At 45.9% G+C, this 62,011-nt stretch overlaps 1 protein-coding gene across 16 annotated transcripts; it reads left to right on the top strand.

Annotated features, from left to right (window-relative positions):
• The first annotated feature begins 22,199 nt into the window (after positions 1 to 22,199).
• Positions 22,200 to 61,650, top strand: AZIN2 (antizyme inhibitor 2). Of its 16 annotated transcripts, NM_001293718.1 has the most exons (12): positions 22,200 to 22,380; positions 22,474 to 22,594; positions 22,687 to 22,898; positions 23,264 to 23,440; positions 25,031 to 25,204; positions 33,133 to 33,305; positions 34,365 to 34,499; positions 35,626 to 35,791; positions 37,783 to 37,945; positions 39,143 to 39,255; positions 59,020 to 59,234; positions 61,162 to 61,650. In NM_001293718.1, exons 4-12 carry the CDS (start codon positions 23,336 to 23,338, stop codon positions 61,298 to 61,300), a joined length of 1,383 nt encoding a protein of 460 aa, NP_001280647.1. In that variant the 5' UTR covers positions 22,200 to 22,380; positions 22,474 to 22,594; positions 22,687 to 22,898; positions 23,264 to 23,335; the 3' UTR covers positions 61,301 to 61,650. The 16 variants fall into 16 exon arrangements, with proteins under 16 accessions (NP_001280647.1, XP_034803379.1, XP_008963218.1 ...); XM_034947488.2 differs by lacking the exon at positions 22,687 to 22,898 and having other exon boundaries at positions 22,231 to 22,380; positions 22,477 to 22,594; XM_008964970.4 differs by lacking the exon at positions 22,687 to 22,898 and having other exon boundaries at positions 22,231 to 22,380.
• The last annotated feature ends 361 nt before the right edge of the window (positions 61,651 to 62,011 follow it).

Here is a 62,011-nt window from a genome sequence, read left to right as displayed (position 1 = left end):
TAGAAATGAAGAGTTAACTGCCAGATGTCATGTTACAGGGCACATTTAATAAGGGTGAGAACCACACAAAGGTGGGAGTGCCTAACTCAACAATCAAAAGAAATGAACCATTGATACACAACAACATAGATGAATCTCAAATCATTATGCAGAACAAAAGAAGCTGGACACAAAAGAGTACATACTCTATGATTCCAATGTTATCACATTCTAGACCAGGCAAAACTGTGGATTATATGGAGATGGAAATAAGGTCAGTAGTTACTTGGAGTGAGGGGGAATTGACTGGGAAGGGGATGAGAGAATGTTCTGACATAATGAAAATGTTCAAAACCTTGATAGGAATATGGGTTATATTAGAATATTTGATTGTTGGGCTGGGCGCGGTGGCTCACGCCTGTAATTCCAGCACTTTGGGAGGCTGAGGTGGGCGGATCACGAGGTCAAGAGTTCGAAACCAGCCTGGCCAACATGGTGAAACCCTGTCTCTACTAAGAATACAAAATTTAGCCGGATGCGGTGGCGCACTTCTGTAATCCCAGCTACTCAGGAGGCTGAAGCAGGAAAATTGCTTGAAGCCGGGAGGGGGAGGTTATAGTGAACCAAGATCAAGCCACTGCACTCCAGCCTGGCGACAGAGCAAGCAAGACTTCATCTCGAAAAAAAAACATATTCCGTTGTTAAAACTGATAAAACTGTACGCCTAAGATCTGTGAATTTCATCATATGTGAATTATGTCCATGGCAGGTGGCATTCAAAAGATTCCCCAGGCAGGCATGGTGGTTCACACCTGTAATCCCAGCACTTTGGGAGGCCAAGGTGCACGGATCACTTGAGGTCAGGAGTTTAAGACCAGCCTGGCCAACACGGTGAAACCCTATCTCTACCAAAAATACAAAAAAGTTAGCTGGGCATGATGGTGTGCGCCTGTAGTCCCAGCTACTCGGGAGGCTGAGGCAGGAGAATCGCTTGAACCTGGAAGGTTGCAGTGAGCCGAGATCACACCAGTGCACTCTAGGCTGGGTGACAAAGCGAGACTCTGTCTCAAAACAAAGAAACAAAAAACCTCAAAGAGCCCCCAAAGACTCCTGCCTACTGGTGTGCATGCCCTTGTATTATCCCCTCCCATGCTGTATCAGGTTGGTCTATTTGGCAGAAGTAATGGGGTGTCACTTCTGAGATTAGTTATAAAAGACACTGCAGGGCGGGCGCGGTGGCTCACACCTGTAATCCCAGCACTTTGGGAGTCTGAGGCGTGTGGATCACCTGAGGTCAGGAGTTCAAGACCAGCCTGGCCAACATGGCAAAACCCCATCTCTACTAAACATACAAAAAAATTAGCCAGGTGTGGTGGTAGGTGCCTGTAATCCCAGCTACTCGGGAGGCTGAGGCAGGAGAATCGCTTGAACCTGGGAGGTGGAGGTTGCCATAAGCTGAGATCGCACCATTGCACTCTAACCTGGGAGACAAGAGTGAAACTCCATTTCAAAAAAAAAAAAGACACTGCAGTTCTGTCTTGGTCTCAATCTCCCTTTCCCTCAGGTCACTTATTCTGGAGAACCCAAGTGTTGGGCATCCCTATGAAAAAATCCGAGGGGCAAGAAACTAAAGCCTCCTGTCAACAGCTATGTAAGTGAGCTTGCAAGTGGATTCTTTAGCTCCAGTTAAAGCCTTCAGATGTTGGCAGCCCTAGCTGTCTGCTTGACCACAAACTCATGGGAGACCCTGAGCCAGACCACATGGCTAAGCTGCCTCCTGATTCCTGACCTTCAGAAACTGGGTGAGGTAATCAATGTTTGTTGTTTTAAGCTACTAAGTTTTGAGTTGTTATGCAGCAATAAAAGATGAATATAATATTTCAATAAAAGAAACATGTAGGGAAAAATATTCTAAGTGCTCCCGGCCCAGATGGCTTTCCCGGGGACTTTCAAGTGCTTTCTATGACTCAGACTTCTGGGCTCAGCCTCTATGCTGGGGAGATGATGGCCTTAGGGAACTCTGTCTAGACAATAGGAACTGGTGTCTCCAAAATAGCCGCAGACACCGCCCACCAAACCAGCCCCACAGCAGCTGCACACAGGGCTCAGGCCCACACTTACTATGCAGAGAGGACTCCAGAAATGCTCCCTGACCATGTGGCCACAGCTGCAGCAGGAATCCACTCAGGGCTCAGATGCTGCCATGGTTTGAATGTTTGTCCCCTCCAAAACTCGTGTTGAAGGTTAGTCCCCAGTGTGGCAGTATTGAGAGGTGGGACCTTTGACAGGTGATTGGGTCATGAGGCCTCTGCCCTAATGAATGGATTAATTCATTCATGGATTAATGGATTGATGGAGTAATGGGTTATCAGGAAATGGAACTGGTGGCTTCATAAGAAAAGGAAGAGATACCTGAGCTGGCTTGCTCAGCCCCCTCATCATGTGATGCCCTGTACCATATTGAGACTCTGCAGAGAGTCCCCACCAGCAGAAAGGTCCTCATCAGATGCAGCTCCTCCACCTTGGACTTAACAGCCTCCATAACTCTAAGAAATAAATTCCTTTCCTTTATAAATTACCCAGGTTCAGGGATTCTGTTATAAGCAACAGAAAATGGATTAAGACAGGTGCTAATAACAGCTGCTATTTTTGGAACTTTCTGTGTCCCAGGTAATAGGCAAAGTGCTTTGCATGCATCTTTTTATTTGCTCCTTCCAACAACCCTCTGGAGAAGATATTATTAAATCTATCTTATAGTGGAGAAAACTGAGACTCAGAAAGCTGAAGCAAATTGGCAGGGTCATAGAACTACTAAGTGATGTGGCAGCTTTAGATAGAAATCCAGATTTGTCTAGTTCTCAAACCCAGAGGCAGGGAAGCAGTAACCATAGACTTGAAAACACTTTTTTCATCTATTCCCTGTGATGCTTTTCATGGGAGAATGAGCCACACATTCTGCTATCAGGGAAAAGTCCGCAAATCTCAACCCAGACTTCCTAGGTCAATGTATAAAGGTATTAGACTGGCAGATGCTATCAGAGTCACCAAGAGTCTCAGAGATCATGGGAATCTCAGAGTGGGGAACTGAGACCCAAAGAGGGCAGTGGGTCCTTTCTAAGGACTCCCTGCCCAGTGTTTTTGCACCACTTTGCCCTGCCCCTTGCCACATGAGATGGAAATAGTTGCCATGTGGGAGAAACATTAGGGCAAAGAGAGGTTTTGGAGTGGGGAAAGCAGTGAAAAAGGGACATCAGGCTGGGAGCAGTGGCACACACCTGTAATCCCAGCACTTTCAGAGGCCGAGGCGGGCAGATCACAAGGTCAGGGGTTCAAGACCAGCCTGGCCAACATGGTGAAACCCCATCTCTACTAAAAAAATACAAAAATTATTAGCCAGGCGTGGTGGCACATGCCTGTAATTCCAGCTACTTGGGAGGCTGAGGCAGGAGAATAAGTGAATCCATTGGCATTTTTTTCCTGGCTAGAATTCATTCCCCCTTTTCATGTTACAACACCCCATTTTTCTACTAGAGAACCATACCTTCCCCACTCTCATTCCATATGGTAAGAATGGGGCTGATCTCATCTTGGGCAAGGGGCTGAAGCCCCAGGTCTGGCCAATCAGAGATGTGCACATCAAGGAACCTGGCCTAGGAGGCAGTGGCTGGGGTCCAGGGTAGATTGGAGGATAAGGGTGTGTGTGTGGGGTTGCTGAGAGCCACTTGAACCCGGGAGGTGGGGGTTTAGGTGAGCCAAGATTGCACCATTGCACTCCAGCCTGGGCAACAAGAGTGAAACTCCGTCTCAAAAAAAAACACCCAAAAAGCAAAAATTAGCTGGGAATGGTGGCATGTGCCTGTAACCCCAGCTACTCAGGAGGCTGCGGAAGAAAAATCACTTGAACCCAGGAGGTGGAGGTTGCAGTGAGCCAAGATTGCACCATTGCACTCCAGCCTGGGCAACAGAGGGAGATTCTGTCTCAAAAAGAAAAAAGAAACATCAGAGGTAACAATGGCAAAATTGAGAGCTCATAATTTTGTTTTGGGTCAACCCCACAATGGCTAGAGGCTACATAAAGCAGTGTCATAGATGGGCCCATTGAGAACCTAGGCAGCCCGAGAGGATGTCACGGAAGAGCTCTGAGAGCAGTAGCTGACCCATGATAGGGTCTGATGAAAGCACCATGCCACTCACTCGCTATGACCCTGGGTTACCCCATTTATTTATTCATTCAATAGGTATTTATGGACCATCTGCTGTGTGCCAAGCACTGCTTTAAGAGCTTGGGATATATCAGTAAACAAAAAGTTCAAAGATTCCTGTCCTTAGGGAGCTTAAATTACATACAGATTTAACCTATAAATTTTAAAGTATCCTAGAAAGTGAAAGGTGTTGTCGAAGAAGAAAAAGTAGAGAGTGGTAAGAGGATTAAGAGTGACAGCAGTGCACAGAAAGGCAGGTTGAAATTTTAAAGGGGTGATTGGGTAGGCCTCCTTGAGAAGGTGACATTTGAACAAAGACTTGCAGGAAGTGAGGGTGTGCTTTGTGCAGAGTGAGCCATGGGAATATCTGGAGGAAACATGTGAGGAACAGAAAGAGAGATCAGACTGTTACTGTGTCTATGTAGAAAGAAGTAGACATAAGAGACTCCATTTTGTTCTGTACTAAGAAAAATTCTTCTGCCTTGAGATGCTGTTAATCTGTAACCCTACCCCCAACCCTGTGCTCGCAGAGACATGTGCTGTGTTGACTCAAGGTTTAATGGATTTAGGGCTATGCAGGATGTGCTTTGTTAAACAAGTGCTTGAAGGCAGTATGCTTGTTAAAAGTCATCACCACTCTCTAATCTCAAGTACCCAAGGACACAATACACTGCAGAAGGCTGCAAGGACCTCTGCCTAGGAAAGCCAGGTATTGTCCAAGGTTTCTCCCCATGTGATAGTCTGAGAGATGGCCTCGTAAGAAGGGAAAGACCTGACCGTCCCCCAGCCCAACACCCATAAAAGGTCTGTGCTGAGGAGGATTAGTAAAAGAGGAAGGCCTCTTTGCAGTTGAGATAAGAGGAAGGCATCTGTCTCCTGCTCATCCCTGGGTAATGGAATGTCTCGGTGTAAAACCCGATTGTATGTTCCATCTACTGAGATAAGAGAAAAACCGCCTTAAGGCTGGAGGTGAGACATGCTGGTGACAATACTGCTCTTTAATGCACCAGATACGTTTATGTATGTGCACATCAAAGCACAGCACCTTTTCTAACCTTGTTTATGACACAGAGACATTTGTTCACATGTTTTCCTGCTGACCCTCTCCCCACTATTACCCTATTGTCCTGCCACATCCCCCTCTCTGAGATGGTAGAGATAATGATCAGTAAATACTGAGGGAACTCAGAGACCAGTGCCGGAGCAGGTCCTCCATATGCTGAGTGCTGGTCCCCTAGGCCCACTTTTCTTTCTCTATACTTTGTCTCTGTGTCTCTTTCTTTTCTCAGTCTCTTGTCCCACCTGACAAGAAACACCCACAGGTGTGGAGGGGCAGGCCACCCCTTCATCTGGCGCCCAATGTGGGGCTTTTCCCTAGGGTGAAGGTACGCTCGAGCGTGGTCATTGAGGACAAGTCGATGAGAGATTCCCGAGTACGTCTACAGTCAGCCTTGTGGTAAGCTTGTGTGCTTGGAAGAACCTAGGGTAACAATTGGGCAAACTAAAAGTAAATATGCCTTTTAGCTCTATTAAAATTCTTTCAAAAACAGGGGGAGTTAGAGTCTCTACAAAAACTCTAATCATGCTATTCCAAACAATAGAACAATTCTGTCCATGGTTTCTAGAACAAGGAACTTTAGATCTAAAAGATTGGGGAAAAATTGGCAAAGAATTAAAACAAGCAAGTAGGGAGGGTAAAATCTTCCCACTTACAATATGGAATGATTGGGTCATTATTAAAGTAGCTTTAGAACTGTTTCAAACAGAAGAAGATAGCATTTCAGTTTCTGATGCCCCTGAAAGCTGTGTAATAGATTGTGAAGAAGAGGCAGGGATGGAATCCCGAAAAGGAATGGAAAGTTCACATTGTAAATATGTAGCAGAGCTGGTAATGGCTCAGTCAACACAAAGTGTTGACTATAATCAATTACAAGAGGTGATATATACTGAAACGTTAAAATTAGAAGAAAAAGGAACCTTAGATGTAGACCTGTTAAAACAGGGAAGGGTCTGAGTAACCATGGAAAATATGGTCACTCTATTCAGGGTGTTGGAAAAATACTGTCCTTGGTTTCCTGAAAAAGGAACTGTATATGTAAAAGTATGGGATCGTGTTGGTTCAACATTCTGGGAGCTGGTCCCAGCAGGGAATTATGTTCCCGTCACTGTTTGGGGTGATTAGGCCTTGGAACGTGCCATCCTAATACCTCCTCAACTTTCCTCTCCCACACGGCCTTCATTATCTGATCAGCCTCTTCCTTCGGCTACTCCTCCCCCACCTAACGATGCTGAAAATTCAATGTCTAACTCTGGTGACTTTGGCTTAAAGTTACCCCCTACTTATCTTCTTTTCATGAAGAACTGGTACTTGAAGCTCCCGCGGCCATGACTCACACAGCCCAGGACCATAGATATGCTAATTCTTGTCTCTTCAAATGGCTCCAGGACCAAACTACAATTTACCTATAATTCTCCAGGCCCTCCCCCATCCACTACAGCCCCTCACCCTCCTGTCATTTCGGTTCCTCAACCAGTCTGTGTCGATATGCACTGCTCAATCTTACTTTTTTTTAAAGAATTTAAGGATGCTTGTACTCAGTCAGTATGGTCCTACTTCTCCTTATGTTAAAATGGTATTACAAACTTTTTGTATGGAGGTCACTTTACTTCCTTTAGACTAGGACCTTTTGGCAAAAAGCTGTTCTAACCCCATCTCAGGCTGGTGGGCAGAGGAGGCCCATGTTCAGGCTCAGCTAAATCAGACTAATGGCATTCTAACTACTCAGGCTCAGCTCACAGGCTCCGATAGTTTCTCTGATACTTAAGCCCAAGTAGGCTTTGATGCTCCTACCACAAAACAAGTAACAAAGGTGTGTATGAGAGCTTGGGATAAATTACGTGCCCCAGGCCAAGCTCCTGTTTCTTTTACTACTGTTAAACAGGCTCAATTGCTTTTACTACCTAATATCGTTTTAAACAAAGGAGATAAGACACGTGGCTCTGGGATAGACTCTGGTGGTAAAAAGGCTGCTTATTGGATTAATATAATTTCTAAACAACGGCCCACCTTCACCATACACATTCAAGGAAAAAAGTTTTGAGGGCCTAGTAGATACTGAGGCTAAAATTAATATTCCATATAACTCTTATAGTGTTCCCAGTCGGCATATGATGAAAAACATGGGTTTGTTCCTGGGCTAGGTCTCAGTCCGAAGCATGAAGGGATTACTAAACCCCTCCCAATTACTATAAAATAAGACAGTAATGGTTTAGATTATCCTTTTTAGCGGTGGCCACTGCCATGCCTCCTGATCCTATCCCTTTACAATGGAAATCTGACACACCTGTTTGGATTCAGCAGTGGCTGCTTTCTAAAGAAAATCTGGAGGCTTTAATTCAATTGGTTTCTGAACAGTTACAACTTGGAAATGTGGAACCTTCTCTTTCCCCCTGGAATTCTCCTATGTTTCTAGTAAAAAAGAAATCAGGCAAGTGGCGGATGGTAACCGATTTATGAGCCATTAACGCTGTAATTAAACCTATGGGAGCCATCCAACCCAGCATGTCTGCCCCTGCTTTAATACCTAAAAATTGGCCTCTCATAGTTATTGATCTTAAAGATTGTTTTTTCATATTGTTTTACATAAATCGGATTGTAAAAAATTTGCTTTTACTGTACCATCTATCAATAATCAGGAGCCTGCAGCTTATTATCAGTGGAAAGTACTTCCTCAGGGAATGCTGAATAGCCCTACAATCTGCCAGCTTTATGTCAGACAAGTGCTTTCACTAGTTCGAGCCCAATTTCCCCAGGCCTATATTCTTCATTATATTGATGATATTTTAATTTCTACCCCCACTAATAAAGAATTAATTGACTGTTATCAAATTTTAAGCCGCTGTGTTACAGAGGCTGGATTACACATCACTCAGGATAAAATTCAACGACCACTCCTGTTCAATATTTAGGAATGGTGGTCGATAAACAACGTATTCAACCTCAAAGAGTTCAAATTAAGAGAGATTCTTTGAAAACTTTAAATGACTTCCAAAAACTTTTAGGTAACATTAATTATTTAAGACCTACAGACAGCTTATTTCTACCCCTTATGCCTCTGCTCAAAAGGCAGAGTTAATTGCTGTAATTACTGCCTTACAGGATTTCCCCAAACCTTTAAATATTGTCTCTTATTCTCCTTAACGTAGGAAAGAGAATATGCTTGTGTTTCACCAGGAGATCATCAAACAAAAACCACAAAGAAAAGACGTCTGTGTCACAGACTGCCCTCAGACGTAGTGAGATCTGTGCCGACTCCTCAGAAGCAGGCACACCAAATCACAATGGGTCTGATTCAATCCTCCCTGATGGCAATGGAGACCCATCTAACTAATCCCATTTCTAATTACCTCTCTTTTTCTCCTTACAAACCTAAAAATCTCACCATTTCTATTAGCCTGAAAATAACATCCCTCTGTTCTTCTCTTCCTCCTTCAGCACTCAATCTCATTTACAATAGGTTTTATTTAATGATTCTCCTCCTTATACTTTCTGTCTCACCAGTTTCCTCTCACACTAATTTACCTTCTACACAAAATTATTCTTATTGGGCTTATGTGCCTTTTCCTCCACTTATTCGACCTCTCACCTAGATTGATGCTCCTGCAAAAATCTACACTAACAATAGTGTGTAGATGCCTAGAGGTACAGATGACCATTGCCCTGCTCAACTAGGAGAAGAAGGCACTGCATTTAATGTTACCATAGGTTATAAATACCCACCTCTGTGCCTCAGACATGCACCTGGTTGTATCCATCTAAAAACTCAAGTCTAGGCTGCTTATCTTCCGGAGAGATCAGCTACAGAAGAACCAGGACATTTAGTCTCTGGCCACTCCCTTTCTCCTTTAAAACAAATGAAAGGGGGAGTAATGGGAGGTACCCCATACTTTCAATATAAACCTGCAGGAAAACCATGCCCTAAAAATTTTGAGGGCCCATCTAAAACTTTAATTTGGGAAGATTGTGTTAACTCACATGCAGTAATATTAAAAAATGACTCATATGGTTTAGTAATAGACTGGGCACCAAAGGGCTATTTAAAAAACAATTGCTCCTCTGGTGGAAAGGAATGCCTGGAGGCTACTTATTTTATTTCTTGTCAGGAGAATAAGAATCATCATTCCACTTTGCATAGGAGGTTCAGCTCATTCTTTCCCCTAAAATGGGAAGATAAAAGCACCTTTTCTAACCTTGTTTATGACACAGAGACATTTGTTCACATGTTTTCCTGCTGACCCTCTCCCCACTATTACCCTATTGTCCTGCCACATCCCCCTCTCCGAGATGTCAGAGATAATGATCAATAAATACTAAGGGAACTCAGAGACCGGTGCTGGTGCAGGTCCTCCTGGTGCAGGTCCTCCATATGCTGAGCGCCAGTCCCCTAGGCCCACTTTTCTTTCTCTATACTTTGTCTCTGTGTCTCTTTCTTTTCTCAGTCTCTCGTCCCACCTGACGAGAAACACCTACAGGTGTGGAAGGGCAGGCCACTCCTTCAGAAACACATTCTAGACAAAATACACATGGACATATTTAGGTGTAAAGTGGCTTTATGTCTGCAACTTACTCTCCAACAGTTTAGAAAAAATAAATAATTTATCCCTCTGTCTATCCATATCTATCCATCCATGTATTCACAAACACACAAATATATATATTTGAATGGAAAGCAAAATTGTCAACATGTTAACATTTGGGGAATCTGGGTGAAAGATATATACTATTTTTGGAAAGTTTCTGTATGAATTTCAAGATAAAACTTTTTTTAAAAAAAGGATTTATAGGTTGGGTGCAGTGGCTCATGCCTGTAATCCCAGCACTTTCAGAGACTGAGGCAGGCAGATCACTTGAGGTCAGGAGTTCAAGACCAGCCTGGACAACATGGTGAAACCCCATCTTTACTAAAAATACAAAAAACTAGCTGGGCATGGTGATATGAACCTATAATCCTAACTACTCAGAAGGCTGAGGCATGAGAATCGCTTGAAACCGAGAGACAGTGAGGTGAGATTGTGCCACTGTATTCCAGCCTGGGCGACAGAGCAAGACTCCGTCTCAACAACAACAAAAAAAAGCAAAAAGGATTTATATTATTATATTTTTAAAAAAGCATTTCAGGCAGAAGGGGTAGCCTGTGCAAAGATCCTAAGGCAAAAGAGTGCCCTGGGGCTGGGTGCAGTGGTGGGGGGATTACTTAAGCCCGGGAGTCCAAGACTAGCCTGGGTAACATAGGGAGACCCTCTTCTCTACAAAAAAATTTGAAAACTAGCTAGGCATGGTGGTGCATGCCCGTAGTCCCAGCTACTCAGGAGGCTAAGGTGGGAGGATCATTAGAGCCTGGGAGATAGAGGGTGCAGTGAGCCGTGATTGTGTCACTGCACTTCGGCCTGGGGGACAGAGCAAGACCCTGTCTCAAACAAAAACAAAAAGAAAAAACAACCCCCAAACAACAACAGCAACAAAATAAACAAACAATAATAAAAGACAAAAAGAGTGCCCCAGTACGTAAGGGCAACACTCAGGGTGCTGATAAACAGAATAAGAGAATCCATCGGCATTTTTTTCCTGGCTAGAATTCATCCCCCCTTTTCACGTTACAACACCCCATTTTTCTACTGGAGAACCATACCTTCCCCACTCTCATTCTATATTGTAAGAATGGGGCTGATCTCATCTTGGGCAAGGGGCTCAAGCCCCAGGTCTGGCCAATCAGAGATGTGCACATCAAGGAACCTGGCCTAGGAGGCAGTGGCTGGGGTCCAGGGTGGATTGGAGGATAAGCGTGTGTTGGGTTGGGGGGTTGCTGAGAGCCTGCCTGAGGTAGAAGCCCACTCCAAGGAAGGCAGCACTGAGACTCGAAGCAGAACAGATCCCAGTGACATTTTTGAGCTCTTGGATTTAGTCTTTGTGTCAACTTTTATCCCTCAGTGACTTTGTCACATAAGGCAATGAATGCCCTTTTTGCTTGAGACAGTTTGAGTTGGGTTTTCCCCTACTCAAAATGAAGAAATGCGTTTAGTGACCCAAAGCGTCAGGGACAGCCTCTCTGAGGAAAGGACATTTCAGCCAAGACCTAAAGGATGAGCAGCAGTTGATCAGGTGAAGAGGTGGAAAAAATGTCCCAGAGGAACAGCAAGTGCAGAGGTCCCAAGAAAGGAAGAAACATGGCAGGTTCAATAAATTGGAAATGCTGGGTGTGGTGGCTCATACCTGTAGTCCTAGCTACTTGGGAGGCTGAGAGGGGAGGATCACTGGAACCCAGGAGTTCGAGACCATCCTGGGCAACATAGTTAGACCCTCATCACTAAAAAAAATTAGCCAGGCATGGTGGCACATGCCTGTAGTCCCAGCTACTTGGAGGCTGAGGTGGAAGGACCCTTGAGCCCAGGAGTCTGAGGCTGCAATGAGTTGTGATTGTGCCACTGCCCTCCAGCTTACATGTAGGTGAAAGAGAGAGGCCTATCTCAAAGAAGAAGAAGGAGAAAGAAGAAGAAGAGAGGTAGCAGCAGCAAGAAGAAGAGGAGGAAGAAGAGAAAGAAGAAGAAGAGGAAGAAGAGGAAGAGGAGGAAGAAGAGGAAGAAGAAGAAGAGGAAGAACAAGAGGAAGAAGAAGAGGAAGAAGGAAGAAAAGAAAGAAGAGGAAGAAGAAAGAAGAAAGAAGGAGGAGGAAGAGGAAGAAGGAAGAGGAAGAGGAAGAAGGAAGAGGAAGAGGAAGAAGGAAGAGGAAGAGGAAGAAGGAAGAGGAAGAGGAAGAAGGAAGAGGAAGAAGGAAGAGGAAGAAGGAAGAGGAAGAAGAGGAAGAAAAGAAGAAGAAGCAGAAAGAAGAAAGAAGCAGCAGCAGCAGCTGGAGAAAGGCTGGGAAAATGGTGGCCAGGAGAGTCCCGTAGAGGTGAGGCTGGGGCAGGGTCCCAGATGAAGGGCCTCGTAGGCTTTGTTAAAGATCTGAGACTTTGCCCCAAGAGCAAAGGGAGGTCATTGCAGGGTTTTTAATAGGCAAAATCTTTACTTAATTTGCATTTTGATATCACCTTCATAAGAACACCCTGGCTGCAGTGTTTGGGCTAGATTGGTGGAGGGTTAAGAGCAGTACAGGGAGATTATTTAGAAAATTATTGCGGACATCCAGGCTAGGGATGATGACTTTGACAGGGTAGGGACAGTGGACACATAGATTTTGGATGGATTTTATGGCAGCTAGTCTCCAAAAATGAACCACGCCTCCCAATATATGTGCCTTGTGTAGTCCCATCTCACATTGAATCTGGGACAACTCTCTGACCCACTTTAACCAGTAGAATGCAGGGAAAGTGATGCTGTGCCAATTCTGAACCTGAGATTTTCAGGAGACCCGGCAAGCTCTGCCTTTGAGCTCTTAGGAGTCCTGTTCCACCAGGTAAGAGGTCCAGCTCCCCTGCTGTGAGACCAAGTGAAAACCCCATAGTGGGGCCCTGACATACACAAAGAGGGAGAAAGGCCCAGCTATCCCAGTGTCCTAGTTGAGCCTCTGGGTGACTCTAGTTCAGGCTGCCATCTGATTACAACCACATAAGAGTCCTGTCTTAGTCCATTTGTGCTGCCATAACAAAGTGCCTGAGGCTGGGTCATTTATAAACAACAGAAATTTATTGCCCACAGCTCTGGAGGATGGGAAGTCCAAGATCAACATGCCAGCAGATTTTTTTTTTTTTGAGGCAGGGTCTTGCTCAATTGCCCAGGCAGGAGTGCAGTGGCACAATCATGGCTCACTGCAGCCTTGACTTCTGGGCTCAGATGATCCTCCCACCTCAGCCTCCCAAGTACCTGGGACTACAGGCACATGCCACCACCACCAGCTTATTATTATTATTATTATTTGTATTTTTTGTAGAGACAGGGCTTTGCCATGTTGCCCAGGATGGTCTTGAACTCCTGGGCTCAAGTGATCCACCAGCCTCTGCCTCCCAAAGTGCTGGGATTACAGGCGTGAGCCTCCGTGCCCAGCCCGTGCCAGCAGATTTGATGTCTGGTGAGAACTTGCTCTCTACTTCAAAGATGACACTTTCTGCTGTATCCTCACATGGTGAAAGACTCAAGGGCCTCTCTTAATGATTTAATCACCTCTCAATGGCTCCACCTCTTAATACTATCAAATTGGGTATTAGATTCCAACACATGAATTTTGGGAGGACACCAACATTCAGACTAGAGCACATGGTTACCTCTTTGCTTACCATATCAACCCCATGAAGTAGGCAGTTTTATGATCTCCATCCTACAGATGAGGACAATGAGGTACAGAGAGGTTAGGTAACTTCCCCATGGTCACACTATTGGATAAATGGTGGATCCTGGGTTGAAGAGTAGGAAGCGTGACTCCTTGTGTCCTTGTGGTTGAGGACCCTGCTGTGCTGCCTCTGTGAAGGAGGCTTGCTGAAAGGACTCAGAATCTCTCAGGGACACCAGGCATGGTTGGAAGCCTCAGAGACAGAGGCAAACTCTGGCTCTCTCTCAGGTGGACTCCACTGACCCCAGATCTCACTCACTCACCCGGCTCCAGTCGCTGTGTCTCTGATTGGTCAGCTAACTGGAGGCATAGGGATGTGGTGCCCAATTATGAGTCCCTCAGCAGTGGGGGAGGGGAGCAGAGCATCCTGAGGTGTAGACATGGCTGTCTGGGTCTGCTCTTTCTTGGCGTGAGTGAACAGCTTTCCGAGAGAACATGACTACTATAGCAATTTAGAAAGAGGTCCAGCTTGGGTGGGGCTTGCATGACTCAATGCTCTGCACATCAACCTCTGCCCCTGTGAAAACCCAAGGGGAAATGGAATTCTACCCTACCCCATACTGTGCTGCCCCACTTCCTGAGCATCTGGGCCCTGTTGGGTGTTTCTCAGCTCACCTCCTAAACCTCCCTGTGGGGCTGCTTCTCTCATCCTGCCCCAGCTGTATCCTCTGAAACCATTCTGAATTTTCTTCTCTGGCCCCATGCACTCTGGCTCAGGCTAATAATGCAAATAGCTACTGTTTTGAATGCATTTGCTAGGAAGCCAAGGTGGGTGGATCACTTGAGGACAGGAGTTCGAGACCAGCCTGGCCAACATGGCGAAACCACCATCTCTACTAAAAATACAAAAATTAGCCAGGTGTGGTGGTGCACCTGTAATCCTGGCTACTCGGGAGGCTAAGGCATGAGAATTGCTTGAACCTGGGAGGCAGAGGCTGCAGTGAGCCCAGATTGTGCCACTGCAGTCCAGCCTGGGTGACTGAGCGAGACTCTTTCTAAAAAAAATAGAATGCATTTGCGAATGTACATGCCAGGCACTAAGCAGGAGATTTTACATGTTCACAGATTTCTTACAGCAGCCCTGGGAAGCAGGCAGTCTTATTATGCTCATTTTACAGATGAATAAAGTGAGGTTCGCAGAAGATAAGTAACTTTGCCAAGGTCACACAGTAAATGAGGGTTGCCCCAGGAGATGGATTCAAGCTTATATACCCCTGAAGTGTGTACTCCTATTTACAACAATTTTTTTTGTTGTAAATCTCTGTGGGTACATAGTAAGTGTGTATATTTACGGATGTGCTCCTATTGTCTAGAGATAGTATAGCCTTCCAGCCCAGGTTGGTTTTTGGCCCACCAGACCTCCTTGCCAGAGAGGGGTTGGGGCAAGGGTACCTTCTTTCAAAGGTACACAGCTTTGATCTCTTTGCCTGCTGTGCTTCAGGTCTGTTTAGGTTAGGGGCTCTCAAAGTGTGGTTCCTGGACTGGTAGTATCAGCTTCACCTGGGAACTTGTCAGAACTATATATTCTTGGCTGGGCGCGGTGGCTCACACCTGTAATCCCAGCACTTTGGTAGGCTGAGGCTGGTGGGTCACCTGAGGTCAGGAGTTCAAGACCAGCCTGGCTGAGATGGTGACACCCTGTCTCTACTAAAAATACAAAAATTAGCTGGGCATGGTGGCGGGTGCCTGTAATCCCATCTACTTGGGAGGCTGAGGCAGGAGAATCACTTCAACCCAGAAGGCAGAGGTTGCAGTGAACCGAGACCACGCCATTGCACTCCAACCTGGGCAACAAGCACAAAAACTTCGTCTCAAAAAAAAAAAAAAAAAAAAGAAATACATATTCTCAGGGCCACCCCAAACCTATTGAATCAGAAACTCTGGAAAAGGGCCTGGCAATGTGTGTTTTCACAAGCCCTCCAGGTGATTCTGATGCAGGCCAAAGCCTGAGAACCATCAGAGAATGTGGAACAGAGCTGTAGTCAACAGCCTTGTTTATTCCCCTCCCAGGTGGCTCTGAAGACAGCAGCTGGAGAAAGTGAGAATTTTCAGCTGAGTATTGTTTTTTTAAATAGTTGTTGTTTTCTTTTCACATTTGTTAGAAATGACTCAGGTCTGGCTTCAGAGAAACTGTATGAATTCCTTAATTGTTACACACTATTATTATTTTTTTCACATTTGTGTGTAGCCTAAAAGAGAATGAAAATAAACACAAAGAAATCCAAATTACCACATTCAGCCTCTTAGCATCTTGTCTGTCTAGGGAAGAGTTGTTAGTATAATCCCCAATTCAGTCAACACACTTGAGCTTTGTCTTCTCAGTGCTGGATCCTAGGCTGGGTTCCAAGGTACAGGCAGGGCCTCTGCCTGCCTGCTCCTGTATCAAGGGGACACAGACAGCTCTAACAATTAGAATTCAGGGTTTGAAGAGCTGGGGCCCCAGGGTTTGCTCTAACATGATCCTGGGCCTCTCCATTTCAAATTTCTCACCAGGGCACAGCCCTGAGTTTGAGTCCAGGCTCTGCCACTTACCTGCTGTGTGATCTTAGGCAAATCACTTGGCTTCCCTGGGCCTCAGATTCCTCCACTGTGGAATGAGATAATAGTTCCCACCTTGCAGGCTTGTTGTGAAGATGGGGAAAGTGTATATAGTGCAGAGGTGCCCCTTATTTTCTGTGTGACCTTGAGCAAGTTAGCCTCTCTATGAGTTTCCTCCCTTGCAACATAGGGTTACTAAACAGCACATACCTCTTAGGGTTATTGAGTTAAAAATTATATAAATCTTTCTTTCTGTTTTTTTTTTTTTTGAGCTGTATCACTCTGTCATCCAGTCTGGAGTGCGGTGGCACAATTGCAGCTCACTGCAGCCTCTGCTTCCTGGGTTCAAACAATTCTCCTGCCTCAGTCTCCCAAGTAGCTGGGATTACAGGCATGTGCCACAACACCTGGCTAATTCTTTTTGTATTTTTAGTAGAGACGGGGTTTCACCATGTTGGCCAGGCTGGTCTCGAACTCCTGACCTCAAGTAATCTGCCTGCCTCGGCCTCCCAAAGTGCTGAGATTACAGGCGTGAGCCACTGCACTCAGTCAAAGTTATATAAATTTTTTTTTTTTTTTTTTTTTTGAGATGGAGTCTTGCTCTGTCACCAGGCTGGAGTGCAGTGGCTCAATCTCAGCTTACTGCAACCTCCACCTCCCAGGTTCAAGTGATTCCCCTGCCTCAGCCTCCCCAGTAGCTGGGATTACAGGCACCCGCCATTTTTTGTATTTTAGTAGAGACAGGGTTTCACCATGTTGGCCAGGATGGTCTCAACCTCCTGACCTCAGGTGATCCACCTGCCTCAGCCTCCCAAAGTGCTGGGATTACAAGCATGAGCCACTGCGCCTGGCCCAGAGTTATATAAATCTTAATACAAGGCTGCATGATAGTAACCTCTCTAGGGTTCTTAGCTGTTAGTGCCTAGAGCATAGTGGATGCACAATACATTGTGGCCACTGTTACGATTCATTTCCATCCTTAATTTGCAAGTAGCTCTGACCTTGCAAAGTCCTAAGGCTGCTTTTTTGTTTCTGGTTTCTAGTTACTTCAGGGTCTCCATTTCACTGATGCCTTCAAAGAGTTTGCAGTGGTGACTTTGGGTTGGTGCCCTTTCTGCCAATTTATCTGGTGTCTAAACCTGGGTTCCAGCCACTGCTCAGGTCTCCTGCTGTTTGCTCTTGGCCTGGTGTTGGCATTCTTTGTTCTGAGCTTCATGCCTTATTCTCAGAGCCCATCTCACTGGCATAGTCAGACAGACCAGAGTGAAGTTTCCATTCTGATACTCACTAGCTGGGTAACCTTAGACAAAGGATTTAATCCCAATTTTCTCACCTGTAAAATGGGGCTAATAATGCCTGTCTTACAGGGTTATCTAAAGATTAAATGCAATCATGTGTTTGTAAACATTCAGTATGATGTCTGTCACACAATAGGTGCTCAAATAATGTTTGTTTACTTCTCTGTCTACTTCTCCCTATGGAATAAATTCCATAATCATTCTGAACTGGTGTCTTAGTCCATTTTGTGCTGCTGCAACAGAATACCTGAGTCTGCGTAAGTTATAATGAACAGAAAATTGGCTCATGGCTCTGGAGACTGGGAAGTCCAAGACTGAGGAGCTGCATCTAGTGGAGGCCTTCTTGCTGCATAATTTCATGGTGGAAGGTGGTGGAGAGGGCAAGAGAGAGCAAGAGGTTGAACTCACAGCCTTGAGCCCTTTTATAATTGGCATTAATCCATTTATGGTGGTGGAGCCCTCATGACTTAAACACTTCCCATTAGGCCCCACCTCCCAACACTGTTGCATTGGGTATTAAATTACAACCCAAGCTTTTTGAGAGACACATTCAAACCATAGCAACTGATATACTGATCTTTATTTTTTTATTTTTTTAGAGATGGAGTCTTGCTCTGTTGCCCAGACTGGAGTGCAGTGGTGCAATCTTGGCTCACTGCAACATCTGCCTCCTGGGTTCAATTGATTCTCCCACCTCAGCTGCCCCAGTACCTGGGATTACAGGTGCTCACCACCATGCCCGGCTAATTTTTTGTATTTTTAGTAGAGATGGGGTTTCACTATGTTGGCCAGGCTGGTCTTGAACTCCTGACCTCAAGTGATCCACCTGCCTCAGCCTCCCAAAGTGCTGGGATTACTGCCACACCCAGTGGTATACTGATCTTTAAAAGGGAGAAATAATCTTCCCTACTAGTTACCACAAAATATCTTCTCTCCTTGTCTTCATTAGTATTTTGATTTTATTGGGGGGTAGGAGGAACAGCAATGTACCCAAATAAAGACTACGTCTTCCCACCTCCCTCGCAACTAAGTGTCATCGTGGATCTATATTTTGGTCAATTATGAAAAAAGAAGTGTTTGGTGGTGTTATGGGTTGAATTGTGTCCTTGTAAAATGTTATTTTTAAGTCCTAACCTCCAGTGCCACAGAATGTGACCTTATTTGGAAACAGGACTTTGCAGAGGTAATCAAGTTAAAATGGGGTCATTAGGATGGACCCTAATCCCATATGATAAGCATCCTTATTAAAAGGGGAAATTTGGACCCAGAGACAAACACATATAGAGGGAAGATCATATGAAGACACACAGGGAGAAGACGGCCATGTGACTGGAGTGATGCATTACGAGCCAAGGAACGCCAAGGATTGCCAGCTAACACCATAGGCTAGAAGAAGCAAGGAAAGATTCTCTCCTAGAGCCATCAGAGAGAACATGGCCCTGCCAACTCCTTGACGCCAGACTCCTAGCCTCCATAACTGGAGACAATACATTTCTGTTATTTTAAGCCACTCATTTTTGGTACTTTGTTATGGCATCCCTAAGAAATTAATACTGGTGGAATTTTGGGAAGCCTAAATAAAATGATGAACAGGAAAGTATTTTTCAAACTCTCCAGTTCTATGTACTAATAAGGCATTTTTATTATTGCAACGTTTGTGGCTATGATTACTCTTGGTTTATGAAGAATAGATTGACTTGGCTGACATGATTCTGACTAGAGATCAGAAGATTTTTATCCTGCTTCTGCTCCATGTTCTTGAGGGCTCAGCACAGCAATCATAGATGCTACAACAGCAGTAGCATGAGAGACAAGCAGAAGAGAAGCTACCAGCTTTTGGGTTGGATGCTGGCAGGATGAGTGTGTAACTTTTGTTTAGCTGGGGCCAGAATTCTCAGCCACTGATTGGCAGTCAAGCATAAAGGTTAAAGGTCAGCATTGGCTTGTATTTAAATCTAGTCTTCACCTTTACTTGCTGTGTGATCCTGGGCAAGTTATTGAACTTTTCTGAGCTTTATATTCCTCATCTGTAAAATGAGAACAAATGTGGCTCCTGTGACATAGGGTTGTCATGGAGTTTCAATGACATCACATAACAAGCAGGGAAAAAAGAAAAAGCCACAGCCTATCTGTACTCAGTCCAGGGTGCAGATTTTTCTGCTCTGATTACTTACTCTTGATAGATTCCAAATGGACAGACTGGATTCTGGCTCGTTTCTTCTTACCTCTATTGATTCATTCAGTAAACATATTGAATGTACCTATTATGTGCCTACTAGGTGATGAAAAAAGCTGGTAGGGCAGACCCAGACCATGACATCCAAATGCAGACAGCTCAGAGAATGATTTAACTAAAAGTAGAGCCAAAGTTATTCGGGTGCTCCTCTCCTCTCAGTCTAATTTTTTTTTTTTTTTTTTGAGACAGAGTCTTGCTCTGTCACCCAGGCTGGAGTGCGGTGGCGTGATCTGGGCTCACCGCAAGCTCCGCCTCCCGGGTTCACGCCATTCTCCTGCCCCAGCATCCCGAGTAGCTGGGACTACAGGCTCCCGCGACCGCACCCGGCTAATTTTTTTTTGTATTTTTAGTAGAGATGGGGTTTCACCATGTTAGCCAGGATGGTCTCGATCTCCTGACCTCGTGATCCTCCCATCTCAGCTAGGATTACAGGCGTGAGCCACCGCGCCCGGCCCTCTCAGTCTAATCTTTTAGGGTTTCTGCCATGGCCGTCCTAATCTACCCTTCCTGATTGGTAGATACTTGTTCTCATACTATGTTGCAAATGACTACTAATCTCAAAGAAAGGGCCTGCAAATGACTGTCCTATAAAGCTGCCTCCTGAAATACTACTCCTATGCATAGAAAACAAGATGGTTCCAGGCAGAAGGGCCCAGAGAAATCAGTCTGAAACCTCTCAGTTCACAGGGGGAAATCAAGCCAGGCAGAAGTGACCCAGATCCAGTTAGGGTGACTCAGCCAAGGACACCCAGCAATTATATGTCCCAGCTGGGTAGGGAGCAGAAAATGGCTCTCCCTGCTTCTGGTCCCTGCCCCACACCATTTGTGTACTGAGCATGTTCTAACTAGGTTGTGCAGTGTCCTAGGGAGATACTAAGGCGGGACAAGAAGTGCCTCTGATTTAAAAAAAAGTCTACAGCCCACTGGGCACGGTGGCTCACGCCTGTAATCCCAGCACTTTGGGAGGCTGAGGCAGGCAGATTGCTAGAGCTCAGGAGTTTGAGACTAGCCTGGGCAACAGGGCGAAACCGTGTCTCTACAAAAAATACAAAAATCAGCAAGGCATGGTAGCATGCACCTGTAGTCCCAGCTACTTGGGAGGCCGAGGTTGGAGGATCACTTGAGCCTGGGAGGTGGAGGTTGCAGTGAGCTGAGGTCATGTCACTGCACTCCAGCCTGGGTGACAGAGCCAGATCTTGTCTCAAAAGAGAAAAAAAAAAAAAAAAAAAAAGCCCACAGCCTAGCAGGAGACATGAAGACATATGGTAGACCAAAAGCCCTTTGGCTTCATTGATTTGAAATGCTGCCTCCATTGTGTACCAATCTCCAATGTATATGGGACTGTTGTAGACTCTGTTCTGTTTTACCACTGTCTCTTCCTGCTCCAGCACCATACTGTTTTAAAGACTGTAGTTTTGGCCGGGCACGGTGGCTCACGCCTATAATCCCAGCACTTTGGGAGGCCGAGGCGGGTAGATTACTGGAGGTCAGGAGTTCAAGACCACCCTGGCCAATATGGTGAAACCCCATCTCTACTGAAAATACAAAATTAGCTGTGCGTGGTGGCATGCGCCTATAATCCCAGTTACTTGGGAGGCTGAGGCAGGAGAATCGCTTGAACCCAGGAGGCAGAGGTTGCAGTGAGCTGAGATCGTGCCATTGCACTCCAGCCTGGGCAAAAAGAGTGTCTTGACTGTTCTTGTACACTTACTTTTCCAGATGAACTTTTGAATCAGCTTTTGAGTAACACAGCTATTGAATCTTCCTCAGCATTCTTGTCTATGCCAGGCACCAGGCTCTTGAGCAGGGTATTCAGTCCTTGCCCTTGGGAAATCACAAACTAGATGCAAAGTGTAACCAAACAAGAAGTGTAAAATAACAACAGGAATCTCACGCTATGGGTAACAAGAACCAAATGAGTGAGGGGTCCAGACAGACTAAATGCTGTGTTCCTTGGGGGGAGGCAAGTCATGGAAGGTTCAACAGAGGTGACATTATACAGGACTTTGATGGGTGAGCAGCAGCTTTCGGTATAGAAGAAATGCTTTGAGTTGAGGAAGTCCGGGAAAGCTTCTTGGAGAAGGAGACACATTTCTACTGAGAGATGAGTAAGAGTTTGCCGGGTTCAGAGGATGGGATAAAGGGAGGGATTGCCCTGAACTGGGAAAGTCACAAAAAGGTTCTCTGAAGACATTTTAGATGCGTTTTGAGTTGGAGTCGGGGAAGATGCCTGGAAGAGGCAATTAAGTAAAAAGAATTTTATTACAAAAGTAATACAAGGACATGTCATTGGAACTGGGTTTCGAGAGATGAGTGAGCAGTTCCTGACGCAGACAAGAGCTGGACCACGAAGTAAGTTGAGGCAGAGGCAGAAAAGGCTTCCTGGTCCTGCCCACTCTCTAAGACTAAGATGCAGGGTCTAAGTGTCTCACCCGCGTGGCGGCGGCCCTGTAGTTCTGATTTCCAGCGTGAGGTAGCCACCGCCAAGCCTCCGGGGGAGAAGACTGCGGTAAGGGCGAGCAGAGCTGAGTACTTTATGTCGGAATCGACCAATGGGATGGCGGCACCCGGTTGCCAGGGCTACGGCCAAGCGGAGGCAGGGCCTCCGCACTATGGGCGGGGCCTGGGCGGGGTTATATAAGCCAGCGGCGGGCGGAAGGCGGGGCGTGGGGTCGGTGGCTGCTGGGCTGGCGGGGCGCAGGCCGCGGGACCCGAGCCCGGGGGAGCGAGAGAGCGGAGGCGCCGAGGATCCGATTCATTCGCTGGGGAGACCTATGGGCCGAAGCCGTGTAAATGCGTTTTAAGGCGAGTGCGGATAGTGGCCTGGGGAGCCTCGGGGAGCGGACGCCCTCCGCCCTGGTGCTGACCTGCCCCCCTGCCCCTTCTGCCTCCTGTCAGCAGGGGCCTCGGCTCCGCAACTGCCACTCCTCCTCGGGGTGTTGCACAAGTTTCGAGGTCACCGGCGACCCCCCCTAGCAGCGCGCCTGGCTCTGGCCCCCGCGAAGGAGGACGGAGTTTGGTAAGGGGCCCTGGGGGTTGGGGGGACCTCAGCCCTGCACTTTGTAGGAGTCACTCGGACAGAAAAAACCTCGGCCTTCCGTTCTCTCCCAGGAGCTTGCGGCCCCCAGCCACCGCGTGGCGTCCCCAGGCACGCCTAGAATTCTAGCATCTCAGGATCAGTCTAGCCCCCATTTACAATTGGGGAAACTGCGGCTCCGAAAGGGTCAGAGGGTACCCGAGGTCAAGCAGTAGAGAGCGGACTCGAACTTAAGCTCTTGCTCTTAGGCTGAGACGCCTTGGTGTGGCCACTGGCTACCCTCTAGGTGGGCGTGGTCAAGACTGGGGGCGCCCTGGAAAGTTCCCCACCCAAGTTTCTCAGATTTTCTGTTCCATCTCTCTCTCACTCTTTCCTGAAATCCAGAATTTCAGAACTGGGAAGGCTCTCCAAAACAATTCATCCATTTTACAGAGGGAGCAACTGACTCGGAGAGGCAGTGACATTTGGGCATACGGTGCCTTGTCTCCGTCTGAAATCCGGGATTCTTGACTTTCTCCACCCTTGCCCAGTGAACCCCGGGCTTGTGCTGGGGGCGGGTTGTGACGGGATTGGGATCCCTGGCCTCGGGAGGCGAGTGGGGCAGCAGAGCCGGCCCCCCAGCGGTTCCCTTCATCTCCCCCCGCCCCGCAGTGTGTTGCATACTTTCTAAGGCGGCGGCTGCAGCAGCGGCTCCATCCAGCCCGTCAGCTCCTCCTGCAAGGCATGGCTGGCTACCTGAGTGAATCGGACTTTGTGATGGTGGAGGAGGGCTTCAGTACCCGAGACCTGCTGAAGGAACTCACTCTGGGGGCCTCACAGGCCACCACGGTGAGGGGCTGGGAATGGGGGTGGGTCCCCGGTCCCCTGTACAGATCAGCTGCCTCCTCAGGAAGGGTCCCTAGGGCCCTCATCTTATCCTTTCGCTTATTTGGTATGCAATCCTTGCTATTTCAAGAGAGGGGCTCAATTTATCCCCAATTCTTGGTCCTTGCCCCCAAACCTGCCCCTCCTATGTTGCCTTTTTACCCAGCCCTCCAAGGTCAGAAACGGGGGATTCCTTTCCTGCTGCCCCCTCTCCCTCACCGCCCACATCTAGGCATTACCAAGCTCTGTGAATTCTGCCTTCTTAAATAAGCCTCCAGTGTGCTTATGTGGAACCTCGCTTTCTAGTTCAGTCTTCCTCTCTCCAAAGGCCCCCTGATCTCCCGGTCTCATGCCACCCCCTCCAAAGGTATCATAGTCCTGTTCAAAATCTGAATTTGGCAATTCTCCACTGCCTACAGGATCAAGTCAGAGCTTCCCTGCCTCCATAGCCCCATTCCCAGCTTTCCCCACAGTATATATTATGCTCCTTCGGAGCTGAATGACTCAATTTGCATTTCCCAATGATGCCGTGTGCCCTATTACCATGCCTTTGCCCAGGCTGTTCCTTCTGCCTGCAGCATCCTTCTCTCAGCCTCTCCCCTCTTTACCCCTTTCTAGTCATTCCTTGCTTCTCATCAGTGTTGCCTTTCCTGATCGCCCCAGGCAGATTTTGTATTTTCTTTCTCCATGCCCCCGCATTGCACCTTGTAGAAACTGCCATCTAACATCTGCTGAATGGACTTGTAAGTACTTAAGGGGTTCCTTTTCTTCCAGACCCAAGCTCCTTCAGAACAACAGTACTGTTTGGTCATCTCTGTCCCTTAGCATAACGTTTGGCACCAAGTGGGCATGAGTAAAAAAGTGTTGCATGAAAGGGAAACTGAGTCCCAGGGAAGCAACTCTGGAAGGGTCCCTTCCACATTTAAGTAATGTGGTCTCACCCACAGCCTCATACATGTTTGGCCTTTAGCACATCTACAATGAACAGTTGTCCATAGGGATAGGTTGCAGTGTCAGTGGGACTAGCTTAAGGCTTCATTGAGCACCTGTGTTTGGAAGGCAGTGAGCTGTAGGTCATAGCTTCTGCCTTTAGGGAGTTTACCCTTTTCTAGAATGGACAGATGCATATGCAGTTCTGATACCTTGGAAGCATATGCAAATGCAGTGGGAGCATTTAAAAGCAGAGTTGCCTTATTGGTTTGGGGAAGGTGGCATTTGAGTGAAACTTTAAGGATTTTGCCAGACACAGGAGTGGGGAGGGTATTCTGCAGGACATGGTGGGAACAAAGGTTTGAAGGTGGGAAAATGATCCAGCCTACAGCTGGAGTTTTAGCCGCATTGAGGGGAGGGATTGGGGCTAGATCAGAGCCTTGAATGCCAGGCTGAGGAGTTTGCCTTCTGCCCTGTAGGCTTGGGGAGGCCCAGAAAACTTAGCAGCAGGGTAGCTCTGTGGCCAGTACTGAACCTGGGTCAGGTACTTGGAAGGATCACGGATGGCATGCACAGGGTGCGAGCTGGATGGGGTCTCACATTCATCTACTTCTTGTCATTCAGGATGAGGTAGCTGCCTTCTTCGTGGCTGACCTGGGTGCCATAGTGAGGAAGCACTTTTGCTTTCTGAAGTGCCTGCCACGAGTCCAGCCCTTTTACACTGTCAAGTGCAACAGCAGCCCAGGTGTGCTGAAGGTTCTGGCCCAGCTGGGGCTGGGCTTTAGCTGTGCCAACAAGGTGAGCCCTGCCCCCACGGTGCACTGACCCTCCATGCCCACTGAACACACACATGGCCAGGCTAGTCCAGGTGGGCTCTGGGGAGCAAGAGGTACCTGTATTTGGTCCTTGCCCTCTGGGAAGACCACCCACTCAGGAGGGGTCTCAAGGGATGAGGGAGGGAGAAACGAGCATGGAATTTGTCAGCCTTGAAGTTCCAGATTGGAATCTTCTTTGTCCCTGGTAGAAAGCTCATCTTTTTAATGGAGATTTGCAAATTTGTTTGGCACAGAGCTATACATGGTGTTCTTCTAATTAAAACAAAAGCGTCTCCATATTGTTGGTTTCTTTTCTTTTTCCTTTTATAATCATAATAATGTGTGGCGGTGCATTTTCTTAACTAGTCCTTGTAGTTTTGTTGTTGCCACCAATTCTGTCTTTCTAATTTGATTTCTGCTGTTGTCTTCATTCCCTCCTGCTCTCTTTAGATTTATTTTTTTCATTTTTTGAGATGGTGTCTTGCTCTGTCACCCAGGCTGGAGTGCAGTGGTGCCATCTTGGCTCACTGCAACCTTCACCTCCCGGGTTCAAGTGATTCTCCTGCCCTCAGCCTCCCGAGTAGATGGGATTACAGGTGCACACCACCGTACCTGGCTAATTTTTTGGTGTTTTCAGTAGAGACAGGATTTCAGCATGTTGGCCAGGCTGATCTCAAACTCCTGAACTCAGGTGATCCACCCGCCTCAGCCTCCTAAAGTGCTGGGTTTACAGGCGTGAGCCACCGCGCATAGCCACTTTAGATTAACTTTACTTATCTACTGTCATTCAGTATCTACTGAACTCCTACAGTGTGTAGTCACTGTGCTAGGCAGGGCTAGCAATACAGAATTGATAGACTGCTGTCCTTGAGTTGAATGCTTAGTTTATTTATTTCTATTCTGTCCTTGCTAGATAAAAGCATTTAAGCTATAAAGTTGCAACTAAGTAGAGCTGAAAGTATCTCATTTATTGATTCAGCAAATATTAATTGGGCATCTCTTCTGAGGCCAAGCGTTATTCTAGGTGGGGTTTGGCAGTGAACAAAATAAAACAACAAAAGCCCTTCCTTCATGGAGCTTGTTTACACACACAAAAAAACAGATGAAATAATGAAAATATTTAGTATTTTAGGTGGAAAATGCTGTAGAGAGAAAGCAGGAAAGGGAAGTAAGGAATGTTGGGAGAGAGGATTGTACTTTTAGATAGTTTGGCCAGGGAATGGTTCACTGAGATTTGAATACAGACCCAAAAGAGCCAAGGGATCAAGCCAGGTAGATAACCAGGGAAAGGGCATTTCAGGCAGCAGGAACAGCAGGTGCAAAGGCCCTGAGGTGGGAGCAAGTCCAGTGGGCACTGCTTTGTGATATTGTCATTAGCACTATTTTCTTGGTGGTTAGTAATGGTTGCGTAATATGGCTGGATGTTGTGAGGAGAGTTCTAGAAAGGACTCCTGGAGTCCTGGGCAGGATGACAGGGCTGGAGCGACTCCAGGTTGGGGAGAGGTGTGCACTTGGCTGGGATGGTCAGAACGAGCAGGTTAACCTGTAGCAGGGACCGAATGTTAATGCCTTTCATGGTAGATGAGGTGCTTCCTCTTATCTTTGGGCTAGTTCATGCTTTGCACACCTCGTTTTGTGCATGTCTTCCACGAAGCTCTGTGAGGCACACAGCAGGAGAGACTGCCGTTCTACAGTTGAGGAAACCATGGGGTCAGCCATCTGTGGGTAGCAGAGCCAGGACGTCCTCGTTTCCCACTTCTTCCTGCGGTGCCCTGGGCCTCCACGTGGGATGAGAAGGAGCAGGATCCTTTCAGTCCCCGAGGTCTAGGGTGAAGAACAGGACCAAACCCCACTGCCTAGAGTTTTCTGCTTCAGGAACCCCAGGGGGAGGCGCTTGGTTCTCTAGAAGAAAGGGCAGAGTGAGGTGTTAAGGCTGAGAGAGACCTTGATGACAGCGGGGACTGGAGAAGCATCTGCCCTTTGCTGAGTGTGTCTGTTGTGTCAGGCACTTTGCCAAGTGTTTTCTGTATCTGATCTCATTTTATTCTCACAACAGCCCTGTGAGATAATTATTATTTTTTAAAATGGGGATTCTGACCGTAGCCTGGTGAGGACACATTTAACGTATAAGGAAATGAGAGATGGAGGTTCCGCATCAGGGTGGTGGCAGCTTGAGTCCTGCTGAGTTGCCTTGGACTCTGTTTTTTCCAAGGTGGCTAGGGAGAGGATGGCTGAGCTGGGATTCAGCCAGTGATGGATGCCCTCAGCCAACTGCAGGGGCGAGGAGAGACTTAAGCCCCCTCCCTGTGATGGGATCATGCAAACCCTTTGGTGCACTTCTGGAGAGGTGGCTCCCCGACTTACTGCTTTTCTTGGAAGGCAAAGGCTGCCCTCTTCTGGTCGTCTGTAGTGGGTGGCCATGCTTGACGGCGTTGTGCCTTAGTGGACGCTGACCAAGGGCCTGGCGTGAGCTAGGGCTGGATGTGAAGACAGACATGCGTTGGACAGGGGCCAGGGCCACAGCTTGCTCGGGGACTCTGGTCTACCCAGCCACCTGCCCGAGGACCACTGTGTCATCTCTCCTGTCCCAATCGCTTGCCCTCTGTCTCCCTCAGCATCCTCCCATCTTAAAAAGCCTTTGCTGGACACCAGCAATCCCTGGAAGAGGAATCCCTCTTCCAGCCCAATCCCTTGCCCTCTTTTTGTGACCAAACTCAACCAAGTTGTCTGCACTCGCCTGTCCGCCCCCATTTTTTCTTTCCTTCAGTACTCCTTCCTTAAGCCATTGCTTCCCAGCCTCCACTTTCACTACTCCAAAGAATTTTCTCTTACCAACATCCCGAGTGAGCACTTACCAACATCCAGTGAGCACTTTACTTTAAACATGGATTGTGAACTAATAATACATGCAAATAACACATTGATTCATTCACCCCAAAAGAAACTAGGACATCAGCTTTATGTCTCCATAGATAATCACCAGGATGGTTTTGGTGGATATATAGTTTTTTTTTTTTTTTGAGATGGAGTTTTGCTCTTGTTGCCCAGGCTGGAGTGCAGTGGCGCAGTCTCGGCTTACCGCAACCTCCACCTCCCGGGTTCAAGTGATTCTCCTGCCTCAGCCTTCCGAGTAGCTGGGATTACAGGCATGCGCCACGATGCCCGGCTAATTTTGTATTTTTAGTAGAGATGGGGTTTCTCCATGTTGGTCAGGCTGGTCTCGAACTCCCGACCTCAGGTGATCCACCCGCCTCGGCCTCCCAAAGTGCTGGGATTACAGGCATGAGCCACTGCGCCCAGCCATATATATATATATTTTTTGAGACAGAGTCTTGCTCTGTTGCCCAGGGTGGAGTGCAGTGGCATGATCTCAGTTCACTGCAACCTCTGCCTCCCAGGTTCAAGCGATTCTCCTGCCTCAGCCTCCTGAGCAGCTGGGATTACAGGTGCCTACCACCATGCCCGGCTAATTTTTTGTTTCTTTAGTAGAGACAGGGTTTTACCATGTTGGCCAGGCTGGTCTTGAACTCCTGACCTCATGATTCACCTGCCTTGGCCTCCCAAAGTGCTGGGACTACAGGCATGAGCCACCATGCCCGACCGGCAATGCATTCTTTAAAAAAAAAAGACTCAACAGTAACATATGGTCCTACTTTTAAAGGCTTCAGAAGTGTATAAGATGAAAGAGAACACTGCTTCGACCCCACCTCATCAGGCACTTCTTACAGCTGAGACAGCTCCTTCCTGTCCAGACACACGTCTCGCTGTGAGACGAGATTTGCATTTACAGGAATAGCTTTCTAATCTGCATATTGTTCTCCATCCCTTGGAAACGTTCTCCATCCTCACCTCTGCAGGTCCCGGGTGCCATCTCTCCCCATCTTCTGCCACTCTCTAAATGGTAGCATTCTTCTGAATTCCTAGGCCTCCCTGTCTTGTAAACCCTCCTTCTTCTCAGAAGAAGGGTTATCTCCTCCCATGGCTTTAAATACCATCAATATGCCACTGCTTCCCACATTTTAATCTCCAGCTCAGACCTATATATCCAGTTGACTTGATACGAGGAGATGCCTGGAACCCGGCATGTTCAAATGTGCTCCTGATGTCCCCCTTCCCCGTCATGAAGGGCCCCCTCAGTCTGCTGGGTGTGGGAGTTCCCTCTGACGTCCTCCTCCTCATCACCACATGCAATCTATCACCCAGCTTGCCAGTCCCACCTCCAGAACACATCTCCCCACTTTTCTGGAGCTGGCTCTGTCATCTCCCCCAGGGCGATGGTGATAGCCACTGACTATCACAGTCTATTCCCCCAGAATCCCCTTGGGCCCTCCCTCAGGTAGCCAGATAGGCATGTAGACCTTATATTTAAAATGCAAATCTGACCACGTCGTTTCCCTTCCTAACCCTTTAGACTCTTTCCCATCACATGCAGGGTAAAACATGTTTCCTTGGCAGTTCTGCCCCTCTCCCTCTGACCTCATCGTCCTCACTGCACTAACTTGCTCTTCTTGAGCCACTCCAGCATTCTCTGTTCCTTGATCAGGCTGAAGTGCTCAGCACTGCTTGCCTCAGAATCTCTGCACAGACCACTTCCTCTACTGGAAATATTCTTAGATTCTTTCCTTCCCTCTTGGCCTGGCTGAGGCCTCCTGCAGGGCTCAGTTTAAATATCTAACCCTGAGGTTGTCCTTTGCCCCTCACACCCAGGTCTCTTGCAGCACGTACTTTTTCTTCCCAGCTCTTAACCACTTGTAATTCCATCATTATTCAGCGCTCATTTGGGACTGCCCTGCCTATCTTTCCCACCAACCTGAAAGCTCCATGGTCTCAGAGACCCTATGTGCTTTAGTCACCACTTGTTTTATTAACACCTATCACAGAGCCTGGCAACTCAATAGATGCTCAAAAATACCCGTCAGTGCAGCATTGAGGTTGCATTCCCCATTACAGCAGTGAGGTTAAGAGCTGGTGTGCTAAGTTCTGACAGTTAGAATCCCATCTGTGCCACTTAGAAGCTGTGTGATTTTGGACAAATCACTTAGCATCCCTGAGCCTCTGTTCCCCACCTTATAAGATTATTAGTAAGGTTAAATGAGAATGTATATAAAATACTTAATGCAGTGACTGGCATAGGATATGCCTTCAATGAATGACAACACTTATTTAAATATTTATAATTAGGCTGAGTGCCTTGGCTCACAGCTGTAATCCCAGCACTCTGGGAGGCCAAGGCAGGAGGACTGCTTGAGCCCAGGAGTTCGAAACCAGCCTGGGCAATGTAGTGAGACCCTGTCTCTATTTAAAAAATATATATATTTAAAAAAAAATTATAATCAAAGCTCAATCACAGGTCCCCAAAGTGCTAAAGTGTTAACACTGCTTCTTCCTCTCACCTCACGTGGTGAGGCAGGGAACAAAAACACAGGTCCACATCCACTCAGATTCAGGGTAGGTCGCATCTGCCCCTGGGAAGCAAGCTGTGGTGGCAGCAAGCCCAGCTCTGGAGCTTGACCTTTGTGTCCCATTCTGCTACTGGTTGGCTGTGTCACCACAGACAGGTGGACCTCACTGAACTCAATTTTGTCCTCCATAAAATGTAGCCAGTAAATATTTCATAGCATAGTCACTGGGATTAAATGAAATAATGCTTATAAATATCTAGTGCTGAAAAGTTGCTAAATTAAAATTAGACTCTTATTACAAAATCAGGATGGCTAAAAATGACTCTTATGCCTCTCACCATGTTTCAAAACTGGCTCTCTCGTCTCTTGTTTATTCGTGGAGAGTCAGACTTGAGTTCGAAAGTTCGTTCTGCCACCTATTTTCTGTGTAGCCCTTCTGAGCATCAGTTTCCTTCTCTGTAGATTGGAGCTAATACCCATCTGGATGGGTTATTGGCAAGGACTGAATAAAAGGGTGAATCCAAAGTAGGGGTTGGCAAACTACGGACGGAAGGCCAAATCCAGCCCACCACCTAATTTTATGAAGTTTTATTGACTCACAGCCACATTCATTCAATTATGCTTTGGCTGTGGCTGTTCTGGTGCTACAAAGGCAGTTGAGAAGTTGTGACAGAGACTGTGTGGCTCGCAAAACCTAAAATATTTATTCTGGTTCTTTATAGAAAAAGTATGCTAACACCCGATGTAAACCATCTAATTCAGGGCCTGCTTGTGGCAGGTGCTGAATGAACACAGTTGCTGTCGTCATCATCATCATCATCATTTGTTCGTATCATTAATGCAGCAATCAGGTGCCCACAGGTTCTAGAGTAAAGGGGATGAAGAGGAGGCCCCAAGAGGAGCAGGGCTGAGCCCGCACACCCTGCACACCCAGCGCAGGGCCGTGCACAGAGTAGGCCTTTGGAGTGGGGTGATCTCTGTCCAAAAGACCCTTGGTCTGGTGGACTTTCTAATACACCAGCAGTACTTTTGTTATTTATTAAGCTGACAAATAAAAATTGTATATATTTATGGTGTACAACATGATGTTTTGATATATGTATACGTTGTGGAATGGTTAACAAGCTAATTAGGCATTAACTCACATACTTACCTTTTTTTGTGGTGAGAACCCCTAAGGTCTATTCTTTAGCAATTTCCAAGTGTACCATATATTGTTATTAACTATAGTCACCACAATGTACATTAGATCTCTTGAACTTAATTCTCCTGACTAAAACTTTGTATCCTTTGACCAACTTCTTCCCACTGCCCCCTCGCCATTGACCCGAGCCCTTGGCAACCACCATTCTATGCTGCTTCTCTGAGTTTGACATTTTTAGATTCCACATATAAGTGAGATCATGCATGTTTGTCTTTCTGTGCCTGGCTTATTTCACTTAACATGATGTCCTTCAGGCTCATCCATGTTGCTGCAAATGACAGGATTTCCTGCATTTTTAAGGTTGAATAATATTCCATTGTGTATGTGGACCACACTTTCTTTATCTGTTCATCTGTGATGGACACTTAGGTGGCTTGCGTATCTTGGCGATTGTGGATAATGCTGCACTGAACATGGGAGTGCAGATATCTCTTTTACATATTGACTTCCTTTCCTTTGGATGTATACCCAGTATTGGATTGCTGGATCATATGGTAGTTGGTAGTTCTATTTTTTGAGATGGAGTCTGGCTCTGTCACCCAGGCTAGAGTGCAGTGATGTGATCTCGGCTCACTCCAGCCTCCGCCTCCTGGGTTCAAGTGATTCTCCTGCCTCAGCCTCCTGAGTAGCTGGAACTACAGGCATGTACTACCAAGCCTGGCTAATTTTTGTATTTTTAGTAGAGATGGGGTTTTGCCATGTTTCCCAGGCTGGTCTCAAGCTCCTGGCCTCAAGTGATCTGCCCACCTCAGCCTCCCAAAGTGTTGGGGTTACAGGCGTGAGCCACTGCGCCCTGTCCTATTTTCAGTTTTTTTTGAGGAACCTCCATACTGTTTTCCAAGTAATATTTAAACATTTAAATTTGCCAGGAAAATGTGTCAGAAGCCTGTTGTCAGGGCTACCATGAGTCCATATAATGCCTTTGTGTAAATTAGAAAATGTACCCTTTCCTTAAGACACTTAATTGTTATAATAAATATACTGATTTTCTTAGAATGAGATGCTTTACTGCCAGGAAGTTTTAATAAATATACAAATCTACTCTGTATTCATTCTGAATGGGAACTCCCCACCCCCAGGATTGTTCAGTGTACCACCCGCATGGCTGTACATGGCAGCCCTGCTTATCAAAGAATGGTGAATCCATGTAAGTCCTGATTTCTATGTATCTGTTGTCTTAGAGCAAGGCCCACTGTTATGGGCCTCCCTATGCATAGCTATGACTTTGCCCTCATCTGTGCTTCCTTGGGCTCCATGGGCTAGCGGCCCTGGTGCCTCCTTACAACCACCTTTGGGGCCCCATAGGCAGAGATGGAGTTGGTCCAGCATATTGGAATCCCTGCCAGTAAGATCATCTGCGCCAACCCCTGTAAGCAAATTGCACAGATCAAATATGCTGCCAAGCATGGGATCCAGCTGCTGAGCTTTGACAATGAGATGGAGCTGGCAAAGGTGGTAAAGAGCCACCCCAGTGCCAAGTAAGCTGAGAACCACTCATGGGGAGGCTGGGCTGTGGGGAGCCTGGGCTGTGGGGAGGCTGGGCTGTGGGGAGGCTGGGCTGAGGGGAGACTGGGCTGTGGGAAGGCTGGGCTTCAGAGTGAAGGGGGGGGTGGGGTGAGGGGGTGGAGCTGGGGCAGGTCACCCTGTCCTGGACCCAGCCACAGTTGCAGGAGGTTGGGGCAGGTACTCCTGGACTGAACCCAGGATGCTAAGGTCTAGCTAGAACAAAGGCAGAAATAACTGGTTAAAGCCCTAGGCAGAGTGAGACCCATGTGTTATGGAGGCCAAAGTCACAGGCTTGAGAGAGTCGAGGGAGTGGTCAGGAAGGCTCCACGGAGGAAGTGGCATTTGAAGCAGGCCTTGAGGAATGAATAGAATTTGGAGGGGGCATAAATAGTGAACTGCGTAAGCAAATGCATTGAGGTTGGAAACAGCATGGGACATTCAAGCGTAAGCAGAAACTTAGTGTGGCTGCCGCATGCTATGTGTAGGGGGTGAAGGAGATCCTGGTCGGGGGCGGGGAGCCGATGCAAATGGACTTTCGAAGGGGTCAGGGCTGGACATTTTGCTCTGGCTGTGCCTTTTACATGATTACTGGACACCCTTGGACTTCCCAGGAGGGGCCTTGGAGTGAAGGGGGTGGCCAGGTGATGGGCCACTCTAGTCCATCCAAAGCAGCTTCCATCGTATTAATGGGTTCTCCTTAAGGCTTTGTTTAAAAATGATTCCTCTCATACACGACAAGTTTGAAAGCTCTAACTGGTGTGGAGACTGATTTGGAGGGACTGGAGCTGCCCCAGGAGAGTTGGTGAGGTCTGGACCAGGGCGCAGGGGCTGCAGGAATGGGTCAGGGACATTTAGAGAATGGATTGGACAGGACTTGAAGGTTGATTGGCTGTGTAGGGAGAGGGAGGGGTCAGGGAGCCTGTGGGGTTGGGTGGCTCTGAGCCATGTAGCTCACAGCCCTTGATTGAGAGATGTGGCTGGGGTGGGGCGACAGGGTTTGTCCAGCAGAGGGGCACTGCGTGTCTCATCAGGATGGTTCTGTGCATTGCTACTGATGACTCCCACTCCCTGAGCTGCCTGAGCCTAAAGTTTGGAGTGTCACTGAAATCCTGCAGACACCTGCTTGAAAATGCGAAGAAGAACCATGCGGAGGTGGTGGGTGTGAGGTGAGCACTGGGAACCCCTGCCATCCCCTCCCACACCAGGCTCCCTGCCTCTTTCCCAGGAATTAATTCTATATGAGACCTTCCCCAGGGCCTCTGAGTAGGGCCTGTCCCTGGGCCTGGAATTCTGCCATTTGAGAATTTCCTCTGTTTGAAAAGGAAGTTTAGAAGGGTCCCTTCCCCAGTCCCAGGGTCCCCAGAAGGTCTTGTCCCAGGAAGTTCCATCCAGAGACCTGGCTTTGAGGGAGTCTTACCAGCCTGTAGGACAAAGGTTTTGCAGCTACACTCTTGAGGGGCCTCTTTTCTTTCTTTCTTTCTTTCTTTTTTTTTGAGATAGGGTCTCACTCTGTCACCTAGGCTGGAGTGCAGTGGCATGATCATGGCTTTCTGCAGCCTTGAGCTCCCAGGCTCAAGCAATTCTCTCTCCCGCCTCAGCCTCCCAAGTAGCTGTGACCACAGGTGTGCATTACCACACCTGACTAATTTTTATTTGTTGTAGAGATGGGGTCTCACTTTATTGCTCAAGCTGGTCTCAAAGTCTTGGGCTCAAGCAATCCTTTTGCCTTGGCCTTCCAAAGTGCTGGGATTACAGGTGTGAGCCACTGCACCCAGCTGTGTGCCTCTTGTCTTACAGGGATATGGAAGGAGTAATAATGAACTACCTAATGAACAATGAACTACCTAATATAGGGCTTCATTTATTCTGTACTTAGGTGTGCCAGGTGCTGTGCTAAGTGCTTCATGCACATTCTCTCAGCCTTGTGTGGTGTGGGTCTTGTCCCCGCATTATAGGTGGGGAAACTAAAACAAAGCTGAGTAAGCTGCCAAGGCCACCCTGCTGACTGGGAGGCACAGCCAGATCTGGTTGACTTGGGGGTCCTGGCTCTCATCCCAGAAGGAGGGATGGGAGGAGCACCAAGTGCCAGGAGCCCTTGGATCAAGCCTCCTGTCCACTTCTCCCTTGCCATATGGCCCTTGGCAACCCATTGAACATTTCAGGCCCTTGGTCACTGCATCTGTAAAATGGGCACAGTGTCTCATGTGCCTGCCCAATGTCATTCTTGGCTGGGGCTCAGGTGGTGGCACTTGGAGCCCTGCATGTCAGCCGAGGCTCTTCCTCTCTTCCCAGTTTTCACATTGGCAGTGGCTGTCCTGACCCTCAGGCCTATGCTCAGTCCATCGCAGATGCCCGGCTCGTGTTTGAAATGGGCACCGAGCTGGGTCACAAGATGCACGTTCTGGACCTTGGTGGTGGCTTCCCTGGCACAGAAGGGGCCAAAGTGAGATTTGAAGAGGTAACCCTGGAGCTGGGAGTGTCGTGCTAGGCTCTATGGCGGGGAGGATAGGGAGGGATTAGATGATCGGAGGGTGGGTGGTGCGTGGGTCCTATGCACTGCATGCAGTGCTTGTTGCTTACCTGGGTGATCTCACTGCTTATTAACCCTGTGCTACAGCTGAGCAAGCCAAGGCTCACAGAGGTTACATTACTTCCTGAGCCCAAAGCAGAACCTGGTTCTGCCTGCCATGCACTTCAGCCAATTGGAGGCATAACCAGGACACATTTACATAAGTCGTAAGGCTCTTTAAGGGGCGGGATAGGCCTCTTCACCCTAAGGTGGGCTGATGAGATATCGGGTGGGAAGGCAGGGAAACGAAAACCAACCTTTGGTCTGCTCCCTGTCCATTCTCTTCCTCTATTCCCTTTTCCTTACCCACTGTGAGGTGAAGTTAAGAAAAATGTGTCCTAGCAGTTCCCACTCCAACCACTAGAGGTCGCCTCTTCTTGGAAGGCGCCTCCTTCGGGAATACCGACATGTAGGAATTGACCTTACAGAAATGATTTGGGATAGTCTCAAAGAATTTGCCTCAAAGATGACTGTTCTAGCTTTGTTCCTAACAGAAGTCCAGTGGACTTCCCTGGTCCATCTAATACTCAGGATTTGTTAAATTATGGTACATCCTTTTGATGAAAACACTTCCTTAATGTGGGGAGGTCGTTCACAGTCTATTAAGTAAAACAGGTTCCAAAAGCATATACAGAGACCTACCATGGTTATAATAAAAAATAGCGTTTGTATAAAAAATAATTAAAGACACTACTCCAAAAAGTTAACAATAATTAGATTCATCTAGGCGATAGACTTTGGAGTGACTTTTATCTTCTTTTTCCTTTTCTGTATTTTCTGAATTTTCTGTAATCAAGTATATTACAGTTGACCTTTGAACAACGCAGAGCTTAGGAGCACCGACCCCCTACACACTAAAAAATCTGCATATAACTTTTGATTCCCCTAAAACTTAGCTACTATAGCCTACTGTTGACAAGAAGCCTTGCTGATAACATAAACAGCCGATTAACAGATATTTTATGTGTGATATGTATTATATACTGTATTCTTACAATAAAGTAAGCTAGAGGAAATAATTTTTTTTTTGAGACAGAGTCTCACTCTATCACCCAGGCGTGAGTGCAGTGGCACAATCTTGGCTCACTGCAACCTCCGTCTCCCGGGTTCAAGAGATTCTCGTGTCTCAGCCTCCCAAGTAGCTAGGATTACAGGTGCAAGCCACCATGCTCAGCTATTTTTTGTATTTTTAGTAGAGACGGGGTTTCACCATGTTGGCCAGGCTGGTCTCGAATTCCTGACCTCAAGTGATCTGCCCACTTCAGCCTCCCAAAGTTCTGGGATTACAGGCATGAGCCACCATGCCTGGCCAGAAATAAAATATTATTAAGAAAATTATAAGGAAGGGAAAATGTATTTACTATTCATTAAGTGGAAGTGGATCATCATAAAGGTCTTTGTCCTCATTGTCTTCAAGTTGAGAAAGCTGTGGAGGAGGAGCAGGAAGAGGAGGGCTTGGTCTTGCTGTCTCAGGGTGGCAGAGGCAGAAGAAAACCCATGCATAAGTGGACCCACACGGTTCAAACCTGTGTTGTTTAAGGGTCAACTGTATTTAACAAACTGGTTATTTATGAAAGAAAGATCCACATCAGGGCTTCTGGAATCTGAGTACCAAGTGTGATATGAAGAGGACTCCTTCCCATTGTGGGGCCATGGAGGAGGGTGATTTACACAAGCACGAGGCTCTCTACCCAGCTCTGTCCCCCTCCTACCTTCTTGGCCAGCTGTCCACAGTTATCAGCTGGGGCCTTAGCAGCTGCCAAATCCTTCTTCCGGAAATCAAAGCAGCTTTCAAGAAATAGACTTGGAGCTGTAGCAAGTCTTCAGCATAAAGCCCACATTTCAAACACATAATTGTCTCCCCATTCTCCTCCTACCAGATTGCTTCCGTGATCAACTCAGCCTTGGACCTGTACTTCCCAGAGGGCTGTGGCGTGGACATCTTTGCTGAGCTGGGGCGCTACTACGTGACCTCGGCCTTCACTGTGGCAGTCAGCATCATTGCCAAGAAGGAGGTTCTGCTAGACCAGCCTGGCAGGGAGGGTAGGTGCCAGGTGGGCAGTGGAGCCCTGTTCTCCCCTGAAGCTGCAGATAGTGGTTGGCTGAGCAGGATCTGGTTTTAGACCCAGTGGCAGAGGATGGGGGAATCTGGAGAATGAATGGGTTCTTGCTTTAGGGAAACTTTCAATCAAGTCGCCCCACCCCAAGACATTTATTTAGCATCTTTTTTCCTAGGCGTGTTCATATTTTGTGAAGATTGAGAGCGAAACAACCTTAGAGAGAATAGATACTCTGTTGACCCCATTTTACAGATGAGGAAACTGAGAGCCAAAGAGAATACAAGTGAACTGCTTAATAGCTAGTAAGAGCCTGCATTTGACCCCATGTCTGTCTCCTCTCCAAAATACAGGCTCCTACTCACCCTACTGCTTCTCATAATATAATGAAAATAATTAATGACAGCTTACATTTGTTTGAGTCCACTTTACAGATGACAACATAGGCAGGGGGAGGCTGAGTCATTAGCCCAAGGTCACATGGCTGATAAGGGGCAGTGTGGGGATTCAAGTTCAGGTTAGGCTGACTCAGAGCTTCTGGGCCCACATCACCAACATCAGTGCTCTTCCCTCCCCTTCCAGATAGGTCAGGGATAGCAGCCTGTGAGTGACAGGTGTCAGGGACTCTGATCTTGAGGCTTGCCCTCTGCTCTGGGACCCTCATGCAGGGGAGCCTCAGGACTGTGTGCTTTTCCCCGGAGAGAATTCATGTGAAGGGTGGTGGGCTCCAGGTAGAATGTCCTGTGTTCGTGTGTGGCATTCTTCTGGCTTCCTTTATAGACCTGGGGGATTGTCCTGTCTGATCCAATCAAGAGACCTGGCTTCTCATTCTGGCTGATCCACTGCCCTATCATGTGCCTCTGAGCAAGTGGCTTAACCTTTTGGGGTCTTGAGTTTGGGTGGGCTGCTCTTCTGCCTTTGCTGGGGCACCTAGGGGCTCAGATGCAAGCAGGGGAGTGCATCCTGGGCAGGTTGCTTGGCTGCAGGGGTGAGTGTTCCCAACACGGCAGTGAACCCATGTCATTGGAAGGATGGCTGCTGATGGCTTTTGTTGTAGGCCTTGCCTCATGGTTGAGGAATGGGCAGCCATTTTGCTTCCTTACTGAGCCCACTGTTGTGTCAGCCCCACTACCACCCCCTCACATTGCTACTTGTGCTGCCTCTGAAACCTCCCCTCCTGCAGAGGAAAATGGTTCCACCTCCAAGACCATCGTGTACCACCTTGATGAGGGCGTGTATGGGATCTTCAACTCAGTCCTGTTTGACAACATCTGCCCTACCCCCATCCTGCAGAAGGTGAGCTTACCCCACGTGGGCCTGTTTTCAGTTGTGTGTGTGTATTTCAATAACATTTGTTGTGTTTTTATCTAATTTTTAAAAAGTCAAACATATTTATTGTCGATAATAGACAACAAGGATGATGAAGGTTATCACCCATAATCCTGCCACACTCTTTGAGCATTACATATTTTAAAAAATGCCTTATACTTTTTTCATAACATTGGAATCATATTGTTTTGTAACCTGCTTTTTCCATTTATATGGGGTGTAGCTCTTTCCATGCCATTAACTGATCTTTGACAACATGCTTTTGTATTTTAACCAATCTAACTCTAGTGGTTGGCTATTTGGTTTCCTCTTTTTGAGCACTGTGAATATATGTTGAGGTTTCAGCTCTGTGGTAAATTCCTGGAAGTAGAAACAGTTCATATACAGTGGGTTTTTCTGTAATAACAGGGGAACAGGAATACATAAAACATTCCTCCTGGCCTGTGGAACCCAGCCCAGGGCCTCCAGCAATTTTAATGGGCATCTTTGAGAGGATAAAGAAAACCAGACATCATTTTATCTTCCCCTCTCCATTGTGTCTTCCTATCTCTCTCTCTCTTTTTTTTTTGAGATGGAGTCTTACTCCATCAACCAGGCTGGAGTGCAGTGGTGTGATCTCGGCTCACTGCAACCTCCACCTCCTGAGTTCAAGTGATTCTCCTGCCTCAGCCTCCCGAGTAGGTGGGACTATAGGCACCCGCCACCATGCCTGGCTAATTTTTGTATTTTTAGTAGAGGCGGGGTTTCAACCATGTTGTCCAGGCTGGTCTCTAACTCTTGACCTCAAATCATCCACCCACTTTGGCCTCCCAAAGTGCTGGGATTACAGGCACGAGCCACCACGCCTGGCCTCTTCCCATCTCTTGACCTTTGTGCAGCCCCTCTTCCTGGAAAGAAACTTTCCTTGCATGCCTTGAAGTGCCTAACTAGCACTCATTATGTTTTTCCTTCCCTTCCCAACCTATCCAGTTTTTCAAAAGTCAGTCAGAGGGGTCTTGAAAATCAACTCCACTTTGTGGCTCTTCCTGCCCCTTATCCCTGTGCTGGCCTAGGGAACCCCTCTCTCCCTCCCTCCTTCCTCCAGGTACCCAGGCACCCCAGATGTGCTTGATGGAGCCTCACTCCATGGTTAAATGTGGTTACATCTGCTGGTCAGAGTAGGCCTCCCCAAGGTGCTGAGGAATGCTGAGCTCTCTACTCTGACGCACTAGCATTGCCTGCATTCTTGTGGTAGCCCACATCCTACTGCACTGAGAAGGGACCAGGCCAGCCAGGTTACAGAGCGGGCAGCTGCTGAGTCCCCGTTACTCTGCCTCTCCAGTACTCGTCTTCCTGTTGCATGCTGGCTCTCACCCACTCCACTCCCTTCATTGGCTCCTCAGAAGAGGAGATGATGGTCCCAGCCCACTGCCACGCCCCCCACCGGGATCTTTGCTTTGGCTGATCTCTAGTTGGCATTCCTGACTTGGGCACTGGGATGTTTGACTCTCTTTGTGGTCTGTGCTGTTCCTCCCCTGGACGATGCTGCGGTTTCTTCCTTTAGGCTCTTAACTGCTTTTCAAGTTTGGCCACGTGAGCGCCTCCAGAGTGGGGCCCACAGCCTGGCGGTGGAATAAGACATTGCATAGATGACAATACACATAATAAGTTAACTCCTGTGGTGCTGGGAGTGTGTGTCAGAGGGATTCAGCCTGGCTGGGGGTATCCGTACCTTCTTTCCCAAAGAAGGTCCCCTTACAAGTATTAGTTTTGGCATCTTTCTTTGCATACCTGCTCTTCCTTCCCAGGGACTTTGTGTTTAGACCTGGGTATAAAAAGTTGTATGAGGCCAGGCGTGGTGGCTCAAGCCTGTAATCTCAGCACTTTGGGAGGCAGAGGCGGTTGGATACCTGAAGTCAGGAGTTCGAGACCAGTCTAGCCAACATGGTGAAACCCTGTCTCTACTAAAAATCCAAAAATTAGCCGGGCATGATGGCACATGCCTGTGATCGCAGCTACTTGGGAGGCTAAGGCAGGAGAGTAACCTGAGCCTGGGAGGCGGAGGTTGCAGTGATCCGAGACTGTGCCATTGCACTCCAGCCTGGGCGACAGAGTAAGACTCTGTCTCAAAAAAAAAAAAAAGAAAGAAAAGAAAAAAAGTTGTATGAAACATAATCCTTGGCTCAAGATATACTTCTTATTGCACCATGCTTGGCCCTTTTTTGTGTGTTTCTTTTTGGTTTTTATTTTTATAAATTCAGCAAATAATTCAGTACTCTCAAAGCAGTACTCTCAATACTCAAAGCACCGTGCTGAGGTCTGCAGAGGAATTGTCTGTGCTTTGGAAGTACAGTCCTGTTGGATAGAAACACGTGTGTGTGTGTGTGTGTGTGTGTGATTAGTATACAAGCTACAACCATGTATGAGAAAAGTACAGAACAAATATTATTGGAGCTTTTAAAACATATTTTAGTACTGTACATGTTTCTAAAAAATAAGGAACTTAAAAAATCACAATTCCATTATCAAATTAAAAAATGAATAATTCCATAGTATCCCCCATCATCGGTGTTGAGCTATCCCCAACTGTCTCATAATGGTTTTTATATTAACTTGCTGAAATCAGGAGGCAAAGAAGGTCTGCATGGTGCATTTGGTTGCCATCTCTCTCTCTCTCTTTTTTTTTTGAGACAGAGTCTCACTCTGTCGCCTAGGCTAGAGTTCAGTGGCGCGATCTCGACTCACTGCAACCTCTGCCTCCTAGGTTCAAGCTTCTCTCCTGCCTCAGCCTCCCGAGTAGCTGGGATTACAGGTGTGTGCCACCATGCCTGGCTAATTTTTGTATTTTTAGTAGAGATGAGGTTTTGCCATGCTGGCCAGGCTGGTCTCGAACTCCTGACCTCAAGTGATCCATCTGGCTCGGCCTCCCAAAGTGCTGGGATTACAGGTGTGAGCCACTGGGCCCGGCACCATGTCTCTCTCTTAACCCATTGGTTTCCCCATACTCTTTTCTTCTTTTTCTTTTTTGTAGAGATGCAATCTCCCTGTGTTGTCTAGGCGGGTTGAGAACTCCCAGCCCCAAGCGATTGTCCAGCCTCAGCCTCCCAAAGTGCTGGGATTACAGGCATGAACCACTGTGCCTGGCCCCCACCCTCTTTTTAAGTCTGTTTTGTTTGTTTGTTTGTTTGTTTTCTTTGGTAATTTTAAACTGAGTTGTTTTTCCTGTGGAGTTTCCTGCATTCTTGATTTTCCTGATTGGTGAATTTCCTGAATTTCCCTTTGGTGCTTTTGAACATGTTTCTCTGCCTGGTATTTTTTTTTTTTTTTTTTTGAAATTAGGTAGATTTAGAGGTTTGAATAGCATCTCAATCAGCTTTGGAATAAAAATACTCCATGGGAGATCTTGTCTTTGTTTTCCTTTTAGAGTAATAAGCATCCTTATTATTTAACCTACATTGCCTTCCATGCAAAGTCGTCACTATCTTGACTCAAGCATTATCATTCTCTGGCTTTCTTTTTCAGTATAGGTTTATCACATCTAAATCTATTCCTCGAGTGTATTTATAATTTATTATATTTGTTTTTTTGCTTTATAAAAAGGTATTTTGATGCATGTAACCTGTTTGGGCTTTTTCTCCCTCATATCACAGTCTAAGAACCACCCACCCTGCTACATGTCTCTAGAGTCCATTCATTTCATTGCCGTGTAGCGCTCTTCTGGTGAGTATGCTGCAGTTTATTTGTCCATTCTCCTCTCAAGGCATTTGGACTGTCTTTGGGTTTTTGCTACTGTGAATACTGCTGCTGTGAATTCTTGTTTCCCTCTCTCTGATGAGTGAGCAAGGAGTGGAATGGCTGGGTATAGGACATGTGAATGTTTGGCTTCATGAGAAAATGCCAAACAATTTTCTGAAGTGTTGTACTGACAATCCCACCAGCAGTGTGTAAGAGACTCGGTGGCTCTGCATTTTCTCCAGCATGGAGTATTGCCAGACTGAAAACATTTTCCCAGTGGAATGGATGTAAAATGATATCTCATTGTGTCTTGATTTGCATTTCCCTCATCACTAGCAAAGCTGGATGTCTCTTTGTATATTTACTGGCCAAATGTGTTTCCCGGAACTTCTTCCAGGGACTTTGTAAGTTGGTGTTCCCCTTCATGTCTGAATTTCTCCACCGAGTGGTCTGTACCCACTGCCCCTGCTCACTCAGCTCCCTTAGCCCTTCCAACCTCTCCAGTCAGGTACCTGTTCCATGATGCCACGGAAGATGCTCTTGAAAGTCACTTCCACACTGCTAGCTCTTCCATATGGCTCTCCTGTCCCAGCAGCTGGTCCTCCTCTGTTTTCATGCTCACCTCTCCTGGCTTCTGTGGCAACATCCTGGGCCTTGGCTACTCTTCTGCTGTTCTCACCTTGTCTCCTTGGCACTTCTCCTGCTCACCCTTTAAGTGTTGACTGTCTCGGGCCTCAGTCCTTGATCTTCTCTGTCTATATGCGCTTCCTAGGTAAATGCTTCCAGACTGAGGCTCTTAGTATCTTCCATACTATCATCACTCCCAAATTTCTATCTCTATCCTGGATCACACCCCTGAGCTCCAGACTTGCACATCCAACTACCCGCTTGAGATTCCTACTGGGATTTCACAGACATCTCAAGTTTAACTTGTTCAGAACTGAACTCTTGATTTCCAACCCCAAACTTCTCTCAGTAAATAGCACTGCCACTAGCCAACTGCTGAAGTTGGCATTGTTCTTGATTTTTGCTTTCCCTCTCCTTCCACATGCAGTCCACCTGCAATTCTTGAGTGCAGTTCCAAAATACATTTTGGTTTCAGTGAATTCTTCCTCTGTCGCCACCCTAATGCAAGCCACCATTGCCTCCTGCTTGAGCTACTGCAGTAGCCATTAACTGGTTTTCCACCCCCATACTACTACCTGCTTACCACCCATTTTCCATGCTGCAGACAGAATGATCTTTTAAAATCCCAAAGATTATGCCCCTCCTCTGCTTAACACCATCTGTGGCTTCCCATTGCTCTCAGAATAAAACCTAGACTCCTTACCACAATGAGCAAGGCTCCTGCCATCTTCCCAGGCACCTCTGCCCTCACTCCTGTCCCTGTTTTCAGCTCCACTTACCTGCTCCAGTCCCATTCCTCTCCTTTCTGTTTTTGTAACACCTAAGTTGTTTCTACTCTCAGGGCCTTTGCATTCGCTCGCCCAGAATGCTCTTCCACTCACCCCTGAGACAGCTGCTGTATTCTCTTTCTTATGTCTCAGCTCAGATGTCACCTCGTCAGGGAGGCCTTTCCTGACTGCCCTCTCTAAAGTAGGCTCACCTCCCCTAGTCAGATAATTTTGATACCCTGCTTATTTTCTTCACAACCCATCGTAATCTGTTAATTATCTTGTTTTTGTTTACTTGCCTATAGTCTGTCTTCTCCATTAGCAGGTAGGCTCTATGAGGGCAGCCACGTTGTCCAGTTAGTTTCCTCTGAGTTCCCAGCACCAGACACAGTGCCTTGCATATAGTAGGTGCTCACTAAATATCTGTTGAATGAATTGTGAATGGATGAATCAATCATTCAATAAACTGTGAGACCCTTGAGGGTCTCACATCTGTTCATATCTGTTTCCCTAGTACAGAACTTGGCATACGGTAGGTTCAGTATATGTTGGAATTAAATAGATCTTTTTTTTTTTTTGAGATGGAGTCTCACTCTGTCACCCAGGCTGGAGTGCAGTGCTACAGTCTTGGCTCACTGCAACCTCTGCCTCCCGGGTTCAAGTGATTCTGCTGCCTCAGCTTCCCGAGTAGCTGGGATTACAGGCGCCCGTCACTATGCCTGGCTAATTTCTGTATTTTTAGTAGAGACGGCATTTCACCATGTTGGTCAGGTTGGTCTTGAACTCCTGACCTCAAGTGATCCGCCCGCCTCAGCCTCCCAAAGTGCTTTGATTACAGGCATGAGCCACTGTACCCGGCCATTGTTTCTTTCATTTCTATGTCTTTGACAAGGATAAACCATTTTGTTTTTGTTTATTGTTTTATTTATTTTGATGTCAATGTCTTTTTATATCCTCTGTTCACTTAATTTGGGAGGTCTTGAAGTTTTTTCTTGCACATAGAAATGAGCTTGCATATGCATGTGTGCATGTATTTAATATGATGTTTGATACAAATATTTTTTCACTCTATTGGTTTATTGTTTTAGTTTTGTAATTCTTTGTTATTCTTTCATAGAAGTTTTGACACACTATTTTGTTTTAACTAAGTTTGCTGTAATTAATAGGAAGGAAATCTGTTACTTTCTTTTGTGCTCTGCTGTTATAGATTATCTTTATTACATATATATATATAGTCTTATAGAAATAGAATGTTTATTAGAAAAAATTTAACACAAATAGTAAAATAAAATGATTCACTAATCCCACCATTCAGAGATGACTATTGTTAAATGTACTTTGATTTCTACTTTTTTTGGGTTTAATGGCTATTTTATTTTGTTTTATTTTATTTAACACAAGGTCACATTCTGTCACCCTGGCCAGAGTGCAGTGGCACAGTCATGCTCACTGTAGCCTCCACCTCCGAGGCTCAAGCCATCCTTCCCACTCCAGCTTCTGAATAGCTGGGACTACAGGCACATGCCACTATGCCTGGCTAATTTTTGTATTTTTTGCAGGGATGGGGTTTTGCCATGTTGCCCAGGCTGGTCTCGAGCTCCTTATTTTGTTCAAGCAATCCTCCCACCTTGAGATTACAGACATGAGCCACCACGCCTGACCTGATAATTTTTTTTTTAAAGGTTGTCTAGTCTTGCTAAGAATAAGCAAGACGTTTCGTTTACTAATGTCATGATTTAACCAATTTTAGCTGCTCTGATATTAAAAGGTGTTTTTGTTAATATACTTCTAAAATATTGGAAATAATCAGAGCTGGGTGGGGGGAGAGAACTAAGCCCAAAATCTCTAATTTACAATGCTGTAACATTTTGAAAGACCAATCTTGTTTTTGATTTCTACTTTTTAAAAAAGTGTCATAGTTCACTTTGTTTTTCACTTTAAAGTTTTATATATTGTGAGCATATGGTTTTCTTTAAATACTGACGTGTTAGGTGGACTTTTAAATATAGAAACATTTTAAATGTTCATTGAGTGCTCTAAAATAATACATATTTAGTGTGTGTATTAGTTTGTTCTCAGACTGCCAAAAAGGAATACCCAAGAGTGGGTAATTTAAAAAGAAAAGAGGTTTAATTGACACAGTTCTGCATGGCTAGGGAGGCCTCAGGAAACCTACATTCATGGCAGAAGGGGAAGCAGGCACATCTTACATGGCTGCAGGAGGTAGAGGTGTGAAGGGGGAACTTCCAAACACTTTTAAAACCATCAGCTCTCGTGAGAACTCCCTCACTATCATAAGAATAGCATGGGCGAAACTGCCCCCCATGATCCAATCACCTCCCAACAGGCCCCTCCCTCAATATCTGGGGATTACAATTCAAGATGAGATTTGGGTGGGGACACAAAGCCAAACCATATCAGTGTGTAAAGATGCAATTCAACAAATGTGTATCAGCACTTCACAAATGCAAGATACGATTTGGTATAGGGTGGAATCAAGAGGAGGCAAGTATCATGGGAGTTTTATAAGAATCTTGGCAGGCAAAATTCAGGACAGTTACCCCAGTCCATGAAGAGAGATTCTCCTTTTATTGCCAAGATGGGGCTTTCTTACTTGCTGTTCCATTTTATTCTAGTTTGTTATGCTTTCAAAAGTGTGAATCTGTCTGGAATGTATTGCAATAGCACTTACCAAGTGTGTCCCTAGACTAAGAAGACAGAAGACTCAAATAAATAAAATTATAAATGAAAGAGGAGACATTACAGGATACCACAGAAATTCAAAGGACCATAAGAGACCACTACTAGCATGAATAATTATACACCAAGAAATTGGATAACCTAGGCAAAATGGATAAATTCCTAGACAAATATTACCTACAAAGACTCAATCATGAAGAAACAGAAAATCTGAATAGACCAATAGTGAGTTAGGAGATTGAATCAGTAATCAAAAACCTCCCAACAAAGAAAAGCCCAGGACCTTATGGCTTTACTGGTGAATTCTACCAAACATGTAAAAAAGAATTAATACCAATCCTTCTGAAATGCTTCCACAAAACTGAAGCAGAGGGAACACTTCCAAACTCATTTTACAAAACCACAATTACCTTAACACCAAAGCCAAATACACCATAAGAAAAGAAAATTACAGGCCATGTTCACAGATATGCAAAAATCCTCAACAAAATACTAGCAATCCAAATTAAATAGCACATTAAAAGGATCATACACCATGATCCTTTTAAAGTGGAATTTATCCCTGGGATGCAAAGATATTTTAACATGTCTGAATTTATAAATGTGATGTACTATAATATTACCACAATGAAGGATAAAAATCATATGATCATCTCAGTAGATGGAGAACAAGCATTTGACAAAATTCAGCATCCTTTCATGATAAAAACTTTCAACAAATTAGGTATGGAAGGAATGTACCTCAACATGATAAGGGCCATATATGACAAGCTCACAGCTAATGTTATACTCAACAAGGATCCTAAGGTCAGGAGCAAGACTAAGATGCTCACTCTCACCACTTCTATTTAGTGTGGTACTAGAAGTCCTAGCCAGAGCAATTAGAGAAGAGGAAGAAATAAAAGTCATCCAAATGGGAAAGGGAGATGTAAAATTGTCTCTGTTTGCAGATGACATTATCTTATATATAGAAAACTCTAAGGCTTGGCGTGGTGGCTCATGCCTGTAATCCTAGCATTTTGGGAGGCCAAGGCTGGTGGATCACTTAAGGTCAGGAGTTCAAGACCACCCTGGCCAATGTGGTGAAACCCTGTCTACTAGAAATACAAAATTATCCAGGCATAAAGATGTGTGCCTGTAATCCTAGCTACTTAGGAGGCTGAGGCATGAGAATTGCTTGAACCTGGGAGGCAGAGGTTGCAGTGAGCCGAGATCATGCCACTGCACTCTAGCCTGGGCAACAGAGTGAGACTCCATCTCACACACACACACAAAGGCCGGCGCAGTGGCTCACGCCTGTAACCCCAGCACTTTGGGAGGCCGAGGCAGGCAGATCACTTAAGGTCAGGAGTTCGAGACCAGCCTGGACAATATGGTGAAACCCTGTCTCTACTAAAAATGCAGAAATTAGCTGGGCACGGTGATGGGTGCTTGTAATCCCAGCTACTCAGGAGGCTGAGGCACAAGAATCATTTGAGCCTGGGAGGTGGAGGCTGCAGTGAACTGAGATGGCGCCACTGCACTCCAGCCTGGCGACAGAGCCAGACTCCATCTCAAAAAAAAACAAAACAAACAAACAAAAAAACTCTAAAGACTTCACCAAAAAACTATTAGACTTAATAAGTTCAGAAAATTAGAAGATACAAAATTAACATACAATGTTTCTATATGCTAACTATCTGAAAAAGAAATCAAGAAAACTATCCCATTTACAATTGCATCAAAAAATTACTTACGAAATTTAAGGAGGTAAGAGATGTGTATGCTGAAAACTAGAAAACATTGATGAAGGAAATAAAAAAGGACATAAATAAATGGAAAGATACCCCATGTTTGTGAATTGGAAGAATTAATACTGTTAAAATGTCCATCTACCCAAAGCGATCCATAGATTCAATGCAGTCCCTATCAAAATTCCAATGATCTTTTCCCCAGAAGTATAAAAAAATCCTAAGATTTGTATAAAACCACAAAAGATCCTAAATAGCCAAAGTATCTTGGGCAAAAAGAAGAAAGCTGGAGGCATCACATTATCTGATTTCAAAATATATACTGGAAAGCTATAAAGTAAGCAAAACTGCATGGTACTGGCATAAAAACGAACATATAGACCAGTGGAATAGAATAGAGAGCCCAGAAATAAATCCATGCATTTACGGTCAATTGATCTTCAACAAACGTGCCAAGGACACACAATGGGAAAGGACAGTCTCTTCCATAAATGGTGTTAGGAAAACTAGATATCCACATATAGAAGAATAAAATTGGATGCTATCTCACACCATATACAAAATGGATTAAAGACTTTCAGATTGACTTTTTTTTTTTTTTTTTTTTTTTGAGACAGAGTCTCACTCTGTTGCCCAGGCTGGAGTGCAGTGGCGCGATCTTGGCTCACTGCAGTCTCTGCCTCCTGGGTTCAAGTGATTCTGCTGCCTCAGCCTCCCGAGTAGCTGGGATTACAGACATGTGCCACCATGCCCCGCTACTTTTTGTATTTTTAGTAGAGATGGGGTTTCACCATGTTGGCCAAGCTGGTCTTGAACACCTGAACTCAAGTGATTTGCCCACCTTGGCCTCCCAGAGTGCTGGGATTACAGGCATGAGCCACCGTGGCCCAGATTGACTTCTTTCACTTAGTAATATGCACTTAAGTTTCCTTCATTCCTTTCATGGCTTGATAGCTCATTTCTTTTTAGCACTGAATAATATTCCATTATCTGGGTATACAGCAGTTTATCCATTCACCTACTGAAGGACATCTTGGTTGCTTCCAAGTTTTGGCAATTATGAATAAAGCTATTATAAACATCTATGTGTAAGTTTTTGTGTGACAAGCATTTTTTAACTCCTTTGGGTAAATACTAAGGAGTACAATTGCTGGATCATATGGTAAGAATATGTTTAGTTTTGTAGAAAATTGCCAAACGGTATTTCAAAGCGGCTGTACCATTTTGCATTCCCACCAGCAATGAATGGGAGTTCTTGTTGCTCCACATCCACACCAGCATTTGGTGTTACCCGTGTTCTGAATTTTGGCCATTTGAGTAAGTGTTCAGTGGTATTTGTTGTTTTAATTTATATTTCCCTGATGACATACGTTTATTTGCCATCTGTATATATTCTTTGGCGAAGTATCTGTTAAAGTCCTTTGACCATTTTAAACAGAGTTTTACTTGTTTGTTTTCTCATTTTTGAGTTTTAAGAGTTCTTCATATATTTTGGATAACAGTCCTTTATCAGATGTGTCTTTTGCAACTATTTTCTCCCAGTCTGTGGCTTGTCTTCTCTTAACATTTTCTTTTTCTTTTTTTTTTTTTTAAGTTAGATTCTTGCTCTGTCACCCAGGCTGGATGGAGTGCAGTGGTGAGATCTTGGCTCACTGCAACCTTCGCCTCCTAGGCTCAAGCGATTCTCCTGCCGCAGCCTCTTGAGTGGCTGGGATTACAGGTGTGCACTACCAAGCCTGGCTAGTTTTTGTATTTTTAGTAGAGACGGGGTTTCACCATGTTGTCCAGGCTGGTCTCGAACTCCTGGCCTCAAGTGATCTGCCTGCCTCGACCTCCCAAAGTGCTGGGATTACAGGTGTGAGCCACCACGCCTGGTGAATATTGTCTTTTGCAGTGCAGAAATTTATAATTTTAATAAAGTCCAGTTTATCAATTATTTCTTTTATGGATTGTGCCTTTGGTGTTGTGTGTTCTGTTCTTTTTTTTTTTCTGTAGTGCTTATTACCTTCTAACATACTATATAATTTACTTGTTTGCCTTCCCCCTGCTAAACTGTAAACCCCAAGAGGACAAGGACCTTTGTGTATTTTGTTTATTAGTGTGTCCCAAGCATACAAAACAGTGATTATCCAAATATGTATTAAATGGCAACCTAATTCTGAAACTGGATTTTTGTTTTGGAGTGTATGCTGAATCATGGTAGCATTGACCTTCAGTTTTGATATCTGTGTGGGTTCCTAGGGCCTAGTCAAGATGGAGAATCCAATAGGATGCCCTTACATAGAGCTGAGAACCCAAAAGAAGTACATCCTTAGTGTAAGAGTCAACTAGAGAAAAAAGCCCATTCTACAGAGAACGGCAGCAAGAAAACTTCACTGTTTTGATCTTGGTAGTGATTGGAAGAGAGCAAAAAATTGAGATTTTGTAACCACAAGCCAGCCTTCTTTTGGGCTTGTGGCCCAAATTCACATTAACTATGGTCTGAAAAACCTTAAGCCTCAAAATAATTTCATCTAGCAGAAGCAAACAAATTCTCTCTGGAGGCGGAATCTTCAGTTTAGGCTTCTCACTGATAAGGTTTCAAAGTACATGAGCTCACAGTCAAAAATCACAACATACAAAGAAACAAGTCATCGTGAGGAAGAACCACAAAAGCAATAGGTAGCAGATCAGACCTGTGTTTACTTCATATATTGGAATTATCAGGTGCTAACATTCTTTTACAATGTTTGAAGAAATAAGAAATTGAAAATATGACCAAAGAATAAGTGAATATAAAAATATGTTGTAGCAGATTTTAAAAAGGATTAAATAGAACTAGAAATGAAAAATATGAAAATTGAAATTATGGCCAGGGTAAGCAGCATATTAGAGACAACAGAAGAGAGAATGAGAGAATGGGAAGATAGAGTTGAAGAAAGTATCCAAATGTAGCACAGAGACAAAAAGATATAAAATAGGAAAGGCTAAGGAAATGGTGCATAGAGTCAGAAGGCGTAATGTCCAATCATAGTTTCAGGAAGAGACTGTATCAGGATACAAATGTCACACTAGTAATTTGAACAGGGAAATTTTAACATAAAGAATGGTTAACTGTAAAGGTGGTTCATTACAATTACTAAAAGGGGTAAAATCAGCTACCACCCCTGGTCCTGAGGGAGAGTGAAGAAGGCAGGAACTTAGAAACACAGAGGAGGAGGGCTCCTCCCTCCAAGGCTGATATTGAAACCTTTGAGGAGAGGCTGCAGTGTCACAGAAACAGCAGTCCACCAGTGGCAAACTTGTCAGAGGGTGACTACTGCAACAATCCATGCAGCACAGAAGCAGCCTGCTGCTGAGTGGGGGAGAATCTTGCTGGAAGGTGCAGGCCAGGGCTGAACTGTGAAGGCCACTAAGGCGAATGCTACCATGTACTTGCTGGGTAACCTTAGGCAAGTTACTTAATCTCTCTGAGTCTTACTTCTCTAGCTTCTCCACTTGGAAAATGAGGGGGCTGAACTTTAATTACTAATGTTGCTTCTTGTTTTGAAGTGAGGCCATTCCAGTGTATCTTCACAAAGTTAGAGTTGGTTCCTTATTGAAATGGTCTGTCTTCATTGTGGGGTTTTGTTTTGATTTTTCTGTAGTTTTGATCAAGAATAGACGGTACAGCTATTGAATGCCACGTTGAGATGTTAAAATGTAAATGTATAGAGTAACCACTACAAGAATAGAAATAAGATAATATAACTTCTAACACAGAAAGTAATTAAAATAGTTTAGTTTTGATCCCAGCATAAGAAATAGACCAGCTGAGGCAAACTGGGGGGAATATTGAAACACATATATAATTGATAAGAGATTAGTAGACAAAATATATGAAGAATTTTTTTTTTTTTTCCTGAGACGGAGTCTTTTTCTGTCGCCCAGGCTGGAGTGCAGTGGCTCGGCTCACTGCAACCTCTGCCTCCCAGGTCCAAGCAATTCTCCCACCTCAGCCTCCCAGGTAGCTGGGTTTACAGGCACACGCCACCGTGCCTGGCTAATTTTTGTATTTTTTTTAGTAGAGGTGGGGTTTCACCATGTTGGCCAGGCTGGTCTCGAACTCCTGACCTTGTGATCCACCCACCTCGGCCTCCCAAAATGCTGGGATTACAGGCGTGAACCACGGCGCCCGGCCTGAAGAATTCTTAAGTAAGAAATAGAGACAAACAAGAATCTCAAGAAAATAAGGAAAAAAGCAACCCAATAGAAATACAGGCAAGAGACTTTACCGGGCAATTCACAGAAGATAAACTGAAAAGGTGCTCAGTGTTAATCAAGGAAATGCAAATAAAAGTGAAAACGAGATACCATTTCATAACAACTAGATTAGAAAAACATTAAAAGCATGATAATGCCAACTGTTGGTGAGGATATGGTGTAGTTGGGTCCTTAGGCACTGCTAGGTGGCAGTGGTGTATCACTACTTTGGGAAACAAGTAGGCATTATTCAGATAAATTTGCACATATGTATGCCCTACATTACAGCAAGTTCCTAGGCCTATATTGTAAAGAAACTCTTGGCATGTGTGTTCGAGGAGATATATCAGAACATATATATCTTTATAATATAAAACATTGGAAACGACCTTAACGTTTATTGGCAGGGTAGCAGAAACATAAATTATGGTGTATTCTGTACAGTGAATTCTATACAGTGTATTGTGAACTTGTAGAGATTACATACTCTATAATTTATATAAATTCCAAAAGTGTGCAAAACTAAACAATACATTGTTTAGGGTTAGGTACACTCATGGAAAACAAAGTAAGAAAATGATGAACATGAAAGTGAGGATGGTGGTTACCTCTAAAGAGGTTAGGAAAGAGGAGATGTCATTGGAGTGGGCACATAGGGAGTTTCAAAGATACTGGAAATTTTATCTTTCTTCAGTTGGGTGGTAAGTACACAGATATTCATTTTATTGTCATTCATTATATCTTAGACATGATACAAATATTCTTTTGTATAAATTATTTAACAAAAACTGAGTTTGTCATTTGCTTTATTATTATTCTTTGATAGGCTCACATTTATTCTTTTATCACATTATTTCTAATGTTTAGAAAAACATCCTGGGGATTTTAATTAGTAATAGTTTATTTAATCTAGTTATTAAATTAGGGAGAATTCTCTTTTTTGCTTTACTCAGTTTTTCTAGCTAGGACAGTGTAAACTTCATATCTTTTATTTCTTCCATGAAGGTTTTATTTATTTATTTTTTTTGAGACGGCGTCTCGCTCTGTCGCCCAGGCTGGAGTGCAGTGGTGCAATATCGGCTCACTGCAACCTCCACCTCCCAGGCTCAAGCGATTCTCTTGGGAGGCCTCAGCCTCCCAAATAGCTGGGACTACAGGCGCCCGCCACCATGCCTGGAGAGATGGGGTAGAGATGGGGTAGAGATGGGGTTTCACCGTGTTAGCCAGGATGGTCTCGACCTCCTGACCTCATGATCTGCCTACCTCTGCCTCCCAAAGTGTTGGGATTACAGGCATGAGCCACCGCGCCCAGCTGGTTTTATTATTTTTTTATTGTTTTATTTGAATAAGTATTACTGTGGCCCAAGTACATCCAAGAATGTAATAGCTTAATGCTTTCACTACTATTGTGAGTGAAAACTTTTCCCTGTGTTTTTGAGCTGAGATGCTGGCTTGCATTCTAAAATTCATTGATTTCCTCTAGTAACCACACCCACCCCCTTAAGATTTTCCAGGTGGGCATATACGTTATCTGCAGTGTAATATTTTATTTCTTCATCTTCTATGTATTATGCTTTTTTGTTTCTTTTTTTCTGATAGCTATTGCTAGCATTTCTCATGATATATAAAATGGGAATGATGACAGAAAGCTTCAGACTTGGAATCTAAAGACATGGGTTTGAGACCTGGCTCTGCCATAGACCAGCTGAGTAACCTTAGGCAAAGCAAGCTACTTAATCTCTCTGAGCCTTATTTCTCTAGTTTCTCCATTTGGAAAATGACAGGGCTGAACTTTAGTGTATCTCAATGAAGTCAGAGTTGGATCGTTATTTAAAATAGTCTCTCTTCATTGTGGGGTTTTGTTTTGTCTGTAGTTTTAATAAAGAATAGATGCTACAGGCTACTTCATGGTATGTTGACATGTATTGGGAAAATTAAACTTGAACTGTAGATCTATATTTTCCATGTTATGAAGCCAGTGATTGACTTCTCTCCTGTTGTCTGCATCTTTCCTTTTAGAGATAATATGACTGTGAATTTGGTTAGCTAAGATTTCATGTCAGGTTTTTGCCTATATATTCACAAGTGAGATTTTGGCCATAGGGTTTTTTTTTTCTTTTGATCTCATTTTTGTCTTTTAAAATATTTTTGTACGAATTATTGATTTATTCTTTTCTTTTTTCTTTTTCTTTTTTTTTTTTTTTTTGAGACGGAGTCCTGCTCTGTCACCCAGGCTGGAGTGCAGTGGTGCGATCTCAGCTCACTGAAACCTCCGTCCGGGTTCAAATGATTCGCCTGTCTCAGCCTCCTGAGTAGCTGAGATTACAGGCGCCTGCCACCATGCCTGGCTAATTTTTTTGTATTTTTAGTAGAGACAGGGCTTTACCATGTTGGCCAGACTGGATGATTTTTTTTTCTTTTCTTTCTTTTTTTTTTTTTTGAGATGGAGTCCCGCTCTGTCGCCCAGGCTGGAGTGCAGTGGCGCAATCTCGGCTCACTGCAAGCTCCACCTCCCGGGTTCACGCCATTCTCCTGCCTCAGCCTCCCAAGTAGCTGGGACTACAGGCGCCTGCCACCATGCCCGGCTAATTTTTTGTATTTTTAGTAGAGACGGGGTTTCACCGTGTTAGCCAGGATGGTCTCGATTTCCTGACCTTGTGATCCACCCGCCTCAGCCTCCCAAAGTGCTGAGATTACAGGCATGAGCCACCGCGACCCGCCTTTTTTTTTTTTTTTTTTTTTGAGATGGAGTTTTGCTCTTGTCACCCAGGCTGGAGTGCAATGGCTGGATCTTGGCTCACTGCAACCTCTGCCTCCTAGGTTCAAGCGATTCTTCTGCCTCAGCCTCCTGAGTAGCTGGGATTACACGCCCAGCTAATTTTTGTATTTTTAGTAGCGACAGGGTTTTGCCATGTTGGCCAGGCTGGCCTCGAACTCCTGACCTCAAGTGATGCGCCCGTGTCCGCCTCCTAAAGTGCTGGGATTACAGGCGTGAGCCACCGCGCCCAGCCTATTGATTTATTCTTTAAAAGTTGAAGAATTATTTAGGGATTCCATCAAGGCCGTGCACCTTTTTCAATGTTTGACCTTGTTTTTTCTGTGGCTCTGTCAGACATATGTGCCTTTGAAGAAGGCAGCTAGGTGCAGCCAGGAGGCTCCTTATCTGGGACTGCCCAGAGTTCTACTAACTTCCCCTAGAGCCTTGGGCAGGTCACCTTCCCTCTCTGAGTTTTCTCATCTGTAAAATGGAAATGCAATCATGCCACCTGCCTCCCAGATAAGGTATGAAGTGGTGGTGGTATGCTTTGTAAATGAGGAACACCCTGCTCTCTCTCACAGAGGGGCCTAGTGGCTGGCAGACTGGGCATCTTGGATTTTTGCAGATGCTTGTCCATTTCCACTCAGACTTGTAAAAATAGCTGAGATTTACAAGCTTGTTGCCACAGCTTTTAGAATATTTATTTCACAGATTCCTTAAAAAAAAAATAGGCTGGGTGCAGTGGCTCACACCTGCAATCTCAGTACTTTGGAAGGCCGAGGTGGCGGATCACCTGAGGTCAGGAGTTTGAGACCAGCCTGGCCAACATGGCAAAATCCTGTATCTACTAAAACTACAAAAATTAGCCAGGTGTGGTGGCCGGCACCTGTAATCTCAGCTACTCGGGAGGCTGAGACAGGAGAATCGCTCGAACCCAGGAGGCAGAGGTTGCAGTGGGCTGAGATCACACCACTACACTCCAGCCTCGATGACAGAGTGAGACTGTGTCTCAAAAAACAGTTAAATAGATACATAAATAGTAAAAGCGTAGCTTTGCATTATGTCATGTGAAGATTTAAAATTTTTTCACCTATTTTTTAAAAATTTACACCACTAATAACAAGTGAGGGAATGCTAACTTCTTATAATCCAAGGGTGCCTTTTCTCTTTACCATGGAAGAATCTTTAAAATTTATTTTCTCAAAGATCCTTGTAGATTCATTTATAGAGCATCCCCTCCACTCATCTTTAAACATTAGCTTAATGTTTTTCATTGAGTGGGGCTAAGGGAAATATTTCAGACCACTTGAGGTTAATTTTATTCATCAACAAAAAGTTTATAAACAAGAATGTTCAGTTATATGAACAAGGATATACAGTATTCCTTTGTCTCCCCTTCTTAGAATGGGAGCTTCATGACCACAGGAATTTTATTTTGTGTGTGTGTTTACTGCTGCATCTCCAGCTCCTAGATCACAGCCTGGCAATTAGTAGGTGCTCAATAAGTACTTGTTGAATGAATGAATTCCTGAAGATTGGATAGCTATCATTCTTAACTTACATAATGTACATATTTTTCTTTATTAATGGGACTAATACCTTATTAATTAACTTTTTATCAAATATATGAGCACTATTTCTGCTTATGGAAACTGCGACTTTCCTTTCTCAATTTTACTCATTCCTGCTCTGGCTAAGGTATTGAAACGCCTTTCCTTTTTTCTCTGCTGGTCTTCTCTGTTGCTTCCATCTATGCCCTTTGGATGGCTTCCATTCATATCCTTTTTCTCCCCTTTGTCATTCTTTCTCTTTCTCATCACTCATATATTCCCCATTCTTTAATTCATTTATTTAAAAAATATTATTTGAATAAGCACCTAATGGATGCCAGCCTGCTAGGCATTGAGGAGATGGGGATGACAAGACCTACACATCCCCTGGGCTCATGGAATTTATAGTCTTCAGGGATGACAGGCCTGAGCAGATATTTCACAAATATTTATGAGTTATGGTAAATACTACGAAAGCAAAGCTTGAGGGAGCATGGAGCTTTAGGAAAGGCTTCCCTGAAGCCATTTTAGCTGAGATCTAAAGGAGAAATAGGAATTTGCAAATTTGGGGCCTCAGGGAATAGCATGGGGGAAAGTAGGAGGTATGGGAAGGGAAGTAGGGTTTACCTGGGGAGCCCAGAGCAACTGGAGTAACTGGAGCACAGCAAGTGCAGTGATGGGAGAAGAGGCCTCTCAGAGGGCACAGTCATCATCATCCACATTTCAGTGGTGACTCTAGGATCTGCCTGGCAAGATCCCTGCCTACACTGTGGCAAATGGCATTGATAACTTGGTTGTCCAGAGTCTGTTACAAATTTCTGGATGTGGAAATCATTTAAGAAAAAATCTTAAATTTTATGTCATTGGTAGTTGTGTCTTTGGGCAAGTCATTTAAGCTGTCAGAGCCTCCATTTTTCTGAAATGGGAGTAATTGTGTCTACTCTGTGGGGTCCTCTGTGACCTCTGCCAGGTCCCCCTGTGATTGTTGTTGGAAGTCCATCTTTCTCATTAGACTGAGGGCCTGAGGGAGGGTGAGTCTAGCCTGGTATACTGCTGGCTCCTGTTGTGGGGCCTGGCACGGAGTGAGGACATCTGGGAGGGCTTCATAGACGAGGGAGCCCCAGGGCTGGGCTCAGAAGACAGGCTAGATTTGAGGGTCGGGGAAGGGCTGTAGAGGTGTGGACATACCGACGTCTGGAAAGAGGCCAGTGAAGACCAAAGTGCAGAGGTGGTAACAACAACAATCACAACAATAAGTTACAATTGTGCTGACTTTCCGTGCACCCTCGCCGTGTGCCGGCCACTGTTCTACATGCTCTCCATAAACTAACTCATTTATCCTTGCAGTAACCTTACGAGGTAGGTACTGTTGTTATCCCCATTTTACAAATGAGCAAACTGAGACATGGAGAGATTAAGCATTTTGCCCAAGGTCACACAGCTAACAACTGCTGGAAGCTGGATTTAAGACCAGGCATTCGTGACTTCAGAGTGTAAGAGGCAACGAATGCAGAGAAGTGGGAAGGGCCTTAAATGCTAAGCTAGGAGGCCCATCTAGACTTTATCCTGTTGGCTATGGGAGCCATAGAAGGCTTTTGAGGGAGGGAGTGGCAAGGCTGTTGTATGCCCAGGAGAGCTGGCATGGCCATCCCTTCTTCCTACAGAAACCATCCACGGAGCAGCCCCTGTACAGCAGCAGCCTGTGGGGCCCGGCGGTTGATGGCTGTGATTGCGTGGCTGAGGGCCTGTGGCTGCCGCAACTACACGTAGGGGACTGGCTGGTCTTTGACAACATGGGCGCCTACACTGTGGGCATGGGTTCCCCCTTTGGGGGGACCCAGGCCTGCCACATCACCTATGCCATGTCCCGGGTGGCCTGGTAAGAGGGCCCTGCTGGAAAATGGGGGTATGGGGAGGAACTGGGCAGAAACGAGGGAAACTTGAGATTTGAGATTCTGCTTCTGTGTAATCCAACTTGACAAGTAGCTGTTGGCTGCTGGTCCCACGTGAGGGATGTGCTTGGCACCTGGCTGTGGCCATAAGTGAGGCTGGGCTTTCCTAGAGGAGCTCACAGCCCTGAGGGAGGCACAGAGAAGCAGACAGGCCCTTGTGATAATACTGTGCCTGGTGGAAGTGCAGAGCCCTCCCTGAGGCCCAGGCCTCCCTGAGGAAGTGGGAGTCAACTACAGGAGTGGGTGGTAGGACTTCCCAGAAGAAAGGAACGGAGAGCAAGTGTGGTGCATTCAAGGCTCGCATGGAGAGTGGCTGTGACTGCAGAGGGAGGCAGGGCTAGATCTGGGAAGGGCTTGAAGGCCGAGTGACATGCTTTGACAGCAGTGGGAGGCATGGACCAGTTTGAAGCAGGGGCATAACACAGTCTGATTTGCACTTTGGAAAGACCACCCTAGTTCCTGTATAGACTGAGGACAAGGGCAGATGCAGAAAGAGATGACCAGTTAGGTGGCTGCTGTGTGACACAGGAGAGACTTGGTCTGCCTGCTTGCTGAGCCTTGGTCTTTCCATCTAGAAAATAAGCGTAACAGTAGCCCTGCCTGCCCCACCAGGCTAGTGCTGGGATCCAGTGAGGCAAGAGGCATGCAAGATGGGGGAGTCACATCCAGTGAACCCTGACATCAGGCCTTACGTTAGGTGTCGTATGACTATTTCACCCACACAACACTCTGTGGGGGTCAGCGTTATCACAGAGAGGTCATTCTTCTGAGGTCACGCAGCTAGTCAGTGGTGAAGGGTCCCTCTTTGGGGGTAGGGAGAGGGCCACAGAAAGCTGGAGCAGTTTGCCCAGGCACATTCAATTCCTCTGCTGTGTCCAGTCTCAGGACTGTCACCAAAGCTGAGACCTGAAGGCTAAGGAGGAATTAGATGAGGGTTGATGATACAGGCAGAGAGACAAGGATGGATCCAGGCTGGGGAGAGGACATGTGTAAGAGCCCAAAAGGTGGCCATAGTGGATGGCTCAGGTGTGTGGGCCGGTGTGTCCAGGAGTGGGTGGAAGAGGCGGGTAGAGCCAGATCTTGCAGGGCCTGAGAGCAGAGGGAAACGGCTGGCAGCTCAAGGGCAGGGATTTGTTTTTTGGAAAGATGAATCTGGGTCCTGGCTGAGAACTGTCTGGAGAGGGCACGAGCAGATCAGGGAGACTGAAATGGTGTTACCCATGGGGATGGAGACCATGGGGCACATGAGGATGTTCAGAAGCTGGGCTCAGCAGGGCTCGACTGGGTGTGGGAACAAGATTGCCAACTGTTTACAACTCTGATAGTGGAGCCATTGATCAACATGGGTATGTAGGAGGAGAAGCAGTTTGTGGGATTGTTTGAGAGAATGGGATATGATTTTATTTGAAGTCCCAAGCCTGGGGTATGATGAATGTGGGCTTTCGAGTGAGAGTTGGGTTCAGTCCTAGTTCTACTACCTACTAGGGATGTGATCTTAGGTAGGTCACTTCTCTCTCTGGGGAACTGATTGATTACATCATCAATGCAACGTGGATGGTAATGCCTCCCTCATGGGGTTTTTGGGAAGATACAAATAGATAATATAAGTGCCTGGCATGATGTCTGGCACGTAGTAAATGCTCGATACATGTGGATTTCTTTCCCTTGTTGAGGGGTGGGGACCACACGGGAGTAGGAAGCAGTTGGGGAGGGGTCAGCAGCCTGTCCCTGCCCCTGCCCTCAGCTGAGCTCGGGCTCACGTGAGAGCCCTCTGCCCAATGGGGCCGCATCTCCAGGTACAGGGCCCTGCCAGTCCCATGCTGGCTACTTGCAGCAACCCTCTCTCACCCCTAGGGAAGCGCTGCGAAGGCAGCTGATGGCTGCAGAACAGGAGGATGACGTGGAGGGTGTGTGCAAGCCTCTGTCCTGCGGCTGGGAGATCACAGACACCCTGTGCGTGGGCCCTGTCTTCACCCCAGCGAGCATCATGTGAGTGGGCCTCATTCCCCCCCGGAGAATCCCAGCGGGGCCTCAGAGATGCATCTGGGAGAGGTGGGGAAGATGGCAGGCAAGGGTACCCTTGGCCAGGACTCTGGTGCCCACCCTGCCACCCCCGCGCTCCACCTGCAGTGTTTCTGCCCTGTAAATAGGACCAGTCTTACACTCGCTGTAGTTCAAGTATGCAACATAAATCCTGTTCCTTCCAGCTGTGTCTGCCTCCTCTGCAGTGCAAGGGGCCTGGTCAGCCAGGTGTGGGGGTGTTCTTGGGGTCTCCTTTGGTCTCCTTCCCACCTTTGTAAATATAATGCAAATAAATAAATATTTAGGTTTTTAAAAACTGCAGCGGAATCTGGCAGTTTGATTCACAAAGCAGCCTGGGCTAGGCCTGGGGCAGGATTTCCCCATCACGCACTGATGAGCCCACACCCTCTGTTTTAGTCCTGAGCCCTGGCTGCAGCGTGTGCCTCCCCCACTAGTACTCACCTTATCTGACTCATCTCTCTCCTCCTCATGGGCCTCCAGGCCTGGTGCCATAAGGAAGGGGCTGCTGTCAGAGACTGAGATGGGCAGTTACGTAGCTCATAACTGGTGAATGGCCTTTGTGTCAGCCCAACACCCAGCTTAAGGCCTGGCCCAGAGTAGGGGCAATGGAGTATTTAACACAGCTGTGGAAATTCATACTGAAGATACAGAGCCAAGAAAT

This window comes from Pan paniscus, chromosome 1 (assembly GCF_029289425.2).
Source record: "Pan paniscus chromosome 1, NHGRI_mPanPan1-v2.0_pri, whole genome shotgun sequence".
Lineage (NCBI taxonomy): Eukaryota > Metazoa > Chordata > Mammalia > Primates > Hominidae > Pan > Pan paniscus.
This window is presented reverse-complemented; position numbering and strand designations above follow the sequence as displayed.

Bases quoted from the DNA above. Each gene is read 5' to 3' on its own strand.
- AZIN2 (NM_001293718.1), top strand. From the start codon at position 23,336: ATGGCTGGCTACCTGAGTGAATCGGACTTTGTGATGGTGGAGGAGGGC. The intron at 33,306-34,364 runs GTAAGCTGAGAA...GTGTCTCATCAG, and splicing joins AAGAGCCACCCCAGTGCCAA to GATGGTTCTGTGCATTGCTA. The intron at 59,235-61,161 runs GTAAGAGGGCCC...TCTCACCCCTAG, and splicing joins GCCATGTCCCGGGTGGCCTG to GGAAGCGCTGCGAAGGCAGC.